Source organism: Cornus florida, unplaced genomic scaffold (genome assembly GCF_030987335.1).
Source record: "Cornus florida cultivar Cherokee Brave unplaced genomic scaffold, ASM3098733v1 CherokeeBrave_3.0.0_Hap2_Chr08, whole genome shotgun sequence".
Lineage (NCBI taxonomy): Eukaryota > Viridiplantae > Streptophyta > Magnoliopsida > Cornales > Cornaceae > Cornus > Cornus florida.
In genome coordinates, this window is record NW_026775578.1 from 40,007,835 (window position 1) to 40,079,923 (window position 72,089).

At 35.1% G+C, this 72,089-nt stretch overlaps 4 protein-coding genes across 4 annotated transcripts; 2 read left to right on the plus strand and 2 right to left on the minus strand.

Moving 5' to 3' along the window:
• The first annotated feature begins 804 nt into the window (after nucleotides 1–804).
• LOC132270097 (chaperone protein ClpB1-like) lies at nucleotides 805–16,506 on the plus strand. The gene is made up of 7 exons (XM_059771302.1): nucleotides 805–1,266; nucleotides 1,488–1,556; nucleotides 1,716–2,044; nucleotides 2,139–2,478; nucleotides 2,662–2,864; nucleotides 15,468–15,884; nucleotides 16,000–16,506. Exons 1-6 carry the CDS (start codon nucleotides 805–807, stop codon nucleotides 15,484–15,486), a joined length of 1,422 nt encoding a protein of 473 aa, XP_059627285.1. The 3' UTR covers nucleotides 15,487–15,884; nucleotides 16,000–16,506.
• A 5,099-nt stretch (nucleotides 16,507–21,605) lies between these two features.
• LOC132270098 (uncharacterized) lies at nucleotides 21,606–22,832 on the plus strand. The gene is made up of 2 exons (XM_059771303.1): nucleotides 21,606–21,678; nucleotides 22,126–22,832. Exons 1-2 carry the CDS (start codon nucleotides 21,606–21,608, stop codon nucleotides 22,830–22,832), a joined length of 780 nt encoding a protein of 259 aa, XP_059627286.1.
• Nucleotides 22,833–38,315: 15,483 nt separating this feature from the next.
• Nucleotides 38,316–44,612, minus strand: LOC132271429 (protochlorophyllide-dependent translocon component 52, chloroplastic-like). Its single transcript, XM_059772801.1, has 7 exons — nucleotides 43,984–44,612; nucleotides 41,706–41,893; nucleotides 40,966–41,056; nucleotides 40,557–40,736; nucleotides 40,222–40,419; nucleotides 39,068–39,255; nucleotides 38,316–38,741 (listed from the first exon to the last, which is right to left on the minus strand). The coding sequence occupies exons 1-7, from the start codon at nucleotides 44,512–44,514 to the stop codon at nucleotides 38,486–38,488; spliced, it is 1,632 nt and encodes a 543-aa protein (XP_059628784.1). The 5' UTR covers nucleotides 44,515–44,612; the 3' UTR covers nucleotides 38,316–38,485.
• Nucleotides 44,613–54,680: 10,068 nt separating this feature from the next.
• On the minus strand, nucleotides 54,681–58,945 carry LOC132271430 (IQ domain-containing protein IQM2). Its single transcript, XM_059772802.1, has 9 exons — nucleotides 58,462–58,945; nucleotides 57,041–57,560; nucleotides 56,824–56,938; nucleotides 56,663–56,728; nucleotides 56,487–56,575; nucleotides 56,302–56,392; nucleotides 55,932–56,168; nucleotides 55,705–55,806; nucleotides 54,681–55,614 (listed from the first exon to the last, which is right to left on the minus strand). The coding sequence occupies exons 2-9, from the start codon at nucleotides 57,514–57,516 to the stop codon at nucleotides 54,817–54,819; spliced, it is 1,974 nt and encodes a 657-aa protein (XP_059628785.1). The 5' UTR covers nucleotides 57,517–57,560; nucleotides 58,462–58,945; the 3' UTR covers nucleotides 54,681–54,816.
• Nucleotides 58,946–72,089: the final 13,144 nt, after the last annotated feature.

The following is a 72,089-nucleotide window of genomic DNA, read 5'->3' on the forward strand; positions in this document are numbered from 1 at the left end:
TGCAATCTGGGCTCTGTTAATATATATATTTTTCTTTGTGTTTGATTATCGTAAATGAGGGGAAAAAAAAAAAAAAAATATAATAAAAATAAATTATTTAATAATTTTTAACAAGTTATTTTATATGCCTGTTAGATGAGATTCGACTTCAATCTCGACCTAAATTTTTGCGAAACATTCATAATATAAAAAAAAAAAAAAAAAAAATTTATCAAAAAAAAAATATATATTTTACTTCCAAAAAAAATTTTAACCCTAATCTCTTCCCAGACTCACAATTATCATCAAATCAGAGGAAACCCTCTCAGAACCCATTATCAAAACCTCCCCCTCTCATTTTGGACTGCCATGGCTGGTTAAATTAATTAGTTTTTTCTTTTTTTCTTCAGTCAAAGATAGAATCTCCTCAGTAACTTCACTGCTGATAAATCTGATTTTGGTTTGTTCTTTACTGAACTTTTGATTCTTTTAAATTTTCATCCATATATGTACGACACAAATACAGTGTCTGATTCATGTTTTCGATTATAATTTAGGCTCGGAAGGGCATATATATATATACACGGTTCTTTCGGTTCTTCTCTCCCGAAAACTTGCATCGTCTTCTCTACTGAACTGTTGATTCTTTTTAATTTTCATCCATATGCGTACGAACACGCACACTACTCGATTCACGTTTCTGGATTATCATATTATACACACACATATATATATTTTAAATACACAAATATATAGGAAAAAAAAGTTGATCCTCTAATGTAAATGCAATTATTGTGTGAATAATTGATCTAGGGTTTTTAAACAATGGATATGGAACAATGGATGATTGAAATTCCGAGGAAGCTTGAGGTGGTATACAAGGAGAAATTGGAGACCACTTATGCTGTTGAAATTCACACCGATGCTATATCACTTAGATACTCTGATGGTTGGTTTGTCTGGCCTCCCTCCACTGATTTCTTATACATTGAAATTAAATATACTATTTGGTTGCCACTGATATATAATGTCTGTCGTTTATGTTTTCCTGGCATTTCTTCGGTTTTGTTGTCTAATGAAGTAGTTGATGACCATCTGGAGGCTGCACTGGAAAAGATGGCGGTGGAGATGGGGGAAAAAGCCTGTGTGAAATTGAGACTTGATCTAGACACGAATGCGGAAGAGAAGGCTTTGGATTTTGACGAATACTCATTGTGTCGTGCACTTGTTGAATGGGAGGAAATCAATAGAGAGAAGGATTCTGCTAAGAAGCTTTGGATTCCTCATGTAAGTGCCGATTTTCTTTTCCTGACCGTGCAAAGCTTTCATAGAACTAATATGAATATATATATATGTGTGTGTGTGTGTGTGTGTATAGTCAATGTGGGTTGGGTTTTTATTATTTTTATGGCTTCAGGTACAAAAGGATTATGAAGATTTGAGGGTTAAGTGGGATAAGTTTGTGAGGAAGTGGAAGCCTACAATGTTATCCATGAAGAGGTCTGAAGACACAGTCATGCTGGAAAAAACGTACCAAATTTTGGTTTCACGATTACAGGAGATGGAAGGTTCGAATGGTATGGACCTGACCCCATTCTCTGAGTTTGTTCAACATCTTCGTACCCTTGTAAACGAGCTCATGCTTACGATTCACGGAAATTTTAAGCAAAACCTGACTGTTACTTCATGTCTAATTGCAGAGGTATTTATCAATTTTTCAATGACGGGCCATGCAGGTAGCGAGTCCTCTGACTGGGATCCCTGTTTCATGGCTTCTTCATTTTCCAGAGCCGCCACTTCAGGGCCTCGAACCAAGACTTGCTGAAGGGATAATTGGACAAGAACATGTTCCATTTGTTATTAGCAACGCATTGTCAAGGCGTAGAGATGGTTCTTGCCCAATTGGATCATTTCTATTTTTAAATGGCCTTGCACCGGGATGGAAAGAGATTGCCCAAGCTCTTGCCAAGCAACTTTTTGATGACAAAGAAAGGTTTATAGAAATCGACTTGTCAAATTACTCAGACTCAGAATCTGTTACACGCCTCTTTGGTTTTCCCTCCAGGTTATAATCTGTGTGGATGGTCTCTTTTGTTTGTTTTTGCTCAGTATCCTATATATAAGGGGCTAATTGTTTTTCTTTGCGTTCGATTCTTCAGTTCCTCTTATCATGAAGGTTGTTCCACAGAAGGTCTGCTCACAAAAATTGTGAGGCCTTATAACGTAGTGTTGTTTGACAATGTTGACAAGGCTCATGCTTCTGTTATTGATGTTCTGATTGAGATCATTAGCCACGGCAGAGTATCAAATGACCAAGGAAGCACCCCTGACTTCACCAAAACACTGATTATTATGACATCGAATGTTATGGATGGTAAAGTCCAATTGTGGCACTGCAAATGCGCAGAGAGGATTCGAGAACACTCGCTGAAAGACTTACCATCTCCTGGTCCGTTTCAAATAGGGCATCGATGCATCTATTTTGATCTTCTGAGGGAGGTAAGTTGTATAAATAAGGAGAGGATATGTAAATCTATTGGTTTCAAGCAGCACATATGGGGATTTTTTTTTGTTTGTGTTATTTAATTATTTTTTTTAATAAATTACTTCAAATTACTTTTTTGTGCATTAGTTTTTAACCAAATTCTTCCAATGCTGAGATGTTTGTTCCCTGTAACTCAGGCTAGAGAACATTTTGGAGAGAAGTTGTTTCAAAAACTGGATGATGTGATTTTCTTTAAGCAACATCGTTTTGAGCAATATATGGCTGCTACCAGGCTCCAGCTCAGGGAAATAGCCATGAGGACCATGACCGAGAAAAGACTGATTTTATACCCATCTGATGCTGCACTCCATCATATTTGTGCACGCCAAATTGGCATCAAGTAAGTTTCTATTCTCTGTCTAATATAATGGCCAGTTTGATAGAAGGGATGGGGATTTGTATGGAAAGGAGCTACTCAGAACAGATATGACACAGGCGACATAGCAAATTGACACAGATACGGCGGTATCGCAACAAATAATAAATATTTTGTGTATGTGATGATATATTGTAAGACTAATATTACATCTCCTCAATTAAGAGCATAAATTTCCCCTTAACAACAACAAATGAATTACAACGATAATTGTCTTATTTAATTAGAGAAAAAAGGGAAAGAGAGAATATGTGTAAGTAAATATTTTAAATTTCCTTTATAATTTTTTTTAGTCTGAATCCAAAGCTAAACAAAATGTTGAAGATTTTTAAAGAATGAAAGAAAATAAAAAAAGAAAAGGAGAGAGAGAGAGATGGCTTAAGTAGGATTTCTAAAACTAGGGCTTTGTTGAAAAAAAGGAAAGATAGTTCTACTAGGAAAGAGAATCATATAGAAAGAAAAAATGAGGCCTCGTCTGGGGATATATATATTTTTTTGTTGGAAAATAATGAAAATGGCAGTGAAATCATGTTTGGGTATACTTTTATGTTTTGTGTTGCTCCAACACAACACAAAACACATAGCATATGTTTGAAAGTAAAATGAGTTGCTTTCATATGTTTTGGCTACTGCACACTTAAATCGGAGGGATATATAAACCCCTTTTTACCTATCGTTTGGCTTTCGCCTCGTTTTCTCTGGCTTCCTCTCTCCCTAGGTTCTCAGTTTCTCTCTATACATCTCTCCCCTAACGACAACAGGGACTGAAAGAGGACCGGCGAGATTATGTTGGCGAGTTTTTGATGAGTTTTTGGAGCCCATTGAATGGTTTTTCCCGATGAAATTCCACCACGAACAATAATGAAGATCCGTGTCTGGTGAGGAAGGTTTGTGGGTGGGTTTAGGGTTACTCAGAAAATTCAGCAAAAGAGTAAGGGATTCAAGCGTGGAAGCAAATGAAGCGAGAAGGGTATTAGGGTTTTGAAGGATTGTAAAGATCCAGAGCATGTTGTGCTGACCACAGAAAAAAATGGTGAAATTTGTAAGGAGATATCGAAACCAAATGAAGTGAAAACTTTAGGGTGAGAGTTTTTAGATGAATGCAATGGAGATGTTCATTTAAGCTTAATTTCAACAAACTCATGCTTAGAGAAGTACTTTTCTATTTCGCATCTAGAGATTCTTGTTGCTCTTCACTGGAGCGTGTTTGGTTCAGCAGATGCTGCATCAGATTCACATGATCCATAGGGAAGAATTGGTTAACCATTTAAAATTGTAGTACTTATACATTTATCGTTTTTGTTTTTTAGGATGAAAAAGAAAAGAGGAGAAGAATCAACTATAATTAATCTGTTTTTGGGATGTACGGTGTTGGGTTGCGTCTTGTAGATTGTTTTTCAGCCTCTAACATCACACAAATTTTGCAATGGTAATCTATGCCTGAAAGTTATACATGCTATTTTTATACAAGTTAAAACATGTGAGGTTTTTGCCCGAATGTGAATGAATTAAATTAGGTGAAGTTTATGGACCATGGACATGGAGGTGCTACTATGTTTGCTCCATAATACTTTTTCCTGATGCTATTTTGAGAATTAGCATACTCTACTAGACTTCTTCTTTTATTTTTTTCTAATTTTTTTCTTTCTTTTCCTCTTACCTCAGTTTACATTACTGCTTCCAATTAGGGGTTGGAAATGGTTTAATAGGATGAGGACACAAATATAGGAATATTATTGTTAGCGTTATATATAATATCTGAGAATTTCTTTTGTGAGGAAGAACAAAACCTTATTTTGATGGCCTATATTAATGCCTTATTGCGAGAAGTATGTGTATTTCAGGGACCATTCAAGTACCTATGGTGTAACATTAGCCAATGTATTTTTAAGCCAGCTGATGTTAAATGTTTTTATACCTACATATCTAGATGCGTAATGTCTTTGTGTCTGATTTTGTCCCAGAATTGATCAAGTGTTGAATAATAATTTGTTTTCTCTAGTGTTGACAAATATTCAAGCAAGCTCCATAAGAAGCTTGCTTTTTTTCTTTCTTTCTTTCTTTTTTTGATAAGTAAGATTGTATTAAAAAGCTATCAAAAGGAGAACGCATCTCTCTAAAGCTACACAAGGCCAAATAGGGCCTCTAAACTCTTAAAAGAGTCCAATAAATCAACTATCTCATCCATGAATGTACAATTTCTTGCTAGAACCCAACAAAATAGAGTGTTAATAATGGAGAACTTCATAACACCAATAGGAGTATCCCTTCCTTCAAAGGATCTCTTATTTCTTTTAAGCCATAAACACCACTAGACACAGAGGCGTGACCCTCTAGAAATCACGAGCTTGGCCCCCACTGTACAGCCTCTCCAAGCCTAAAACAAGTACTCCCTCTATCCAAAAAAAAAAGGTCCTTTTTGGGTAGTAGAAATTTTTTAGGGGATGTGGGCTGTGTATTGTCCCACCGGAAAATTACTAACTTGCCCTTTTAAGTTTTGAATATTCAAGTTTGAAATTTTAAACTTCAAGGACATATATGGAAAGATGTAAAATATATTGTTTGAAAAAGGAAAGTGGACAATTATTTTGGGACAATCCAAAAAGGAAAAATGGACATTCTTTTTGGGATAGAGGGAGTAATTGCCATAAAAAGATCAAAATAGAATTGTTTGATTAATTACATTTAAAAAACATTTTGTGTCAGCATGCTTGTCACATGGTCACGGTGTGTCCGTTGTCACATGTTCAAGGCGTGTTCGTGGAGAGTTCAAAAAGGAAAATATTTTGACTAGTTTTTTTGGCGTGTTTGACATGGGTTCCTGTGTTTGTGCAACACGACCTTTTAGGCATGTTCGTGCCTCTTGGGAAGTGGGGTAGGAGAGATGGATGACTGGATGAGGCATCATAAGAGAAATGAATGATGTCTAGGAAGTATGGAAACTTCCTTTAGAGCTGTTGTCGTCGTGTCGAATACGTGTTTGACAAGGATTCGGGTGGGACATGAGCCAACATGTGTAGAGTACAGTTAGGAGTGTCCTGAAATTTGAATACTTGTTTCTTGGTTGAACGGCAAGAACACGACTAAGACTTGGAAGGAAAACAATTGGAACATGTGTTGATACTTTTTATACGACAGTTTTGCAAATAATTTTTTGAAAAACAAGAATCTAATGCAATTTTGAAGTATATGATGGGTTAATTGCTTTAAATTAGTAATTACATTCATGATAATGCAGATAAAATGAACAAAATTTAATTTTTTGTATATATACTAATGTATGGTATTATTATTATTTTGACTTATCCCTGTTGTTTTCATGTCTTTTATTTTTATTTTTATATTTTTAATAAATTGCTATATCGTTCAATCCAAATCGTGTTATACCCATGTCCCTTATCCGTATTTGTGCTTCATAGGATCATGTTCATCCCTTCTTTTGGTTGATTGGTTGGTTGGTTGGAAGGGAAGGAGAGGGATGATATTGTTATGTTGCCACTATACCCTTAAATATATAAATACATTTATATGAAGTTAAGAATGTCTTTCACTTTTATTAAACAAGAATCATTCTCGCTCTCTACTTCTTCCCATATTTGGATGAGAACATAATGGTTAGCCTGAGTACTGTTTTATCCTCCCTATAGTTGTTAAAGGCTTAAGGCGCACTAAGGTGACAAAGGCCTTTTGGAGCCTAAGCGTTAGGCACGGTATATGGCACGAGCCTGATCGAAGTAAGGTGCGTGTGTATAATAATACATATTTAAACAGATATTATTATATATATTCATAATCAAGCAATAATTGCAGTTAATATTAGTAGTGAATCATAAATTTATGAATTTTGTCAAATATTCATAAGGTTAAACAATATGATATATGATATAGTACCTTTTAATTTAGTAGTCATTAAGTAAAAAAGAAAATGATACGAATAAATGATTAAAAAATACAAGGCACGCCTTTTTTGAGCCTGGAGCCTACTAAAAAGAGTGAGCCTGAGGGCTTTATGTGAGTCTGATTGAAGGGGCCTGGCCTGTAGTAGGTTGAGGCGTTCTACTTGAACCTTGACGAGCCTGGGGCTTTTTTGGAGCCTAGGCGCGCTTTTAACAACTATGATATTTCTCCCTCCTATGCTTTCTCTCTTCACTCCCTTTAACCAAATAATATTAACTTGTTTTATCCATCCTTTCTTCCCTCCATTTCCCTTTCCTTCTGCCAAACACAAGCTAAGAGTAATGTTGGACACACCCATCTTAGATCCTCCATATTTGCACAACTATAAAAATCAAAGAGTAGTCACCTTCTCGGGAGATGGATGCCTCCTATAGGTGTTGAGAGTGCAATGGAATCTGTGAATCTCGAAGTGGAGGAATAGCTAGCACGTACTGGGCAGAACCTGACATTGTTCTGACCCCTCCCTCTTGCTAAACTAGAAAGACGAATAGATGGTTCCGACTCTATCATAAACAGCCCTTTTTCCAGAGGACGATTTCCGAACAGCAATGGCAAGTTGAGAGTAAATGCCTCTAATGGGCTAAACTAAAAATAGGAATGGACCTCGAAGAAGAGGAGTGAGAAGCGAAGAAAAGGACTTTCTTTGTCGGTTGACGCATAGACTCCCAGCTCACCCATTTCATGTTGTTATATTCGAACCCACTACACAAAAATGGAATGAATTTACTACGCCTGGACTGAGATAGTTAAGCAGGAATCTTAAAGCGTTGTCCTCGATCCTATATTGGCTCAACTAATTTGTATGTAGAATGTGGAAATGGGTCTTTCTGAATGAAGAAATGAATATCATACTCTAGGCATATTACAAGCTAGTGGAGATGGCCTTTGTCCAACTAGAATAGACTTGTTAATATTAAAGGAGACTTTTCCATAATTTTTGTCCAAATTTAGCAGGATTGGGCTTTTGTTATAAACTACATAGTTCATGCTAGACACACGCATGTTTCGCTGCCCCGAGTCATAGGAACAATGTAGAATCATAGTGTCTTATTGTTGGCATAACTTGTTCTCTACTTTTGTGATCTGAAGGAGTTTTCTGGTAGCCCTTGGTATATTAGCAGCTACGTTACTACTAGCTCTTTCATCTCTATCACAATTGAACCTCCTCCATTACCCATAGTGGTATAAGTTTTGCTGCGTCATCATTCTACTGCAGGTGAGAGACTAAGGTGCTATTGAAAACTCAATTCAGCGCTTAATACTGAATGGATTAAGCGCTTTTCCAATTAATTGTGTTTGATAATGCAATTTGAATATCACTGAAAACGGTAAGCGCCACTTAAAGTGGGGTAAAATTAAGTGACAGAGACATCATGTTAATCACTGAAAATTCAAAAAGGTTTCAAAAAATAATTATTTTTAATGACCACTTAAAAACTTCAGCTCTTTAATATTTCAGCACTTAATTTTCAGTTTTATCAAACAGCACCCAAGTGACATTGCATACCTTTGTGGTTCTGGTGAAGTCTAATGTTTATACAAGGCATAGATTTTAACATTGGGGAAAATACTTTAAATATACATAAAGGCAAAAAGAGAAATTTATTCCTTTTTTCCTTCCCTCTCTGGGTGTATACGTGTGTGTGTTTTGTGTTGTTATCTAAATTTTTTCGGTTGCCCATTCCCTATAGTAAAATATAAAGGATAGAATTCCTCCATTTCTCGGGAACAAGGATGTCTTCGGGAATTTGGAATGGAGGAAGAATATAGTACTTGCTGAATTTTCAGAGATTGATCGTCTTGAGGAGGCTGGAAGGGATATGGAATCTCTTCGTTCCAGGAGAGTCTCTTGTCAGGCGGTATTTGCTGAGATTGCTAGTATGGAAGAGATCTCGTGGCGACAAAAATCCCGGGCTCTTTGGTTAAAGGAAGGTGATCGGAATACAAAATTCTTCCATCGGTTAGCTAACGCTCATAGGAGGAGTAATCATATTGGAAGAATTCGGGTGGATGGTGAGGAGTTGTGGAGAGAGGAAGAGGTGCGTAACGGTATTGCTTCCTTTTATCAGAAGCTTTACACAGAGCCTTTAGATTGGAGGCCCAAACTTGATGGTCTCCATTTTGAGGCTATTTTTGAGCTTGATAGAGATAGGATTGAGAATCCTTTCACTGAAGAAGAAGTTCTTAAAGCTCTCTCAAGCTGTAATGGGGACAAAGCTCCGGGACCTGATGGCTTCACTATGTGATTTCTGATGGAAAGTTGGGCGGTTGTAAGAAATGAGGTAATGGGTACTTTTCAGGAGTTTCATTCTTTTGGCGTCTTTGAGAAATCGCTTAATCCTTCATTCATTGCCCTTATTCCAAAAAAAGGGAGGTGCTTCAGATATAAAGGATTTTCGTCCTATTAGTTTGGTGGGCTGCATTTACAAACTCATTGCTAAGGTGCTCGCTTTAAGGATGAAGGAAGTTATGGATGGAATTATTTCGGATTCCCAGAACGCTTTCGTTGGCGGACGACAAATTCTTGATTCAGTTCTTATTGCTGGCGAATGTGTGGATTCCAAATTGCGGAGTGGTATTCCTGGAGTTCTATGCAGACTTGACATCGAGAAAGCACATGATCATGTGAATTGGAATTTCCTACTCTATTTGTTACAAAGAATGGGGTTTGGAAGTAAATGGAGGAAATGGATTGAGACCTGTCTTTCGTCTGTCAAGTTTTCAGTTCTTGTGAATGGCTCTCCCGCCGGTTTCTTTGGTTGCTCTAAAGGTATAAGACAAGGTGATCCTTTGTCATCTTTCCTTTTTCTTGTTGTTATGGAGGGGTTAAGTAGACTGATGCATAGGGCAGAGGATCTTGGTTTTGTTAAGGGTTTTAGAGTGGGTAGAGATTTAGACCATCAGATGGAGATTTCCCATTTACTCTTTGCAGATGACACCCTGGTTTTCTGTGATGCTGATGTGTCTCAGCTTCGACACTTGAGGTGTGTTCTGACTTGTTTTCAGGCAGTTTCCGGGCTAAAGGTCAATGTGACAAAGAGTGTGCTTGTCCCAATAGGGAATGTTCCGGATATTTCCTCTTTAGCTGCAGTTCTTGGATGCAGAGTGAGCTCATTCCCTATTCCTTATTTGGGTTTGCCCCTAGGGGTCTCTTCTAGTTTAGTGGGGAGTTGGGATTTTGTGATTGACAGGTACACGAAGAGATTAGCAGGTTGGAAGAAGCAATACTTGTCAAAAGGGGGTAAAGTTACTCTTATAAAGAGCACCTTGTCAAGCATTCCCATTTATTTTCTCTCTATGTTCCAAATCCCTTGTTCCATTGCAGACAGGATTGAAAAAATTCAAAGGGATTTCCTTTGGGGTGGTAAGGGCGATGAGTTCAAGTACCACCTTGTCAAATGGGAGGATGTTTGTAAGCCTGTGAAATTGGGTGGACTTGGTATAAGACGTTTAGTTCCTTTCAATCAAGCTCTCTTGGGTAAGTGGTTATGGAGATTTGGGAGGGAAAGACATCGACCATGGCGCAGGCTAGTCTCTTGTCGGTTTGGCGAAGAGGCTGGAGGTTGGTCTACGCGTCCGGTTACCCTAGCGGGAGGAGTAGGGATGTGGAAGGTTATTCGGAAAGGATGGGATGTTTTTTCGGCTCATATCAAATTCAAACTCCATGACGGACGTTGCATTTGGTTTTGGGAAGATCTCTGGTGTGGGGATCAGTCACTTTCTCGTGCTTTTCCAAGATTATATAGTATTGCCGTTAATAAACACGCCTACATAGTCGACTGCTATCGGCTTGATAGCAGCGGGATTATATGGGATGTGCATTTTCAGCGCCATTTTCAGGATTGGGAGATGGACGAGGTATGTGTTTTTTGGATCTTCTGTATCGACAGGAGGGCGTTGGCAGAGGTAATGATGTTTTAAGTTGGGTTCCCTCTTCTCGTGGTCGTTTCGAAGTTAGATCTTTGTTCTTATGTTTGTCAAATTTTGTTAATCGAAACTTCCTGTGAAAAACTATTTGGCGGTCTATGGCTTCAACTAGGGTGGCTTTCTTTGTTTGGACTACTATGTGGGGAAAGATTCTGACAATTGATAATTTGAGAAAAAGAGGCAATTGTATAGTTAATCGCTGTTGTCTATGCAAGGATGGCGAGGAGTCCGTTAACCACCTCCTTTTGTATTGCCCTGTGGCGATTGACTGTTGGAATCTTATTGTTGGGTTGTTTGGCATGTGTTGGGTTATGCCACGATCTATTAAGGAATTGATTCATATTTGGAGAGGTTGTCGAGTGAGAAGAGATGTTCACGAGTTCTGGAGAATTGTACCACATAGCGTATGGTGGTGCATTTGGAAGGAGAGAAACAACAGAATGTTTGAAGGAAAAGAGTCGCCTACAGAAACGGTCAAACTTTACATTCTTCGTTCTCTCTTCAATTATGTGAAGAGGAGCTTTTGTTCTTCTTCATATGATTTAATTACTTTTTTGGATTCTTTGGGGCCTTAGCTCCGGTTCCACTTTTGTAATTGGGACGCGTTCTCCTTTTGAACGCCTTTTTTAATATTATTTTTACTTATCAAAAAAAAAAAAAAAAAATTTGTTCGTTATTAAATACAACTTCTAAAAAAATTAGTTATAAAATTAGTAAAATTTGTTGCTAAAAAGGTATTAAAAATATTTTTTGGTCAAGGAAAGCAATGACATGGGGCTCAAGTACAATTACTTTGGGCCCAAGTCTAACAAGACATTATCAAACCATTACAATTGAAAACCCAACCCAGTAAGAATTGGAGACATCCCCCACAAAAATCCACCTTGGAGAAAATTCTCCACCTTGACAAAAAATCTCCACCTTGATTTAGGATTACCAACTCTTTTTTTTTTTTTTTTTTTTTTTGAATGGATTATTTTTTTGTTTTATAAATATTCAAAAGAGTACAATTACAATAGGAGACTGATCTCCTAACTTTGAAAACGGAATTGACATTCCAATTCCAGCAAGCATCCTATCTCAAAAGAAGAACATTACAATTCAAATACAATCAAAAGATCAGCTAAACTAATATTTAGAAATGTAATTACATCCCAAATAATAGCCTGCACCACATGTTCTTGTATTCCTGTATGTAGCATAGCATTCCTAATGGACCATATCTTCCGAATGGTAACTAGAAAAATACCATTTAAGATCTTGGATTTGAAAGACTTGGACACAGTATTCTGCAAAAATCAGTCAACAATGTGATTCAGACTTGTAAACCTCTGAACCTGAATGTGCAACATATCAAAAATCCCTCTCCAAATCTCTGAAGCAAATCCACAATGACAAAACAAATGCTCATTGGAATCATCCCCAGCAAAACAGTTGTGACAAATTGATGTAACTTGCAGCCCTCTTTTTTGTAAATTCACAAAAGATAGGTTCTTGTTATGTAGAATGATGACAACACAAATACTAATCCGCTGACTACATTTTTTCCAACACAATCTAGTCCATTTACCAACTCAGTTGTCACCTATTTTTGTTATCGTTTTTTATGGAAATCAACCAATTGTTGAACTCCTTAGGCCGAATCCTTAGCTCTTACAAACTCTCAACGATGAACCTTTGGCTCTAATACCACTTGTTGGGAACAACGGAAGCAAACAAAATAGATAATCACACACAAACACAATATTTTCGTGGTTTACCCAAAACTAGGGCCACGTCCATGGATAGAAGAAAATTTCACTATAATGAATCAAAAAGAGAATATACAACTGTAGGGAATGCCCACCCACTCTTTTGGGGTGTCTCTCTATTTTCACACAATTGTAAAGAATAGCCACCTACTCTTCTAGGGCATCTCTCTACTCCCACCCATTCTCTTATCTTCTCACTCACTCTCACTCTCACTCATTCCATTTTTTTTTTTCTTCTCTACCTTCTCCAAACAACGCCCTCTCTATTTATAGAGGCTTAAACACAATTCCTTAGAGGCCAAGACTTGCCTTACAAGAAATTCTTCAGAGCCCAATACAAGAAATTCCTTAAAGGCCAAGATTTGTCAAACAAGAAATTACCATACAAAATACGATTCAAAAGGAAACCTAAATATTGATAGAATTTGGGACCAAGACTTGCCAAACAAGGATTTGTATTACTTGTTCACCTAACTGAGTTAGGAACTCTCTTCATGGACGTAGGTGAGTTCAGCCGAACCATGTAAACTATTGTGTTTATTTTGTGTGCTTGTTTGTGTCATGCTTCCGTTGGGCCGAATGAAGGGAATTAATTCCCAACAATATGTTTTATCACGTTATGTATCTTTTAACAAATTAATAACAAGTCTTATTTGAATTTGAAAATTTAAATTAGGCAGTTTTTCCTCGAACTTGACCCCAACTAATAGAAAAAAAATAAGTTTTTTAGTAGGCAAAAGTTGGTTTCATAAACTTTTTGATTTATTTTATTACGTGCAAATGAAAATTATAAAATATAGAACGAAGAATGTCACACTTCGCTCCACGGGGAGCGCGAAAAATTCACCAAATGCGTCACTTGGAATTATTGCTAAAAAAAATCTAGCTACTCATACTCTTCAAAAGGAATGAAGTACTCGTGTCAGACACCTATTGCTCGGACATGGGTATGGGATACTTGTCCGATACTTTTGGTTGGACATATACTTAAAAAGCATATCCAGTCATTCAATTATATTATATTATTACTTTAAAATGAGTTAAATGCCTATATTGAACATTTTATTAGATAAAAGCATTACTTTACTCTAAAAGAAAAATATAAAATTAATATTCAGCCATGTCCGTGTGTTCTTCTGTTTGGAGATTTGAGACGTTCGACACATGGCTACATACCCGTGTCCTACACACGTACCAGAGTCCATGTAACATAGCTCATGTTTCATTATCAAAGTACCCTTACTATTAAGCATTTACAAAGTCCTTAGTTTATGCACAATTATACAATACCAAAAATCCAAGTATGTGTCAAAAAGTGGGAGATACACCAGTCTCCAAACTATACTGCCCCAATATTTACATAGCACTATAGCAGTACTCATCTGAATCCCATGTCTCCAAAAGCTACATCCCTAGTGACCACCTCACTCCCGAGCCGTGACCTGCTTATCATTGCTTGGACCTGAAAAGTTTTAGAAAAAGGGGTGAGCTCAAAGAGCCCAGCAGGTTTTCGGGTTTTATTTAAAATGGAGAATTTTTTATTTTTTATTCCTAATAACACTGAAGCAAACTTTCTTTAATAGTTGCAGGAAAAAAGAGATAACTATAGCAATGTTGAAAAAATTATACTGGAATATCATCAATGGAACTCCAAGAAAAAAGATTCATAAACCGATCCATTATAGCCAGACAACAGGGGAAATTTCTGCTATGTAAAAACAATCCAACAACCAGCTTTATACAACTTCAAAAATTCATAAATCATTCCAAATTTAACTAAAGTAAGCCAAACAAAATTACACAATCTCCTCAATTAGTGTATTTCAGTATCTCAAAATTTCAGAGGCAAATAACAATTATAAGTCAGGTAAATATCAGTCCTAAACCATAGTGTTCGGCTCAGGTTTCCATCACAAGGCTATGTTCAAGGCTTAGCAACCTTTTTCAACAATTTTCATATCTTCACAGAGCATCAATCATCTAAAAATTACTACCGCCGTCCCATAAAAAGTGTCCCGTTTTGGGAACTTAACTTTTTATGAGATTAGTATTTAAAATTTTTTATTATAGTGATAGAGAATGAATTTCCTAATATACCCTTCTATGGTGGGACCACATGTTTTTATAACTTCAAGGCAAGAAGGGTATATTAGGAATATTAAAAAAATAGTTTATTGGATTTTGAATTGGGTCTATTATTTTGGGACAGCCAAAAAAGTAAAAGTGGACACTTTTTGTGGGACAGGGAGTACATTTTTTGGCAATTTGGAACAATAATTTTTAAAAGATTAAGACTGGAAACCTATCTTCTGGGATTTCCCTTTTTCTTCTTTCCTTTTCCTTTCCTCCTCTCTTTCTGGCCGAGACTCACATTCTGTGATGTGCTGTGTTGTTGTTTGTGTGCGTGCGTGTGTGTGTGTGTGTTTTCATTCGCTTGGGTCCATTGTTCAAAGCTGCTTTTCTTATAGATGACCCATATTTACCTTAAAGTTTAAAAGCATCAATTTTTTGTGTTCTTTTTATTCTTGTTAGTTATACCACATGAAAATCATGATCTCTGTTCTTTTGATGTGATCTGAACTTTCTCCCATTTGTTAATGACATGATTACAAATGCTGAACTTCTTAGTGATCTCAACTTACCTGTATATTTGTCAATTCTTTTTCCTCAATTCTGAACTTTCTCCATTTAGACAAAGTAGGCTGGAAAAGATTCAACTGTGAATTTGAGTAACATTAGACTTTGGTTTTAAGGAAATTCTTGTATGTGTTACTTCATTTATTTCAGCTGTTCTGATTAACAGCGCTATAAACTGTCAGTACAAGTTAATAATATGAGGGTTGGAGACACGTTAATTGTGCATGACACGCGTTTTGTCTTTTGAGGTGTTCAACTTTATGGACTCGTATTATTGCTTCTCTTATTGTATCAGATGTGTGGATATGCTATGAGGTTTTGGCTAGAGAAGAATTTGGTCCCTTTGTTAGCTGATATGCTTGCAAAAAATGAGATAGATGATATGGCCACGATTTACATTGATGCACTGGTGGGAAAACAGGAGTTGTCTTTAAGATTGGAGAAAGATGGCTATCCAGCGGAAAATCTTTTTATGATGCAGTGCAGAAAATCTTTAAGGGAATTAAGAGCTATGTATCTGAAAGAGAAAGAACGAGTCAACAAGATCTACTTGTTAAGAAGAAATTTGTTTGAACTGATGAATTTACTAGATGCAGAGGCTAGTGCAGATATGGACTGTGTTGCAAAGGTTGCTCAAGCGCTGGTTAAGACATTAGATTATATCAGAAAAAATGCAATTGAAGTCGACATTATGCTCAATGAGTACAAAATGGTACTTATAACCGTTTTAGTTATGACCTGGTCTTCCTTTTGATTAAAATCACATGAATTATTCATTGGATTAATGCATCTGCTTTTCATTCTTCTTTTTCAACGTATTCTTGTAGGTTAATGGGAACTCCTTAAATGAGGAAGTTGAGCTTAAGCAGAGTGAAAGTCTTAGCAAGAGGTCTAAGAGTGAAGTGCAGGGACTTAAGATGAGATTGAGTGGAGTGGTGGGACAACATCAGGCAGTTGATGTTGCATTAGATACTCTACTGAATTCTATTGATGCACAGCATGATCTACCACATCGACCTATTTTTATTCCTGTTCTTGGGTGTCACGGGAGCTGGTGAAGCAGATCTAGTTGACTGTCTTGCTAAGCATCTCATTGCTGATGATGGGATGAACCTGCTTATTCATATTGACTTGTCTGAATACACAGAATCAGATTCAGTTTTCCTGTTCTTAAATGGACCGTTGGATCTTCCGTAGTAACATTACTTGTTATTGTCACTTGGTTGTTTGAAATGTTTAAATTACCCGTGTGTATGTTTCATTCTATTGTTACCACATGACTGATCACTTTTATGGTATATTTGGATAGTGGCCCTGAGCAACATGGTTCGTCACTCTTAGAGTCCGTCAGAATGAGGCCCCACAGCGTCATTTTCTTTTCTAAAGTAGAAAAGGCTCACATGTCTGTTTTCAGTGCTTTACTTTCGATCCTTGATCATGGTATATTTAGTTCCAATGGAGGACATACAGTAGACTTCAGGAACACTATAGTCATTTTTGCCTCGGATCTGGGAAACAAGGCAATTCTTTCACGACTTGTTGCTCGTGAGGAACTGAGGAATGTTTCCAGGTTGTCAATGCGGTCTGGTCCTCATCTGGAACAGAAATGTCCTCTTTCATTTCCTAATGCATTTTGGCATTTGTTCAAAATGGCTAATGATTCAGTAAGTATCCATTTGGACACTCAACTTGCGGATCTATTTTTCCTTTTCAACATAATATAATTGTGCGAGTCTGACGTTAAAAATAATTTCTTCTTGTGTAGTTCTATGAAGATAAGCCATCGTGCATTGATCATCAGGTGTCTTGTTTTTTCGAAGGGGCTTATAAATAAATGCGGAATCAGTGTAATTGTTAGCTTATTAGCAGGAATTTAAATGTATCCAATGAACTTGTGGAAGCTATGCATATGTAGAAACTTCATAGTGTTTTCATAACTCCTAAATTCTCTTATGAATAGTAATCAGCGTGTTTGGATGGTAGAAGCAACGTGCTATGTTATTTGATTGTGTTTCAGAAAATGTGACCCTCCCCTTCCTTCACTGTTTCACTGCTCCTACCGGTTCAGCTTTGTTTGTCTTTACAGTGAGTGGTTTTATTGTTCTGCTGTTTATGAATCATTCACCGTTTCATTGCTCCTACTGGTTAAGCATTGTTTGTCTTTACAGTGAGTGGTTTTATTTTTCTGCTGTTTATTATGAATGATGATTTTAATAAATATAATAGTAAGATATACAGTGCCATGCCAGAGTTTTGGCCTATCTTCTTTTACCAGTGTCTTATTTTGTTTATATATATATATTTATCATTTCTTATATTTATAATGATCGATGTGTAGTTTTCATTTTTTCTCTGGTGGTTCACCTTCCCACTACCTCTATTCGATGAAAATCCCGACCTTAAAAAGTCCATTTTTTCTCTGGTGGTTCACCTTCCAATACCTCCATTTGAAGAAAATCCCGACCTTAAAAAGATGCAGTTACTCGATACAAAGTCACTAGGGTTTTCAAGTTAATTTAGTGAAGGGAAGAAGAAATTACAGATGGTTCTTTATATATAATTTCTGGAGTTGTTGAGTTTACTCGAGGGAAGAAGACACGTCAAATAGTTGGGTTTTTAGTTGGGTTTTGAAGTTGATTTAGGGATCATTTGAAGATCCACAAATAAATACAGATGGAGCAAATAGTGGTGGGTTATGGGTGGCAATTGGGCGGGTTTGGGGCTGGTCATAAATGGGCTGATCATGAGTGGGTTAGTAATCAATAGGGGGTCATAAGTGGGTTGGGTATCAAATGGGCTGATCAACCCTCATACAACCCGTTGACCCGATCACATAATTTATTATTGTTATTATTTTTATTTTTTCCCTTCTCTCTACTCTCAAAATTATGCTTGTATATGACTTTTTTTATATATAAATTTATATTTTAATCTACTCACAAAATTATTCTCGTAGTGACTGTTTTTTTAATATTCACAATAATAATTATTATTGTTGTATTTTTCGGAAATGCTTTCTTGATAGAAATGTATAATTGAAGTTTATATGTTATTTACTATAGAAGAATCCTAACGAAAGCCCCAGATTTCATCTTTGGTAATATAGAAATAATACATAACAATTCAGATTTTAAAAGTTCAATTAGTAAGTAATTTTTTCTCCCTAAAAGTAAACAAATCTGTGCTATATATCTTGTAGTGTATTGAGTCTATTGACTTAATAATTGGCAGGTTATCCAACTCTACTTTGACAAAATTTTATATGGGTCATTTTTTGTTCACTTAATTAATTTTCCAAACCCTATATATATATATATATATTTTAGGGAAAACTACACATAGGTAAAATTAGGAGCCACAAATAACAAATTGATCAGTTTTAAAAGTTAATTTTCTATTTTGATTGGATTAAGCAAAATAATTACAAACACATTAATATTTATTGCTTAGGTCCAAAATATCTTCACAATCTTATTTCAAAATCCCAAAACATCCTCCTCAAAATTATATAATTTCAATATAATAAAATAAATAATTAAAAATTAGTTTTGACTAGCGAATACTAATTCTCTATCACTTACCTTCGTCCTTAGTCAGCCACCAATGTCCAGGGCATTGCCCACTTCGCAGGTCTTCTAGGTCCCCCTCCCTCCCTCTCTTCACACCACATATAAATATAAATATGTTATATTTTTGTTCAGAAGTTTTAGATCTAGGACTCTGTAGGCTTTAGAAGTATGTTATATCTTATGAATTTAGGGTTCTTCCAGATGGTTATCAATTTGGCATCTCAAAATTTATTGTGATTTTTTATAATTGATTGAAGAATGAACAACAACTAAAGACCTCTGGACAAGAAAAAAGAAAAGCAAGTGGATATTTCAATATTTCATTACCCTACTGCTAGAATATGAAATCCTTAATAAATCCCGTTTTGACATCTTCTAATATATTAACAATAATAATAGTTTCTTTTAGGTAACAATTGAAAAATCTTCTATATGATATACCATCACTGCCATAGTAAACTTGTAGAGCTTTCCTTTTCAATTCTTACCTTTCAAATAAGATGATATCAATGGCGATGGACGATGAAGAGAAGAGATGGAGAATTTTTATTTGCTAGTTAAACTAAATTTTAATTATTTATTTTAATATTTGAAATTAGATAATTTAAGAAGGATATTTTTGTATTTTGTAATAAGAGTGTGAGGCCATTTCGGACCTTAGTAATAATTTTTTATGCATTTGTAATTATTTTGTTTAATTCAATCAATGTGAAAAACTAACTTTTAAAATTGATCAATTTGTTATTTAAAGTTCTTAATACTACTTATATGTAGTTTTTCCTTTTTTTAATCCACCAAGCTAGAGAGAGAGACGGGAGAGAGGAGAGAGAAACACGAAAGGAGACCGAAAGAGAAAAGAAAGGAGACAGGAAATGAGAGGAGAGAGACGAGAGATAAATGAGGAGAGGGAAGACTAGAGGGAGAGAGACGAGAGACATAAAAGAGTGGAGAGAGAACTAGAGAGGCTAGAGATAAACTAGGAAAGAGGTAAAATGAAACAAAGTAATTTAATTTTGAAATATATCATGTGTGGTGGGTTAAGTAGGTATCCACTCTTAATCCATTATCAATTCATTAAATATATTATTTATTAATGATTTATTTATTAATAACCCATTCAACTAAACTAGTCACCCGATACCCCCAATCATTGTTGAGCAAATTTGGATGAATTTTTGGATTTGAGTACATTTTTCCACCCCTAGTTATGCATAATCACTTGAGTTGGCTTATGTCGAAGGAAGGAGGACGAACCTGCATAAGGAACTGTTGAAGTTATATTTTTCTGCTATTGTTAGGAAAGGTGAATGACCCCAAATCAGAAATCATGTGTTGGTATTTAAAGCGTTGCAACATAATAGATGCCTTGTTTGTTAATCTGTAAATGCATGAATTAGAGATTTTTTTTTTTATTATTTTTTATTTTTTTATTTTTTATTTGTAAGGGTAAGTTACACTGACCTTTTAAAATCATCCACGTCAACAGATGAGTTTTGTACTATTTCTCTTGCGTTACCCAACTTCAAAGGCCCAACGTGACAAGCCCAAAGGAGTCTTCAATTGTTTCTAAGCTCGGTTATCGGGCAAGTCAGACCTGCACATCCAGCCCAGTCTATGGCCTAGCACAAATAGAGATCGGAGATTTGAGTCCATCAATCACACAATTAAAGGAGCGTCATATATTGAAGGAGTCTTATATAGAGGGAGTCCTATGTAGAAGGAGCCTTGTATGGAAGAATTGCAGAAGGAAATCATTAATTGTGGACGAATCGTGGGGGGCAAGCAATGTGAGTTATACCTCAATTCTACCACTAAAAATTGTATAAATAGAGGCATATACCTCCAATAAAAATATACATTGAAAACTCAATCTCTACTTTGCATTGTTTTCATTGAGTGTGTTGTTACTATTCTTTGACTTTTCAAAGTTAACGAATTTTTACACCTACACTTTGGCGCCGTCTATGGGAAGCGTATATAAATATACCCCAGTGATTTATAATTTTTATGCGACTACATTCCGGGATGTCAACTGGAGGAGCCGCAGTCGATCAACAAGTGGAACTAATGCAGAAGATGCGTGAAGAGTTCCTACAACAATTCGAGACGTTCCGGCAAGCAAATGAGGCCAGCACGACTCGGATCACATTGCTTCAGCAACGGAATGACTCTTTTCAAACAACCATAGAGCAGATGGCAGCGCAACCACTGCCAGCCAATGCCAACTTGCCAAATGGAGCCCAAAGGGTCCCTTCTAACCCCGTTGTAGCTTTAGCGGCTGAAACCTGAGCCAGCGAGGGCCAGAGGGAGCAGAGGACAAGAACTGAAGCCGGAACTTCTGAGAATCACACCCACCAGCGTGCACATGACGAGCAGGCCGAATTTAGCTGCAAACTCATAGTGTGGTAAAATGGCATCCCCGAAGCCTTTGATGAAAGGAGGTTGTTGAGGATCCAAACACTAGCGGAGATGACCAAAAAGCACAAGGCATCTCTGGTAAAGACCTCGTTTATCGATGAGATTTACTATGTCGAAAAACCTAAGAAGTTTACCATGCCAGCCTTCACATAGTTCGATGGTACTGGAGATCCTTCCCGGCACCTCAACCATTACTCCCAGAAGATGGCCATGGATAACCATAATGACTCGTTCATATGCAAAGCTTTGTTACTAGCCTGACAGGAGCAGCACTAGAATGGTTCAAAAACAGACCACACAAGTCGATTCCGAACTATGAAACTCTGTCCACTGTGTTCTTGGCACAGTACTGCGACAATAAGAAATAGAAGAAAACTATCACTATCCTGTTCGCTACCAGGCAAAAAAGGGGAGAACCTCTACAGGATTTGCTATCCAGATATAATATGGAAGCTTCAGAGATACTGGACTGTCATCCTTCAACAATTGTGGAAGCATTCAAGATCGCCATGATTCAAGGTATCAAGTTCCATACCTCTTTGGTTAAATACTTTCCCTCAAACATGTAAACTCTTAATGTTAGGGCGCAAATATACGTCCGACTCGAGGAGAACGTAGCTAACAGGGCTCAACATGCTACTCTCGTCACAGTAGAGAATAAGCCCCAGGAGAAAGCCTTGAGTTCCAAGAACCTGAGGAGTCAGCCTACCCCAACTCTGGCAGACCAACCATTAGAGAAGAGGCAGATGACCGAGGAAAGATTAACCCCTCTTAGAACGACCTTGGCCCGATTGCTTCAAGAAAATAAGGGAAGGTTCACAGTCCCTCAACCAATCCGGTAACCTCTGGAGCAGAGGGATAAGCGTAAGCATTATGCCTACCATAGGGATTATGGGCACACCACTAATGATTGTAGGACCCTCCAAAGATAAGTGGAATCCATAATAGCTAGAGGTGACCTGGCAGATTACATTGGGCCGAAGGAACAGCCAAACCCAAATGAGGCAAATTCTAGGAGGGCAGAAGCAAATCAGGTAAAGGTCATTCACGCAATTCATGGAAAGTCGGGAGAAGATCAAGAGCCAGAAGAGGTGTACCGATCCAGACTTAGAGCAATCCATAAGCTAAAGAAATTATCCTCGGTTAACACAATTACCTCGGGCAGTACCAAGATCGGGTTTGGAGACGAGGATTTATCCAGAGTACAGCTCCCCCGTGAAGACCCTCTTGTCATTAACCTTCTGGTGGCGAATTGCCTAATCAAGAAAGTCCTGGTAGACCTCAGCAGCAATGCCAATATTATAACAAAGGCAGTTTTTGAACAACTGGAGATCACACCTTCATCCGTCAAGCCCACATCCAACACATTATTGGGATTCGATGGGACAAAAGTATATCCTATTAGGGTGATAGATCTATCAGTCACTGTCGCAAAGAAGATATTGAAAAAGAATGCCGTTTTAATAGAAATTCACCCCTCTTATAACTTGATCATGGGAAGAGGGTGGATTTATCGGATGAATAGAGTGTCGTCTACCCTACATCAGATGATGAGATATTTGTCTCCGGATGAAAAAGAAGTCAGCAACCTGTGGGGAGATCAAGCCGAGGCCAAAGAATGCTATATGGTGACACAAAAGGAAGCACAGAAGGGCGATAAACCACACAAATAGAAGGCAACCTCTGAGGACACCACAAAATAGCAATCGCAAAACTCTCTACCTAAATACCAGGCGGCAGAGGCAGAAGAGCATAAGCCTACCGAAGAACTGCTCGAAACCATCAAGATTCATGTGTTTCTTAACATACAAAATGAGATTGCTTTGATTTTATTTTGTGTTAAAAGTGTTTATTATTATTCAAAATGAAAGTTAACATTCAACATTCAACATAAAAGTGATTTTTTTTTTTTTTTTTTTTTTTTTTTTTTTTTTTTTTTTTTAACATTTCAATTATAGAAGGGTAGTGGTTTTATCATGTGATGTTTTAACATTCAACATTTAAATTTTGTTCTTTTCTTTTTCTATTATTTCATTTTGGATATTGTTGGTCTGAACCTTTAAGAGACCTATAATTTACGAATGGAGGAAAAATGATGCCAAGTGCCTCCTAATTTTCTATACTGTTGTTAGAGCCATATGGTATATGTAGCTTTCATTTTTAGTATTGCAATACCATAATGGAATAGTTACAATTTTGAGGATTTGGGAATATTGTCATGCAGCTAGTTAATTAAAAACCTTTCATTCATTTTATTGTTATACCTATTCTAATTATATATCATTCTTTTTATTACTCCATCCGTCCCAAAAAGAGTCATGTTTGGGGAACTGTGACTCATAACTTGTGTGTCACAATTCCCCGAAAATGTCACTCTTTTTTGGACGGAGGGAGTAGTAAGGAATGAAAGAATTTAAAGCAATATTTATGTAATTTGTTGTCAAAATTTCGAATGCAGACAGTATGTGTGGTGACCTTGTGGGCTGGTGTGCCGTGGGGAGGGGGGTGCGAGGCACTGGTAGGCTACCACACTGGGGGAGCTATAGGTGCACAATCCCACATCACTTAGGTAAGGGAAATATGAAGTGTTTATATAGTGGCGTTATCTTTAATTGGTATGGGGCCTTTTGCGGTTAAACCTAATAACAAAATCGTGAGGGCTCGGGCCCAAAATGGCCAATATTATTTCATGTGGTGGTTATTACAAATGATATCAGAGCCTGACCCAACCGGAAGTGTGGCCAACGAAGACGTTAGAGTCCCAAAGTGAATCAACTAATGGGGGAGCAAAATGGCAAGGCAAATCTCAAGTCCAAATGGGCCCGGATTTAATGAATGAATCCGGGGCCCGAATTTGAAGAATGAGACGGCTTTGGATCGTGATTTCTAATAATTGTCTTAGTTGATATTGAGACTATTATCAACAAATGAATGAGGTGAATACGGTTTTGGATTGTGATTTCTAATAGTTGTCAATTTCTTCTTATCAGTGGTGTGATTGTGCTTACATGGGGCCCGGATTTGAAGAATTGGAAGAATGAGGTGAATTCAGGGCCCGAATTTGAATAATTTAAAGAATGAGGTGAATATTCAAAGTTATTTCAATTTATACATATTAAACAGGAATGGTCCTTTGTTTTTTATCCTCAAACCTTAGCCTGCAAGTTGCAGAGAACTCTGTTTATGAGTGAAAAAATATAATATATTGAGAGAAGTATATATAAAAAATAGAAAATCAAATTAAAATCAATTTCATTTTATAGCTATTCAACTGGAAATTAATTCACTTTTGAGAGAAAAATAGTAAGATTGTAGGGTGAGTTATATATAAAAGATGTATAGTAAGGTGAGCTATTTATAAAAGATGTATAGAGAAAAAGCCCGCGCATAACAGAAATGTGATTTTGAGAAATTCCTACTTTGTCCTTACACTTAAAATATTAAGAAAAATCTATATTTCTCTATAATTTTAGATATCCTTCGATATTAAAAAAAAAAAAAAAAACAAAAATTAATTTCCTTTCTCTTTACATGAACGTATATTATACAAAAAGAAACACATGTTTATATATACGTATAGAGGACAATATTCTTTTAACTACTTAAATTACTTCTAACATGAATTCCAATCCAAAAGGAAAAGAGTTTCAACATATACGTACAGAGGACAATATTCCTTTAACTGCAAAATTTATTGCTAACATTAATTACAATCTGAAAGGACAAGAATTCTCACCCAAAGAACTTATAGTGTACCATATATTGATGGAGATTAACAGATTGGAAGATCCAAGGAAGTTTGTTTTTCATTTGTTTAATAGTCTTAATATCAACTAAGACAACTATTAGAAATCACGATCCAAAGCCAGATTCGCCTCATTCATTCGTTGATAAAAGTCCATATATCAACCAACCATTATTAGAAATCATGATCCAAAGCCGAATTCACCTTATTCTTCCAATTCTTCAAATTTAGGCGGAATTCACCTTATTCTTCTAATTCTTTAAATCCGGGCCCCAAGTAAGCACAATCACACCACTGATAAAATGAAATCGACAATTATTAGAAATCATGATCCAAAGCCGTATTCACCTCATTCATTCGTTGATAATAATCTCAATATCAAGCAAGACAACTATTAGAAATTACGATCCAAAGCCGAATTCACCTCATTCTTCCAATTCTTCAAATCCGGGCCCATTTGGACTTGAGATCCATCTGCCTTGCTATTTTGCTCATCTATTCGTTGATTCACCTAGGGCCTAACGTCTTTGTTGACCACACTTCCGGTTGGGTTAGGCTCTGATATCATTTATAACGACTCACTCCACTACATGGTATTATATTATCTGCTTTGGGCCCGAGTCCGCACGATTTTTTTTTTTAAAGTTTAACCTCAGAAGGCCTCATACCAATTGGAGATAACACTACCATATAAGCACTTCATATTTCCCTTACCCAGGCGATGTGGGATTGTGCACCTATAGCTTGCCCAGTGCAGAAGCCTACTAGTGTGTTGTTGAGACAGTGGACTGAACCATTGCCATGCATAATACAAATATGATATTTATAAGTAAACATTCGTTTTTGTATGCGACTTTTAGTTAGTAAGACTTTTTCATTTTTTATACAGAGTAAAAGATATTATTAGTAAAATACTTCCTCTTTCCCAAAAAGAATGTCCTTTTTGAAGAGTATAAATTTTAAAGGGGACATGTGGGCTATGTATTGTCCCCTTGAAAAGTTACTAACTTGTCCTTTTAAGTTTTAAATATTCAGGTTTGAAATTTTAAACTCCAAGGACATATGAAAAAGATGTAAAATATATTGTTTAAAAAAAGAAAGTGGACAATTATTTTGGAACAACCCAAAAAGAAAAAATAGACATTCTTTTTGGGACAGAGGGAGTACCAAATAACGAAAAGTATATACAAATATTTTCAAAAAACTATTTTATGTCCAGGTAAATGAAGGTAGTAAACAAATGCAAAAAAATTTTTATGATCAGATTATTGTTCTTGGTAATACTCTATTAAGGATCTCTCACCGGGTCAACCCAAACTTAGACTTCCTGACCCTAACCCATATCCATTTGGACTAATTCTCACAATCATTGGCCCAAAATAGAAACAGGTCCATGCCACACAAATCCGACTGTTTTTCCTTCCTGATCCTAGCCCATAATTTTTAGATTTTCCTACAAAATTCATTGGAGCGACATAGAAATAGCTTCTATGTTATTTACCCTTTTTTAAGTGTATTAAAAACATCCTAAGATAATGTAATAGAGTGCCAGAACTTAAGTTGATTACAAACTTTAATGTTAAAAAAAAAAAGTTCAATTGAACCTAAATAAATATAGATAGTAATAATCCCAATATCAACCAATGCGACTACTAGAAATTACGATTCAAAGCCGGATTCACCTCATTCTTCTAATTATTCAAATCCGGGCCCATTTGAACTTTACATCCATCTGCCTTGCACGTTTGCTCCTTAACCGCTTCGTTGATACAGTTCTTACGATAAACATGGTTGCATGGTTGGACAACAATTGCAAATAAATGAGCTACATGAAGATGGCAAGTTGGGCAGATTGAGGCATCTTCTAGTGTTTGTACTAATAGGATTTGAAGTTGCCTTACCTCTAAGACGTTTTGTCTGTAGCAAGGACATTTCCAATCGAAGGTGCCACTCTGCAAATACTCATCATAGTAGCCAGCGTGTATAAAATGGTTCCAGGGGTGAAACTTAGTCATAAACTGTCCACCTTTGAACTTTTCACAACAGATTGCACAAGTTGTATCTTCATCTATAACTAGTTCCAGCATTATTTGCAATTATTCCATTCCTTACTAATAAAAAGAATGATATAGCAATAAAATGAATAAAATATTTTTAATTAGCTATCTAGTTGCATGAAATTATTCTCAAATCCTAAAAAATATAACTATTCCATGATGGTACTGCAATAATAAAAATGAAAGCCACATACAACATAAGACTCGAGTAACAGCATATAAAATCAGGAGGCATTTGGCATCATTTTGCCTCCACTCCTAATTTATAGGTCTTTTCAAGGTTCAAACCAACAATTTCCAAAATGAAACAATAGAAAATAAAAGAACAAAAAATTAAATGTTGAATATTAAAACATCCCGTGATAAAACCACCACCCTTCTACAATTGAAATGCAGAAAAAAAAAAAAAAATCAGACACCAGATCGTGCAACTTTCATTTTGAATAATAATACACTTTTAACACACAAGAAAATCAGATTGAGCAATATCGTTTTGTATGTTAAGAAACTATTGGCACCAAAACTTGGCAGCCACCTCAGCAGTGACATGGACCAGTGAGAAGCCGACAAGTGTTTAGTATATTTTAAGGGAAGTCGGCCAATAGAGAAACATTATGAGGAAATCTAGGAAAATATATTCAGCCACCTTATCAATAAGGTTGTTGCTGAAATATAGCAACAAAGATTTGAATTAATTCAAACATGGTCATTAACTGAAAAGGAAAAACTTAGAGGTTTAGCTAAAATAAACAACTAAATCCCAACGAAGTAGGAATTTAGTTAGAGAAAGAAAAGGAAGGTCGTAGAAGATGGCAGCTGTGATGTGGGCAAATCTAAATAAGGCAAGTGGCATTTACGAATATTCAACAATGGGCCTTAAAGGAAATACCACGGCTGCCAGAATTATGGAAAGAAGTTGCTAAAAATTAGCAAACTTTCTAAGCAACGAAAGCTGACCAAGTCGAAGGAATTAGCTGATAACAAAGAAGATATTCGGCTAAGGAAACTGAAAACAGAGAAATTGAAGGCAAAGTACACTGGTTTGACTCAGTTTGAATTACGAAGAGAAAGAATCAAGGCAGACAGATATTGTAGCAAGAAATAAAGATAGATTAGTTAGATAAGATTTCTATAAATAGAAGCATTGTAATTCTATTTCAATTTGTTCAGTACCAACCACAAAATAGCATGAATCCAAAATTTATCAAATGACTCAACGTCATCTTATCTTCAAATCTTTTGTTCAAATGACAAATTTCATTCAAAGAAATTAAGTTCCAGTAACTTATTATTCTTTTGCAATGCTTAATTATACTATTTACAAATTTAATCATTATTTTATACAAACAGATTCAATGACAAATCTTTAATCAAATTTTAGTCATTTCAATTTGGCCAGTTCATTCCATTGCAAACATTACTTTTCACTCTATTTCAATTCGGCCAATGTCATTTGTTGTCTATTTCAATTCAGCCTGTTCATTTATTTTATACTGTATTTTTATTCTTTTAACACTTTTATAATAAGTCCTTGCAAATAAGGCAGAAGAAGAACCTCGTTGGCAGTTTTTACTATTCTCTTTCCCACACAATCGCCTGAAGTCAGCCACCAACGGAAAAAGGGATAGGTTGGTGTTCAATCATATTTTGAGTGTTTTTTACAAATACTCTGGCACGCCCGCAAAAGTTCATCAACCGGTGTGAACAAAAACTGCGCAAACAGAAATACATGGATTTTATTTCCAATTGAAATCAAGCATTAAAACTAAATTTCAGGGTATTAAGTTGCAAACTCATTTTGTATGTTAAGAAAAGTGAATATTATTTCTTAAAGCTCAATTAAATTAAAATCACTAGTACGCAATGATAACTCTAAAAAAAACACAAATATTAAAAAACAGAGAAAATCAAATTCAAAGCCATTTTAATTTATACATATTAAACTGGAATGGTCCTTTGGTTTATATCCTTAAACCTTAGCCTGCAAGTTGCAGAGAACTCTGTTTATGTGTGAAAAATATAATATATTGATATAAAATCAAATTAAAAGCAATTTCATTTTATACCTATTCAACTGAAAATTAATTCACATTTGAGAGAGAAAAAGAAAGATTGTAGGGTGAGCTATATATAAAAGATGTATAGTAGGGTGATTTATTTATAAAAGATGTATAGAGAGAGAGCCCACGCATAACAGAAACGTGACTTTGAGAAATTTTTAGTTTGTCCTTACACTTAAATATTAAGAAAAATCTATATTTTTCTATAATTTCATAATTTTAGATATGCTTCGATATTAAAAAAAACAAAAACTAATTTCCTTATTTATTACTTTACATTTGTCAAATGAGTAAGTAAGTATTCTCTATGTTTTGAGTTATTTCTCTTTATTTTGAGTTGTTTCTTCTCTTTACATGAACGTATATTATACAAAATAAAACAATTTTACAGAGGACAATATTCTTTTAACTGCATAAATTATTGCAAACATCAATTCCAATCCGAAAGAACAAGAATTCTAACACATACGTACGGACAATATTTCTTTAACTGTATAAATTATTGCAAACATTAATTCCAATCCGAAAGGACAAGAATTCTAAACCAAAGAACTTGTGGTGTACCATATATTAATGGAGATTAACAGATTGGAAGATCCAGGGAAGTTTGTTTTTCATTTGTTTAATAGTCTTAATATCAACCAAGACATCTATTAGAAATCACAATCCAAAACTGGATCCACCTCATTTATTCGTTGATAAAAGTTCAAATATCAACCAAAAAAACCTATTAGAAATCACGATCCAAAGCCGAATTCACTTAATTCTTCCAATCTTTAAATTCGGGTCCCAAATTCACCTCATTCTTCCAATTCTTCAAATCTGGGCCTAGGTAAGCACAATCACAACACTGATAAGAAAAAAATTGACAACTATTAGAAATCACGATCCAAAGCTGTATTCACCTCATTCATTCGTTGATAATAATCTCAATATCAAGCAAGACAAGTATTAGAAATCACGATCCAAAGCCGAATTCACTTCATTCTTTTAATTCTTCAAATCTGGGCCCATTTAGACTTGAGATCCATCTACCTTCCTATTTTGCTCCTTTATTCGTTGATTCACCTGGGGGCTCTAACATCTTCGTTGGCCACACTTCCGGTTAGGTCATGCTCAATACCATTTGTAACGACCAACTTCACCACATGGTATAATATTATCTGTTTTGGGCCCGAGCCCGCACAGTTTTTTTCTTGAGTTTAACCTCAGAAGGTCTCATATTAATTGGAGATAACACCACCATATAAGCACTTCATATTTCTCTTACCCAGGCGATGTAGGATTGTGCACCTATAGCTCACCCAGTGTGGTAGCCTACCATTATGTTGTTGAGATAGTGGACTAGACCATTGTCATGCATAATACAAATATGATATTTATAAGCTAACATTCGTCTTTGTATGCGACTTTTATTTAGTAAGTCTTTTTTATTTTTATTTATTTATATACGTAGTAAAAGATATTATTAATAAAATAGTCTCTCTTTCCCAAAAAAAGAATGTCATTTTTAGGGAGTAGAAAATTTTAAGGGGACATGTGGGCCATGTATTGTACCATTGGAAAGTTACTAACTTGGCATTTTAAGTTTTGAATATTCAAGTTTGAAATTTTAAACTCCAATTGCAATGACATATATGAAAAGATGTAAAAAAATATTGTTTGAAAAAAGAAAGTGGATAATTATTTTTGGACAACCCAAAAAGGAAAAATGGACATTCTTTTCGGGACAGAGGGAGTACCAAACAACAAAAAGTAAATAAAAATATTTTCAGAAAAACAAAATTAGCTCTACGCTATTGACCTTTTTGTTAATGTATTACAATCTAAATCCGGATTCACCTCATTCTTTTAATTATTCCAATCTAGACCCATTTGAACTTCACATCCATCTACCATATACGTTTGCTCCTCAAATGCTTCATTGATGCAGTTGTCATGCTAAATACGGTTGCATGGTTGGACAACAATTGTAAACAAATGAGCTACGGGAAGATGGTAAGTCGGGTAGATTGAGGCATCTTCTAGTGATTGTACTAATGGGATTTGAAGTTGCTTTACCTCTAAGACATTTTTATGTAACAAGGACATTTCCAATAGAAGGCGCCACTTTGCAAATACTCATCATACCAGCCAGCGTGTATAAAATGGTTCCAAGGGTGAAACTTAGTCACAAACTGTCTGCGTTCAAACTTTTCGCAACAGATTGCACAAGCTGTATCTTCATTTGTAACTAGTTCCAGCATTGCTTGCAATTATTCCATTCCTTACTAATAAAAAGAATGATATAGCAATAAAATGAATAAAATATTTTTAATTAACTGGAGCCCCACTCAACAACTTGAATTTGGTCATGCACGTTTTCAACGGGCTTGGATAAGATTTCAAGAAAATAGCCGCTGTTATTCGCGCCAGGGACACCATCATCTCATTTAAAGAATTGTATAATAAACTCGTTGAATACGAGTCATGCATCAAACGACAAGAAATCAACTATTCCTCTATTACTGCGAATGCCACTTGCTTTAACAACAAAGGTGAGAATTCAGACAATCGCAAAGGAAACAATCAGAACCAATACCCTCAAGGGAACAACAATAACTCTCAGAGAAACAATGGGCAAAGTTTAAATAACAGGTCCAGAAACTCTAATGGTAATGGTGGTGGCAAAAACCCTGATGTTTTTTGCTAGTTCTGTGAAAAGAGAGGGCATACCTCTCGTCGATGCTACCATGCAAAGAAAATCATGCTAAGAGATAGTGCAAATAATTCAACAGCCAACCACACGGCGATTGGTGTCGGGACCTCCTTAAATTGGCTTATGGACTCTGCTGTTTCTCATCACATTATAATTGATTTGAGCAACCTTTCTTTGCACCAGCATTATGAAGGACTCGATGACATAGTCATTAGTGACGGTACAAGAATCTCTATCACACATACTAGCTCCTATACTCTCACATCTCCTTCCACTTCATTTACTTTATCCAATGTTATTTGTGTGCCCTCTATGCAACAAAACTTAGTTTATATTTCACAATTTTGTAACTCTAATAAGACCTCTATTGAATTTTTCCCATATTATTTTATCGTTATGGATATCATAACGGGGGCAACACTCACGCGAGGCCGGAGTAGTAATAATGTGTATGAGTGCTTGACACATAGGAGGCAGTTAAACAAACATATGTTGGTATCAAGGCCTCCCTTGAAAACTGGCATAATAGACTTGGTCATCCGTCAGCGAAAATTCTTCAGTTTTCCCAGTGTCATCAAGTTATTCTAAGTCCAATATCATTTGTAATTCCTATTTGTGTAACAAGAGTCATAGACTACCTTTAGGTGTCTCTACTCTTAAGAGTCGCAGTCCATTAGATCTCATTTATACTGATGTACGGGGACTTTTCCTGTTAAATCAATTGATGGATTTTTATTTTTATTTTTTATCTATTGACCATTTTTCAAATTATTCGTGGCTTTTTTCTATGGCAAAAAAATTCGATGTTTTCTCATTGTTTTCAAAATTTAAACTTATGGTGGATATATATATATTTTTTCCAAAACCCTTATTATCACGATTTATTCTGATGGAGGGGATGAGTATCAAAGGTTGAAAAGTCTTATTGAATCACATAGCATTCAACATCTTGTATCGCCACCATACACACCACAACATATTGCTTCTGTGGAACGCCGACATTGGCACATTGTTGAGAGTGGCTTGTCTCTGCTTCACAAAGCATCACTTCCTCTTTCTTTTCGGACGTACGCTTATCAAGCTGTACTTTATTTAATTAACTGTTTACCAACACCAATTTTGAAGTTTAAATACCTTTTTGAAAGCTTTTTTCAGAGCGTTCCCAATTATTAAAAATTATGGGTATTTGGATGCCTTTGTTACTCTTGATTATGTCCTTATACTGGTTACAAATTAGAACTAAGGTCAAAGCCATGCATTTTTTTTGGTTACTCAAATATTCATAATGCGTACAAATGTTTTGATCACAATGGCAACAATATTTTTATTTCCTGTCATGTTGAATTTAAAAAAGATCATTTCCTTTTTTCCTCTTCTTCCCAAAACAAAGTAAATCCTTCCTTAAATGAGTTTTCTAACATGACAAATGCCTCCCCCTGTCTATCCCATTTTGCCTATATTATCCACATACACAATTCTGAGTCAACTTCCTTACCTTCACATTCAAATCATGCATCAAATCCATCTAATATGCGTAAAATCTCAGGCTTTACCTCGACCCGAAAATCCTACCAATTATATCAATAAAACCATTAGTTTGAATCCCGTCCATAGTCACTCCCTAAATCGTGGCGATTTACTCTCTACTAATTTGGCGTCCAACTTATCCTCTCAAGAACAAGATACAGCTCTTCACCACTTCCCACATTAGTTGAGTCAACGTCTTCACGTGATCCTCATATCAGAGCCTCCCCATACCCTCAATCTTTTCCTTCCAATTCTAGTCCGTCCATAACCAAGTCTAATGCTTTCACGGTGACGTTAATAGTGGATCTTGATATGGTCATCTCAAACACGTCTATTCCTACTCCTATGCAAAAGAATTTTACGCACCCAAAGTCTGATTACCTAACCTCCCTTTCGCAGATTCATAAGCCACCATCTGACCTCAATCAACATACAATGACCACACGATCCAAGAATCAAATCTTCCAACCCAAAACCATCAATATCACCCCAAAGCATCCCTACCTGACTCCCTTGAACTCACTTGTGTCTCCAAAGCCCTTAAAGATTCAAGGTGGAAATATGCTATGTATGATGAACTCAACGCTCTTCTTTAGAATGGCAGTTGGAGTCTTGTTCCGTCTTAATCGGGTCAGAATATAGTTGGTTGCAAGTGAGTATTCAGAATCAAGCGAAATCCTAATGATAGCATCGCTCAATACAATGCCCGCCTTGTTGCCAAGGGCTTTCATCAGCGTCCAAGAGTCGATTATCATGACACATTCAGTTCAGTCGTTAAGTCGACTACAATTCAACTTGTTTTATCTCTTGCTCTTAACAATGGGTGGCGCGTCCATCAGCTAGACATCAATGATGCTTTTTTGCATAGTTGCTTGTCAGAAGAGGTGCACATGTCTCAACCTCCTGGATTTGTTGACAAATCTCATCCCTCTTATGTCTGTAGGCTTCACAAGGCTCTTAAAGAAATTAAACAGGCACCAAGAGCTTGGTATCAAGAGTTAAAATCATTTGTTATCTCATATAGTTTCACAAACTCGGTTATCTATCTATTTATCTATCGTTCCAACTCGGTTACTGTTTATTTTTTAGTCCATATTGACAATCTTCTTGTCACAGGGAATTCTAATAAATTCATTTCAGATTTCGTCAAGGCTCTTTCTAAAAAATTCTCCATTAAGGACCTTGGTGATCTTCATTTTTTCCTTGGTGTTGAAGTCATCCTAACCAAAACAAGGCTCTTCCTATCCCAACACAAGTACATCCGCGACTTACTTGAGTGAGTCAAGCCGGCAGGGTTTAAAGAAGCTACCGCACCAATGTCTATGTCCGCCAAACTAGTCTTGCGGGATGACAGTCCCTCTACCGACATCACTCAATATCGGAGCGTTATTGGCGCTCTTCAATATCTCTCCTAAACACGCCTGAATATTGTTTACTCGGTGAACAAGTTAGCGCAGTACATGCATGCTCCGATATCTAAAGAACTCGCTCCACCATGGTCTCCATCTTCAACGTCATGCCGGCTTCGATCTTGTTTCCTATTCCGACGCTGATTCGGCAAGTATCGTGACGATTATACATCGATCTCTGCCTTTATCATTTATTTCGGTGGTAACCCAATCTCTTGGTGCTCCAAGAAGTCACAAACGGTTGCTCGCTCCTCCTCCAAGAAGTAATAAACGGTTGCTCGCTCCTCTACCGAGGTCAAGTACCTAGCCGTTGCATTTACTGCTGCCGAAATTTCATGTTTACAAAATTTACTGCTTGAACATGGAGTCTCTCTTCTACCAAGCCTCAGCTCCTCTGTGACAACCTCGGTGCGACATACTTATGTGTTAATCATGTTTTCCATTCACGTATGAAGCATATCGCGATCGATTACCATTTTATTCGTGACAAAGTCGCCAATGATACTCTTCAAGTTGCTCATGTATTCACCCACGACCAACTTGCTAATGTTCTCACCAAACCATTCTCCAAGCAACGGTTCGTTGATCTCCGATCCAATATTGGTATTTTTGACGGAACGCCATCTTGCGGGGGCATATTAGGCAACATAATCATTCCTCTAATAATATCTCCCACAATCGCTCTTGACCGACTGCTCCTCCATGATTATAACAACTCTTTATTAATTTGACTCATTATTAATTCTTTCTGTGTATTGCTTATTATTTTCTTGTATAATCTATAATCCTTTGTATAAATATTGTAAACTTATATCAATGAAAATGACATTTTCGTAAACTTCTTCAAGACTCTTTACTAAAGTTCAGTTTTCTGAGAATTGAAACTCAACAAACCGTTTTATGTTTTCCGAGCTTTTAAGAATTATTTTCAGAAAACTAATCCAAACATGCATTTCATTTTCTTTTTTCTTTTTTCTTTTTTCAAGATTTAATACCAGTGTATCGTCTAGGGGGATAAAAATCCTCTCCAGCACCACAGAGAATATGTCCCAGCCGGTGACTGATCTATGGTTCTAGTAACGCCACGTCGCATAAGTGGGGATGGGTTAAAATTTGTTACTGCATACTACAAGTATAATACTTTATACAAAATACCAAATTTCAGTAGACGACGCTTTTTCTTTCTTTCTTCCCAAAACCCTAAATTCTTAGCATTATCTTATCAAAATCTCTAGTTTGGTGTCGATTGATTGATTCGGGGTATATGTGTTTGAATCATTTTTGTTAGTGTTATATCTCTGGTTTTGCTATTGATTGGTGCGAAGAAGATCTCCATGGTTCTCAAATTGGATAGCTAAATAACTATGGTTTTGCAATTGATTAGTGGGAAGACGATCTCCACGGTTCTGAAATTGGATAACTTCATTCGAGTATGACAAAACCTTTTATACATATATATATACACACATAAACACATATTGATGTATATATATCAGTTTGCACCAATATCCCAACCATATCTTTCTTTTGTTTGTGATACATGTTAGGAAAATTTTGAAACATTGGTCTTGCATCACAACATTTTCTTAATGTGTATCACAACTTTCTCCTTACTAGCATCCCAACATTTTTCTAACATATATCCCAAACAAGATAAAAAGGTGAATAGTGTGACGTACGTTGGTAAGGAGAAAGTTGGGATGTAGGTTAAGAAAATGTTGTGATATAAAATTTGTACCAAGATATGTTTATTTTGGTTTTGCATCACAATATTTTTTTAATGTACATCCAACTTTATCCTTACTAGCATCTCAATATTTCGTACGTCCCAAACAAGATAAAGAGATGAATAGTGTGATGTTGGTAAAGAGAAAGTTGGGATGTTGATAAGGGAAAAGTTGTGATATAGGGTAAGAAAATGTTGTGATATATAATTTGTATCAAGATATGTTTATTTATGTATTTGTACAATAAGTAAGATGTTGGTAAGGTGAAAATTGGGATGTAAGTTAAGATATACAACAAGTTGTAGGTTAGGGAAATGTTTGTATACAAAGAAATTATAGAGAGAAAAAAAAGGAGAACAAGAAGTTGATCTGGTTTTGATTGATCTCGTATATATGTGGGCATGTATATACAAAGTTTTCCTTTTTAATTTTTTACCTTATGTATTTTTACTTTTTTAATTTACTCACCCGCTGGACATATGTCCTGTAGCGCCGGATTTCGGTCCCGTCTAGGGTGCCTAAGGAATGAATTTGCAGTCATCAGAGCCACCAAAACACCAACCATGGTACACACACTGCAATCTGCCCCACTGATCAATCCTCCCTTAAGAGAGTGGAGCCAACCTGTGAGGACACGCATCATCAAACACCTTCCATGCATTCTCATTCCTGTCCCACCACACCACGACATCAAGACCCGTCACTTTTTTCACATGTGGTGCCCTCTTGTCCAGATCACAAACCGGCATTACCGGATACCACCGCGAAAACCAATTGAATTTCTCATCCTGGTTGCTGATCCTGATTTCTTCTTCGGGTGGGTCTGCAAATTCAGTTGAAACTGTAGGAGAAATGGAAGTGAAAAGCTTGAATTTTGATTCCTCTTTGGGATTTGATGAGAGAAACGAATTGGGTTTTTTTACTGAGGGGAAGATTCAAAATGGGTCTTCTCCCAGTTTGGGTTTTGGGAAGTCTTGGTGAGAATATTGTGATCCGAAATGAAGAAAAAGGTGAAGCACTAGGAGATTCCATGGTAGCTTGGTTTTTACAATAGTTTCTCAAAGCAAACTTGAGTTTAACAACTTTCAAAGCTCAAACTGGAGAGAGAAAGAGATGGTATGCTATGCTAAATATGTAAATTAAATGAATAAAATGGGTGTTCGAAAGTTTGTGGTTTGAATTTAACCAACAACTATGGATTAAAAAAGAATTTAACCAACTCCTCTTCTTGAAGATGTGTGTTAGTATGTTTATTGTACTATATTGAATGGTAACCAGTAATAACTGCAAGTTTAATTTAAAAATTCATTGGTTATTTAGATATAGTGAGCAAATACAACGGAAAACCTTTTAACAAAGTTATTCAACTAAAAAATATACTTTATGGGTAGCTTTCGAACACCATATGAGCCGTTGGAAGTGACGTCAGAGAAAAAGACAAAAAAAATAAAGTATAAATATAAGTAATCAGTTCCTCTACATGCATCTCTGATGTATTTTATGTCTCCTCGAGGCCATGGATCTTGAGGTCAATGACATCTTGTTTTGGAGGAGGTGAGCTTTCTTCGACGACAAGTGCTTTACCAAGTGGAATTGATGGGAGTTCGTTCTTCAACAACCATAGGGGAATGGATTTGTGGGGTGTAGATTCTGAATCACTAATCATGTATGCAATTTTTTGCAGTGTTTCAGAAGAACAGAAAGCTTAGTGATGAAGATATACTTGCACCTTGGTTCGAAAGCTAAAATTGATGTAGTTTTAGTAGGTGTAGTGGTTCTGCAGTTGAGTGATCGGAGTTAAGTTTTAGAAGATGGTTTCTGTACACCCAAACGTAAGGAGAGTCCAACTACTATAATATATTTATCGAAAGGTTCCCATACCATTGTTCTTCTTCGGAAAAATTGTGCCAAAACAATACCACCAACTGACAAATTAACTTAAAAACCAGAACTTATAGATTGTTCTTTTATTTCCTCAGGATGTTTTTTATACAAATATTCAATTATGTATTGACCTCAACTTATTACATACATATACAGAGACAATGTTGTAATATTTACAGTAGATAAGGTGATTCCATTAAAAAATGTAGAAAATGAGTTTCAGCGAAAGGCATGGTTGTAGTCGTGGAAATGGAAATTCTTGTAGATGAAACGCGACAACCACTTAGAAGCAACAAAGCATAACACTGCCATGGAGACCAGAGTGTTCCTTGCAGCAGCTGACAGCATGCCCTGCTTGGCTGCAGCCACAATCCCGATTGAAGCAATAGAGATTACCTGCAGTACGACCTCCAGCACATTGAGGCCTTTCATTGCTGCATTGCAACTGCGGCAATTCACCACATGGGACCAGTACCTGAACAAACCATGAATTTAAAGAAAATGAAAATGCGAGATCTTGCATCAAGTTTGGATTGGAGTTGCCATCATATTTCTCTTCTTTTCCTACTTTTTAGAACATTGTAGGCCATGATTCAAATGGTTTTTCCATTGCTATGATTTACAATATGCCGTGGAAATTTCTCAATTTTATAAAAAATCTTTTTTTTTTTTTTTTTTTTTTTTTTTACAAAAAGCTCCCCGTCTTCAATAGAATTTAAGAACTAAATCAAACAAAAACTTGAAACCTTGTTTGAAATCCACACATTTTACCTGTCCATGAGTGAAATCCACACATTTTACCTGTCCATGAGCTGTTCTCTAGGAGGAGATGGAGGAAGGGCTCCAGTGAACTTGGATCGCCAATCAACTTGACCGCCAGCATATTTGTTTAACCACTTTCTGAAACCAACCACAAGGGCATCTGACTTTGTTGGCAAGAAACAAGTTTTCTGCCAATTGGAGGGGCCAATGTTCATAATCTTATGTTCCTACAAGGAAAATTTGGGTCAGGATAAGACACTTGGCTTGATGGATCGATAGTTCAAATTCTTAATTTCCTTTCTAAATTGTAACACTCTAAAACCTTACTTTTCTCTGAATCTATTCTCTATTATTCAGAAAAATAAAAAGGTTAGCTAGCACAAGTTCTAGGACATACTTTTGCATTTAAGCTTTTCATTCATATTGCTTGTGTTCTCTAGCATCCTTTGGGTACTAGGGTATGTGTTTTTGTACCCATCATATATCTAGCATGGTGAATGGATCAGTGAGTTGTTGAAGCATCAATTGCAGCTCTAAAGGATCTCAACAACAAAGTCTGCGCACACACAGTTGGACATTACTCACAAGGAGATAGAAGATCCATAGAGAAAGAGAGATTATGAAGAACGGAGTCTGTCAATGGATCAACAGCTGAAGGATCTGGGATTGTTCTAGCGTACGACTTTTGGTATTAAAGTTTGGTAACTTAGTCTGTAACCATTTTCTACTTGGTGGTTTTTTATCTGCCTGGCTGGGTCCTGTGGTTTTTTCCGTTTGGACTTTTTTTATGTAAAAACTGGTGTTTAGTGTGTGATTGATTTACTTTATTGCATTAATCTTATGCATGACTATCAATATGATTGATTTAATCTTCTTCTTTTTCAGTCAAATAGACTTTTAATTTTTTTTTATCTAGTTATATTTCGAAATTCAGATAAATGTAGTTAAGAGTATAATTTGACAAAAGGTAAACACCCACTTTTATTTAGCCTTGAACAATTTCTGTATTAGAAATCAACAATTAGTACCCCTCAGTTCTAATTATCTTGATGAACCCGAATCCCAAATATGTTAGTAGGTTGATTTGTTAAGCTTTAGTTGGTTGTATAACAATATACCTTAGAAAAAATGATACAAAAAGTTAGCAAATAGCTTGCATATTTATAAAAAAAAAATAAAGAGATAGGAATTACCTCAACATGAAGAAGATATAAATCCGAATCTAGAATCAAATTTTGTCCCACATGGAACATCCAACGTGGAACAACTTGATCAATCCAAACCCCAACGTTTCTTGGAAAACACCATATCAATCTGCTGTTACCCGGACTAACCGGTATACAGATAAAAATTAGAAGAAATTTCTGCAGCTTCCCATGTGATGATGGTTCCTGAACCAACCAAGTATAATACATCAAATGAAGTACAAAAAACAAAACAAAATAAAATGGATCATTTATGAAAAAAAATTAAAAAATTTTGAACTCCCATTGATCAACTTGATGTAATGAAATATGCAACTGATTACCTCTTTGGTTCCAGATGATGAACTAGATCTGTTTCCTTGATCCTTCACAAGAGTGGCAGAAACTTCAAAAATACAAGGTGCAATAAATATGTTATCGCCTATCTCCTGCTTCCCAATAAAGCCATTTTTGTCCAGTTTCTGTACACTCATTTCAAGTGGTCTGCCCCCTTCTCTATCGGCCTTAACAGTGAAGGGAAGTCAGTCTTGGCCATATGAACCTCAAAAAATTAAGAGAAAATAATAACTAAAAAAGATGTCCATATACCACCAATGGCTTAGCCTAAGTGGTAACTCCTCCTCCTTCCAAATAGTAGATTGAGGGATAGAGTCCCCACTGGGACAAACAGGTGCATGTGTAACTTACTTGCCCAAAAAAACAGAGAAAAAGGGATTGTATAAAAGTTCTTACTTTGTTTTTGGGTTGTCGAACTTGCATTATTCCATAATGTGCATATGGAACATGAGCAGGGTCCATAAGATTTTCAATGAGAACCTCGTACCTGTAAATTTAACTTTAGCTAACTTAGAAGAACTCGAGCACAAATTGATCGTTGAAATTGTCCAAAGGCTTGACAAATTCTTTTTGGCACTCATCCATTGTTTCAATGAAACTTCAGACTTTGTATGAAGAAAGACAAAATTCATCACGATGATTCAAGGATCACAATTCTTTCAGTATCTTTTTCCATTATCTTCCTTTTTTTTGTTTAAATTCTCTCCTTACCTTTGTTCTGGCATTAACCAGCAAACAAGTAACTTTTTTATTTTTTTTGGTAAATAAGAGTTCATTAAACTAGAAAGAACAAACAAGAAGTCTAAAAAGACAACAAGCAAGCCTACCAAGGGCAGCAACCAAGCCAAACAAAATTCAACAGAATACAATCAAAACAACTCTCAAAGCATCTGGATTGGAAACAAACAGAAAAAGAAACCTCAACATCAAACAGAACAAAAAAAAAAAAAAAAAACAAACAAACAAACAAACAAACAAACAAACCATTCAGAGAAAATCCAAACATCAAAAAGAAAAGTTTTTTTTTTTTACTTACTTATTTTTTATTCTCTCAGGCAGAAAAAAGATAGTATTTACTCTTCTCTTTGAAACAAAAAAATGTAAGAAAAATGCTGTTAGCAATATGTTTTCCGTACCCGTATGGTATGTCTCTGTTTCCCATTGTATTGGTAAATGATGGATCATCCAATTCTGGGAAGTAGGGGGGTTTTTTCTTCATAAGGATATCTTTATATTGAGGATCAGTGTTTGGCCAAAACCAAACAATGTTATTTTGCACAGTACTAGGATATACAGCTGCACATGCTTTCTTGAACGTGTGAACCTACAAGTTTTGTTGGAAAAGCTGATCTGAATTAGATTTATAAGGAACTATCAAAATATTCTGAAAGTAAGCTAGATACAGAATTATGAGAGAATAAACATTTTGAGATCGATTTATCCTCAACTTCTTTAGAAAGATCCAGGATTTATATACTGTTCAATGAACCAGAAAACAATAGTATCAAAACTATCGGCAAGTTCATCGCGCAAATCAAAACATCATATCTTTCATTGTGATATGCTAAATTCAAAAACCCATAAACTTCTTTCATTATCTTAATTCAAGTAATCATAAATGTTAGAGATACTTAATTTAAACTTAAGGACTTCTAAACTATTAAAGGAAAAATGAAAAGAAAAAGACTATAGCACATCAAGTGCAAACATAGTTAATTCTTGTAACTCAGTTTTTAAAATTGTGGAAGTGCTGCATTTACAAACAATTATTTTTTAATCTTTTCATGATATAGTAAGAGAAGATATCTTGTATTCGGAACAAGCCCATCATGGTCAATTACTCTTTACCTTTTATAGCACATTCCAAACTCAAACATAACTGGTATAACCATTCTTGTTCTATCATTATGGTAATTGAAGTTGTAAGTAGCATTTATTTTAGGCATGTGATCGTCAAAATCTCACAATAGTCACACCAATCAACAGTTACTTTGAACAATTAATGAAGCACGAACCTAAGTGGAAGTCTCTATAGACTTAACTGATGGGAAACCAGCTACAACCCACAATCAAATTCTTTCCGTTCTTTGGATGTTATGCAAATATATAATGTTTTCATATCCTTAATCCTAAACAACAAAACCTCTAGATCAAGAGAAATCATTTAACATTCGTAGAGGTTAAAATTTGATATACACTATTGCAACTCATTGATCTTATAAGGTTTTCAGTTGCATTGTGTTTATTTTTTTTATTTATTTATTTTTAATTTAATGACTATAGCATCATCGCCCATACACTGCAAACTTCAATGGCAAGACATAAATTCTTACAGCCTTTCTAATGTTCATTAAGCTCAAAGCAAATTCAACTTCCAAGGACCTTATTTTACAAGAATAGTCATAATTTATTAAAATAGTGAAATTATTAAGTTTTCTACAGATTAATCTCCTTCATGGTTTTGCACTAACCAGTTTATGAAATACTCTTCCACCTTTTCTTTCATTTCAATTCCATCACAGAAACTTTGGCACTAATCTTATGATGCAGTTAATGTGTTTTCAGTCCTCACTTGTCCTGTCCTTATCCTAGTCAAATTGTACACGGCCTTTTCGCCATTCTTTGCATCTAACTTGTGTAAAAATACCTACCAACAGAACTAGTATATTAGTAAGCAGAATCTTTAATTCAGATTCCCTTATTAGCTTGTTCATTTGGCCTTCATAACTTTTATAATTTTCATCATTACTATATACATTAAAGCTATAAAACCCTGCTCTTGTTCAATTAATTGCTATTTGAATCACCTCATTTATCTGCCAAGTTTCTTTTGGATCACAACCCATTCCCATCAACTTCTCCAAGGATCTCTTTTACTAAATTCTAACATATCTATTCATCTCATTCTAACATATATATTTTAAAACTTAACTCAAGAATTTGTCGGATTCATGTCCATAGGGTGCAGGTGCATATTAGATGTCTAACAATCACTGTCCCCTCGTTCTTTTGGCTTAAGACTGACAAAGATACAACATTAAACACAAGACAATCAGAGTTCAATAACCAAAAAAAAAAAAAAAAAACGCAACAAAAAATATTTGAGAAATTTGCTTATGTGACAAAATTCACTGAAAATATAATCTAAAACCATACTAACTGACATTGAACTCATGCAACAATTTGGTTATACTATAAGAAAAAGGGAAGTCTTAAAGAGTCTGCTTGGTTCAGTTTTCTGTTTTTAGATAACTGAAATTCGAAAACCGCACAAAAACTTGTTTGGTTATAGTTTAAGGATTGCATGTTTTTATGGTTCTCTGCGAACAGTATTATGTTTTCCTAGTTCTTAAGATCTATTTTCATAAAACTAAATCGAGCAGGCCTTTCTTTCTTTTTTTCAAGAATTAATACCGGTGGACCGTCTGGGGGTGCCTGAGGAATGAATTTGCAGTCACCAGAGCCACCAAAACACCAACCATGGTACACACACTGCAATCTGCCCCACTGATCAATCCTCCCTTCAGAGAGTGGAGCCAACCTGTGAGGACACGCATCATCAAACACCTTCCATGCATTCTCGTTCCTGTCCCACCACACCACAACATCAAGACCCATCACTTTTTTCCCATGCGGTACCCTCTTGTCCAGATCACAAACCGGCATTACCGGATACCACTGCGAAAACCAATCGAATTTCTCATCCTGGTTGCTGATCCTGATTTCTTCTTCAGGTGGGTCTGCAAATTCAGTTGAAACTGTAGGAGAAATGATGGTGAAAAGCTTGAATTTCGATTCCACTTTGGGATTTGATGAGAGAAACGAATTGGGTTTTTTACTGAGGGGAAGATTCAAAATGGGTCTCTCAATTTGGGGTTTGGGAAGGCTTGGTGAGAATATTGTGAACTGAGATGGAGAAAAAGGTGAAGCTCTGAGAGCTTCCATGGTAGCTTGGTAAGTAGATTAGAGTTTAAGGATTTTCAAAGCTCAAACTGAAGAATGAGAAAGTGAGAGACGGGTATGTATTATTATTATTTTTCTAAGCTAGAAGTGTGAATCAAATGGATAATGTGTTCGACGGTTTGTGGTTTAAACTTGACCAATAATATGTAGTCTTGTTGCGGAGGTTAGTTAATTCGTATATTCTACTTTAGTGTATTTATTATGATGCCAACTGTATTTGCTTGATGCGGAGTGAAAGGATTAAAGGATATTTTGATGCAGTGTTCACATGCTGGGTGCAAATCCTCTGTTGTGTGATTTTGATACAGTCTCCTGCAGTAAGTGTTAATTGACTTATATTTGACCAAGTTTTACTTTAATTAACAACATTAAGACTGACAATTACACTACTATTTATAAGTAACATTTTATCGCCATTTATAAATAAGGAGTTTAAAAAGTAATATCACCATTAATATTACATTTCACCACTATTTTGAATGATTTAAATTGTTTTATTAAATTTACTTAATTAAATAAGTATTTAATCCGTTCAAAATTAAGCGTCTAATTGCTTAATCCGTTATGGATTTGGATTTTGATCTTAAATCATAACTCAAATGTGAATTAAATATCGGATTTGGATTTTGATCTTAAATCATAACTCAAATGTGAATTAAATATTTAATTCAATAATTTATTAACAATTCAAATATGATAATATGTTTAATTAATAAATTGGATATGGATTCTAATCTATTCGACCTGACCAAATATAATGCATAATTAAATATATACGCATACAATTGATAACAGCCTTGATTAGCTCAATACTACCTGCGGTAGATAAAGTATTTTCTTTGTATTCCAAGCAGAAAATTTAGAAGTACACCGATGTGAAGAGATGTGCTAGGTTTAGGTATGGAAAACCTAAAAGCTAAGAGTGGCGAACCTATGAAAACTAAGGGCCAGTTTGGGAAGTGTTTCCATGTGTATTGTAATGCTCCACGCCCGTTACAGTAGCTCATTTTGAGAACAAAACATGTTTGGACTGTCTTGTTTTGTTTTCAACAGTACCATAACACTCCATCATTTTGGGCCTAAAGTTGGAACACCATTTTGGTGTTCTAGTTTGTTCCAAGTTTTTTTAGGCTACAAAAATCACTGTAGCAGAAAGAACAAAATGGTCCAACCCAGAATGGGTATAAAGTAAAGTTGTAACACAAAAGTAGGGTTTGTTCTACCCTCTGGTGGGCGATTCGGTAGGCCATTCCAGTGGTGATCTTGTGCTTCAAATCGACGACGCTTTCGTGCACACCGTCAGACTTCAAATCGATGTTTTGGAAAGTCCAGCGAGCTCTCTCTTCATCGTCTCTCTCTCCACTCTCGTATTTTGTTCTCTCTGTCCAGATTCTCCCCAAGCTCTGTTCAAATTTTTTATGGTCGTTTTGCAAAAGGCTATGATGAAAAATATCTGAGCAAATCAGTGATCGAGAAGATGACTCGTTTCATGGCAGGGTGACTCGGATGGTCTGTGAGATGCTTTTTGTATTCTCAAGGGCAACTGTTGTTGTAGCCATGGTTGTGTCACATTCTCGTCTGATCTGATCTAAAGCAGATCTGAGCCTCGTTTTATTCCTCTTGCATATATTATATATAATTATATATGTCTGCGTTTCATGTTTCTCTAAGGATGTGATCTAAAATTTTCAGATTTGAAGATAGAAGAGAAGGATTCATTTTTAGGGACTATTGTTTGCTGGAAATTATTCAGATTTTGTTTGTGTTGATAGTTGAATATATATAAACTGATTCTCGTGTGACAAGGCAGTGCCCTACAAAATACAGAATTACTCTTTCTTCAATTGAATCAAAATATGAATTTTTAAGAATGTAAGTTCAAAATAAAAATTCAGCATAAAAAATTAAAAAAAAAAATGCATATACTGTATATATTTTTTTTTATGATACATTATCTTTCAAATTTTATAAATATAGTAGTAATTTTAAATTTGTTTGGTAACAATTAATCTGTTTAAAGCATTACACAATTGTATAGTAAAAGTATACAATAATTATTTTTTACTTTATATTTAATAAAGTTAAAAATAAAACACTACAAAACACAAATACCTTGCCAAACATGTTTTGTCCTCATATTTCTTGAGACGAAATACCTCGCCAAACATGTTTCGCAAATTTTTGTCGTCAAATATGTTTCGTTCTTATTTCACAACACCACATTACAAAACACTGATCATGTTTTAGGCTAAAATAAAACACTACAAAACACAACACCTTCCAGACGGGTCCTAAGAAAGGAAATGCAATGTAGGGTGAAAAAAAAAAAATTTTTGCTAAGTATAAATAGTTGGAAGGAAAACAAAGGGAATGGATGGTTTTGAAAAAACAAAGTAGGCTTAAATAGCAACTTTTGACATCTTCCGGAAAATGGGAGGAAAGAGAAGGATAGGCTAATGCCATCTTTCTAATACTAAATTTACCCTTTAGATAAGAACAAAATTATAAGATCTTGAAAGCAAAAACAATTATAAAATGAAATTAACTATTATAAAAAAAAAAAGGGTACGATAATAAATTTATTAAAATAATTTTCTTTTATTTTATTTTTTCAAACATGATTTTTATACTGTCATTTTTTTTTTTCCTTCTTTTCCTCGTAAGTCGTAATTAATATTATTGTTTCTTTTCCTTTCAACCGTACCAAACACAGCCTAAGGGTCCGTTTGGCAACCACAATTATTTTATATTTTTGCTTTGCCCTGAAGTAGAAGCAATGTTTCCGTTTTAGAGTGTGTTCAATACTATTTCAAAACTTATTTGGTAATGTAAATTTGTTATAAGATTTTTGGAAGCAAAAACGTGAAAACATGTTTGAAAATTTGAATGGCTAGCTAATAAAAAAAAAAAAAAAGTGAATAGTGGTTTGCTATTGTGCGGAAGCAAACAAAAACATCATTTTGATGCTTCCGATTTTTTTATTTTGGCCTCAATTTTGGAAGCGTTTTGATATTATTTCATTGACAGCAAACGTTACTATACATGCTTCGTGATTTTGTTTTGTTACAATACACTAGTAACAAAAAAAAAACACTAAGCAAAAATATTATTAAGGTGTGTAACGTTTTCATTTTTTGCTTTTGCAGTCTTAAGAAAGCAGAAACATGATTTTGCTTTCTTGAGTGAAAATTGAAAATAGAAATGATGTTTATTAACACTTATTGTTGTCACAAATTTGAAAATATAAAATAATAACTGTGTTTAGTAATACAACATATTTTTTACAAAATGTACATAATATTCTTTAATTTTTTAATTTTTAATTTTTTTTTTCATGGCAAGAATTTTAGGAGTTATTGATTAGAGGGTGAGGAGGAGAGTAAATGACTTGAACACGAACTTTCGGACATAGAGAGCAACCCAACCACTCATGCACGACACTTGCTTCCATTAATATCAAATAGTCATAAATCTAAAAAATCTAATTTAAAATTATAAATCTTAAAAATACCCAATACATCATAAGTACAAAATTAGATATATCAAGACAAAAACATTCCCACCAATTATGTATATAAATATATGTATATGCATGATGTATACATTTATTATGTGATATATAATATATTTAGATAATTTATTATGAATAAAAAATATTAAATAATATATCTTATATGTAATAAAATATATATTGTGTTATAATATTGTAAATTAATTATAATTTAATATTTACATATATTATAATATATATATGATATATAATAAATTAAATATTATATATTTTTATCAAATAGAAAATAATATATAATATTTAATTTATTCTATATTAAAAATATATATTTTTATTAACATTTAATATGTAACTTAATATATAACACAAATAATATGAATTTTATTTGTAATGAATAGTGTCTGTACAGTAATATTAGTTTTCTGCGCTACAATGCCGAAAACATAAGAAATATATGTTTTCTCTTTTCTTTACAAAAATTAAAAACCTTTTCTATTATAGAAAAATAAAAATATTTTATTGAACGTAATTTTTGTTTTCGTTTTACCTTTTTAAAAGTTAATAACAAAAAATAAGAAACATTTCTTATTACTAAACTCAACGAGTCAAACATGCCCTAAAGAAATCATGGAACATGCCCTAAAGAAATCATGCTCTAGGATTTGGATCTTAGGCGGGGGAAGAAAGTCCTCTATTGCTTAACATTGGATCTGGCGCCTACAGAAGCGCCTCTTGAGTCGCCCTAAAAAATGGTACGACAGCTTAACCCTTTATTAGCTTCGTGACTTTACACAGATCTCGACAGCTTAATTTGGACTGCCGACGAAGCCCAGCTCATTGTCGAAAGTTCAGATCCAACAATAAAGACCGAAAAATCTACCATTTTAGGAATTATCTCTTAAATCAAGTGGGTCCCCTCTTCATCCGAGGACTTAGTTTTCATGAAATATTTAATAAAAGATAATAGTTTATCATGCATTGAATTGAAAATTTAAGTTATTTTAGTTTTAAATAATTTTTAATATTTAATAAAAGATAATAGTTTATCATGCATTGAATTGAAAATTTAAGTTATTTTAGTTTTAAATAATTTGTAAAAATTATTTTCTTGATTTTTCTCTCTCTCTATTATTTTTTCCTTTATGTTAGAATCAGATGGTTTTTATTCTTTTTTTCGTATATTTCAAACCATGAAATGGTAATTTTTTTTTAACTTTCATAAAAAAAATCTCATGCTAATCAAATGGATATTAAAATTTTCATTTACTTCATTTTCTTTTGTTATTAAATTTCATCCATCCAAAGAAACTTTGACGGAATGGCTACAAGATGTCATATGAAAGCCTGCTTTGTTTGGAATCAATTATTTTAGGATTTGGAAAAGGAAAACATGAAATTTATTAAATAAAAAAAAAACAATTATTTATTATTTTTATAAATAAAAGAAACAAAAATACAAGAATACAAAAATGTAAATTCTACTCCATTCATGTAAAAATGTAAATTCTGCTCTCTTCGTTTAAATTTTTAAGTACACAAAATACAAAGTGGTGGTCGATACTAAAGTATTGGATTCCATAATTTTTTGTTATAAAATTCTACTCAATTCATGTAAAATTTTGAAGTACAAATATACAAATGCAAATTTTTTGAAGTATAAAAATACAAAAGTGGTGGTGGATCATCTATTAAATGCAGTTTAAGATATTGGAGTATACCGAACAAAATGGTGTGAATTATGAATTTTGTCCAAACAAAATGATATTGGAGTATACCAAACAAAATGGTGTGAATTATGGAGGATTGGAGCATGATTTTGGTTATACAATTCTTATTATAGATTTTTCAAATACAAGAATACAAAAGCGGTGTTGGATCAATAGGTTAAACACAAACTTTTGGTAATTTTGATAAATCAATATCTTACTATATAAGTTTGAGATTTGAGGATAAATTTTTAAGTACACAAAATACAAAAGGGTGGATACTAAAGAATTGGATCCCATGACTTGAATATGCAGTTTATTAATATGCTCAACACTCAAAGAAAAAAAATATAAGTAGGTTAAATTCAGTTAAATAAGAGAATAGGAAGGATTTAGTTAAATAAGAGAATAAGAAATCGTTAGGGATTGAGATATGATAATAGATATTTAGGATAGGGTTTAATAAGAAGAAGAGTTTTATAACGAGAAGAAGTTGGAAGGTTAATTAAGGAAATGTTTAATTGAAGAATATATAACCTGTCAAATCCTGACTTTTTAGACTGGATTTGAAACGCAATTAAAACGGTATTTGAAATCTTATAATTATCAAATCCCTTTTGTAATTCCGTGGTTCCAAACAAGGCAATTCTGTTTTCAAATCTAAATCCCATCAAATCCAGCATTCCAAACTAAGTGGGCATCCCTTCCATTCTTAATTTTATTTTTATTTTTAGTACGTAGGATTTGTTTTTCATGACATTGTCTCTTCCTTTTGTGTCGAAGGACCAAAATTTGTAATTTGCCAAATATCTTTTTTCTTTTCTTGTTATTGCAAGTGTGGAAGCTCTTTTCTCGTATTCATTTGCATGTTATATAAAATAGAGAATCAATGGAAAAAAAGATACAGTATGAAAAAGGACGGCGTATAATACTTTTTTTTTTTTCCTACAAATATAATTTTTAAATTTTAGATAAAAATATATATATGTGAATGGCAGTAACACACTATAACACATATATGGATGTGATTATGTGAATGGGTATAAAATAAAATTTTGCAAAAAAATAAATAAATAGGAAGGATGAAATGTAATATAGTGATTAACTTTTGTTAATCTAAAAATATAATTAGATTAGACAACATGGTCAACCCCCATCTAATATTTATGTTGGAATTTATATATTTTTTTTAAAAAAATCATATTTATATAAATTAAATTGTCATTTTTAATTATATCTCAATAATCAACAAAAACTTATATATTGATTAAACACATTCATGATTTGAGTAAAAGGTTATGAAAACTTGAAACCAACTCAATCTTGCTGAATTTGATTCTTATATTTTTTGTCCCCTCAACTTCAATTCCAATTCTAAAGCTCCAATTACATGCAGTCAAACACAATGAAGTGTTATTAATTTCAACATTTTTATTAGTTGATCTATTAGATCAACTAATAATATGTATTTTTTCACTACATTCTTCTTGATTTATGCAATTTATTTTGTGAAAAAAAAGATATTGAATAAAATATACATAATATGTAAGATTGTTCTATTGTGATCGAAAGGTCATGACAGGGTCAGTCCTAGGCCTAGGTGACCCAGGCAATCACCTAGGGTCTCCAATTTGGGCCCAAAATTTGTATTACTAGGCCTCTCAAGATTTTGGACCTCACATTTGCCTAGGGCCTTAGAAAAATTGGGCCTCTTAGGGCCAGCCATGGATCACGGGTTCGAAATAAGGTAAAATCTCTCCATTGTGACTTGAAGTTCAACCTCCCTAGATGTGAAGGTAAGATTTCGTACATTTGACTCTTTCCAAATCTCAACGAGGGTTCAAGTTTCTGCAGCTACATGTTACCTTAAATATTGAGGAAATGTTGCGAAGAGGGTTTACAATTATTTAAGACTAGATTTTTTATTTATTTATTGATAAGTTAAGACTTGAAATATTTCTCATTGAAATTTCAGTTTTTATTATTTTATTATTATTATTATTATTATTATTATTTTTTGAGAAACATCAATAACATCATAAAGTATACTTTGATAACCATGATAAGGCAAACATTAGTTACACCCACAAGACGCTGTGGACATACTTGTGGGGCTTAAAACTTAAAAGAGTCCACCATCTAAAATACTGTGGACATAGATGTGTTACTCTGCAATTGGATCAATACAGACTGGCCTTCCTCCAAGGTGCAGTGGATCTAGCAATGCCAGCTCTTCTTAGGCAGGAGGCTCAGCAATTTTCTACAACAAATCCAATCATATTCATATCATTGAAGCATTCCATTATGCAAATGATTGTAATAAATATATGCCCCTTAAATCATAACCAACAACAACTTCAATGGCATGATATGTGTTTCTTAAAGACCTTGCTTCACTATATCATACACGGGTACTTCATTGCTTTTAAAGAGTGCATGTAACATAGATTTGGACAAATATCAAGTTATTTGTCTGGCAGCAATGCTACTGCTTATTGAAGATGGCCACTAATAAGTTGAACCTTGAATATTAAAATCATAACTATTGCGCCTGCAAATTAAAGAGAGGAGGGATTTGAATATGGGCACATCCGCTCGGAGAACTGGACACTCTACTAACTAGGCCACTGAGTAATGAAGTATTGCTTTATTTAAAGCATCAAATAAGTAGGAAAATAAATGATAAGAAATATAAAGTTTAGTGCTCTTGTAATGTGTTGTCTACTGTCACATTAGATTGCTTGACAGTGATTATAAAACTTTTGCCAAGACTCTTTCATAAACTCTATAATTGTTGATGCATGAATTTACACAACAATCTATAAAATTAAATTTGCAGAATCTTGTACATCACAATTTGTTGTCTGTACTTTTAGCAATCCTATGTTCTGGATCTCCACGACAATACAACAACATAGATTCGTAGTAACAAGCCATGCACAATCTGAGAACTCTGAATAAAACATTAGCCATTTTCTTGCACCTAGATCTGTAACAAAGTAGGTTTAACTTTGTAGATTGGATTCTGATTTCTTTATCTGTACTTAACAACCTTGTGTTCGTAGATTTGATTCTGATTTCTTCTAGTCATTTTACCAAGGAAGACTCGGTCATACATATTCTTAATTGAACTTTAATCATCCATGAAATAAGAAAATTTATTAAACATGAAATGGTTTCTTATTAATATGTGGAACTCATCCAACCTTCTTCACGTAAAACCTCGATTGCATCACGTGTAATGCTTCATTTCATATTCGTCAGTAAGAATTTACAGTTATCCAGCCTAAAACATTGATCCATTAGAGTAGAGTAAAAAAATCACTTAATTAGAGAAAAGTTAGTGAATAATTAAGATAATATTATAAGCTGCAGTCCTTTGGGAATTACAGTTCACTATTCTCTCTATAATTGTTGATGCATGAACTTACACAACAATCTGTAAGATTATCATTACAGATTCTTGTAGATTATATTCTGATTTCTATGTTTTCTTTACTTTTAACATTGTTATGTTTTGGATCATCGTGACAATACATAGATTCGGACTAACAAAGCATTCACAGTATGAAGAACTCTGAACTAGCATTATCCCACTATTGTTCTTACGTCTAGATTTGTTACGATAATTCTCAACATTGTAGATTAGATTCAGATTTACACCTAGAATTGTTGCAAACAATTCACAACATTATAAATTAGATTCGGATTTACACCTAGATTTAGTAATCTTAAGTTTTGGAGCTCCATATTCATAGATCAATATTCAATGCTGAATAAAGTATTCTCAACAAATATCTGTCTGACACTAGGTTTTGCTAGGCTACAATTTTCTTTTGCATGTTCGTTACTCGATGAAACAATGTACCAATGACAACTAATTGTGTTTGATTGTTTAGACATTTATTTCTGCCTTAAAGTTGCAGTGTGGTGAATTGTCTAGAGCAATTTCAGTATATTCCTTAGATCTGATTTATGTCACAGGCCTTGTTCATGTTCCAGCTGTTAACTTCTTCAAAGTTTCATTGCAAAAGTAGCAGAAAAGAGAGATGCAAATTTTATGATGCCTCTGTCTCTAAGACTTAGGGGAAAAGGACTTAACTGAAAAAATAAAAATTAAAACAAATATATATATGTATATATATATATATTCAAGAATCATCACCTTCATCTAGTCACCATCAAGGTAGACTTGGTCATTCTTATGTTTAATCAAAATTTAATCCACCATAAAATCATAAAATATACTTGACACATAAAACTTGAAGTGATCTTTTATTCGACATATCAAACACAGAAAGAAGAGAGCACATCGGAGAAACTTATTCGACATCTAGATCACCAAGCTACAGGACTGTTTCTTCACTCGGTTTCCTAAACTTGCCTCACACATAAACTCTATCCATAAGAAATAAAGCATTTGACAGAGTCAAAGGAACCCAAGGATAATAGACATGTAGAAATAAAAATCTGGATGTCCCGTTTCCATGAAGGTAGGGTAGCTGGCTGACCGGACCAAGGATACCAGACAGCTTCTAAATCTTGATGAGCTAATCCCAAGCTCAGGAAACAAGTTCACCATCAAATTGATCGAGTCATACTCGATGTTTTCAGTCAGAGTCCATCCTGATAACGCGTTAAAAACATCAGAAGCAGTTCAGGAAAACACTAAATGGACAGAGCAGTGACAATTATCCAACCATACCATACAGACCTTGAGGATTTAAATACCTCTAAACCACCATAGCAAGTTAAGGAAAGAGTTTTAAGTATGAAACACCCATTAATGTAATGCTTATATTAATAAACACCATAGCAAGTTCACCAGTTTAGTACCAAACAACTGTTGAGTAAAAATGGAATTTCTCTCTATTAAATTTAAGGGTATAGAAACCTGAAAAGTTTTACAAATTTTGACCTGTATTCTACCGAATATAAATTAAAAAAAAAAAAAAAAAAAAAAAAAAAAAAAAAAAAAAAAAAAAAATTAATACAAAGAATTCCTATACAATCTCTTCTATGCATACAAAAGAATGAATTAATCAAAGAATTCATGCGCGCACATGACTACAAGGTGGTTGCAGTAACTAAGGTTCCTTTACACAATGGAGAGGACTGTAAACCATGATGCCTAATGTTTCTTTGAGGCAAATTTGCTTTATCTGGAGTAGGTGAGCCGGTGGCTGACAGCATTTCTCCACCATAACTGGTTAGTGTGTGTACACGAGGAGAGAGGTTCGATCTAAGGCAGCTAGCACTTCTTGGAGACAAGTTTGCTTGTTCCAGAGCACGGAACTGGAGCTCCGAGGGGTAGTAACTCAAACAGCCAATTCTGGGCCCAGCACCTGTTGTCCATTTGGAAGACAGTTGCTTCCCCAATTGATATGACTTCATTCCTTTATGAGAATTAATCCTTTGAAGAATAGATTCTTCTGGGATAGTCTCTTCTTTAGTTTCTTCATCTTCTTCATCAGACAAGTTCTGCTTTTGAAGAACTTGTTTGGGAGAATACGACTCTTCCTCTATTACATAACCATCCAATGATGATTCCACTGTGAATCCGTTAATGCTTGATTCAACAGCTTGGTTCTCACTCTCTAATTTCTCAAACAAATCACCCTTGTTTGGTATTTTAAGATCAGTCAATTTTCTACTAAGGCAGCTAGACAGCCTTGACATTGGTGGTTCTAACACAGCAGCAGTCTCTTCTTCAGTTGAAATGGTTTTCTCTGAAGTCAAGTCCTTGACATCTATCTCTTCGGTCTCCATTCCATCCCTTTCGGTCAAGTCTTCTTCAGATGTGCTGCTTCTCAGGAAAACAATGCTATGCTTGCCAATGGATTCTTCTTCATCCACTGGATCCATCTGAGAATTACAGTGAAATGGATACAATCAATATTGATCTTTTTCTCTCTCTTTAGAAAGAAAGAAAAATTACATAAACCTCATTTTTACCTTAACATTGGTGAGATCCACATTGTTCCCTTTGAGGAATGAAATAAAGTCCTCAAAATTTTCTGGTGTTGGCATATAATGGCCACTGTGAGGCCAAACTGCCTGTTAATAGTTGACCAAAAAGCCTTGTTAATCAACTGCGTAAATGTCGAACAACCATATACAAATCCAATATGAACTGTGAAACAAGAAACGAATTTCCATCTGTTTTCACGTTTTAACTATACCTTAATGATGCCGTTTTCAACAACTAATCTCCCAGCTGCGGATGTTGCTCCTCCGGCCAAGAAGCTAGAATGCTGAAATGTGCCTTTCTTTTTCTTGCCAACATATAAGGTCATAGATGTGCTGAGGACAAAAATCCACTTAACATCCCTTGGGCCAGTGGTGTCAAGGAGCTCTCCTGTTTGCTTGTACAAGAGCTTTCCATCCTCCACTACAACTTCATAAGTCTTCCTTTCCATCTGTGAAGATAATAAATATATATATCAGTAAGAAGTTTTTGCATCCTTGAGAACCAAATTGCTTATTAAGAGAAGAAAAAGAAGAAAACAAATTTTTTTATTAAAGTACGATTAAGAGATTAAAGGGGCTCACCGGACCAAGATACTTGATGCACTGCTGCTGAAGTTTTAACCGAGGACATTTATCAAGAAGATTCACCTCCTTTCCTTCGCCTATGTCTAGCCTGCATTTGCAAATGAGCATCTTTGGTCATTATCATAATATGAAAAAATGAGAATGAAAATTTTTTACATTCAAGAAAACCGTCAAAAATTTACCAGTAGAAGAAGGGTTCTTTGCTTTGACAGTGCAGCCAATTAACATAATAGAATTGGAGATTGTGTCCATAACGATGTCGTGGATCAATCTGTTCAACCCAAAGAATTGAGAATCAAGATCAATAACCACCAATAATGGAGTAGAAGAATACAGACTTTTAGAGAAATACGCTTACAGCCTCGAGCCAATGTTGTAAAGCAAGTTTCTGGGCTTTACCATTCTTCGATAAGCCTTTTCCAACCTGCAAATTTAGAGAGAGAGAAGAAAGAAACTCAATTAACATAAATTTTGAAAATAAAATATGCAGAAGCTAATATAAATCTAAATCAAATTTACCTTGGCAGCACGGGTTCTTGCTCTCGACCATCGTGAAATGGCTGTCTCATGTTTCTCAATTTCAAAAAATGATATAGAACTTCGCTTTAGTTCTGCAAAATCTAAGAGCTTCCACCTGTAATTGTTTTAAAACTTCGCATTAGAAGGGTAGAAAAGCCAATAAAGCTTTCAAATAAAAGGAGGAAAAAAAGATCTGCTAGTGGTAATAACAACATACCAGCTTTGCTCTATGAGAACTGCACAGTCTGCTAGCTTTCGCCTTGTTCGAAAGCTTTTGTATACTTTCTGCAATTTTATCGCAGCCTCATGTTTGGGGTTGCTTGCATCCAATACGGGCAATTTCGTGTTTTTCTCCGGCACCCAATTTGAGCTTGGTGATTGATTATCTAAATATATGCAATCATCACCACTAGATGTGATGCACACATCCTTTTCTTTTGATGAAGGAGCTTTAAATGAGATCTTTGCTTTGAGTTCACTTGCTTTAAAGCTAACAGATCCTTCAATCATCATCTTTCCAGAACCTATTGATTGCAATATGGTGGGTTCTGAGTCCCGGCCATTGAAGCTGACGGATCGAGCTGGAGTTTTCACTCCATCATCTCCAAAACTGATGGATTTAACAGTGACAGATTCAAAACCATTCTCTAAATCAATATCATCCGCAAATGGGCACGAAAAAGAAATCCCCATATGACTTTAAAGGGGATTCTGAGCAGCCTATGAGATCTTGATTCCTGTTTAGACAAACCGTTACTTAAAAGGTGAATCTAACATATTTTAAGATGGAACTAAATGTAAACGTATCAATGAAAAAAAAAACCTATTGTGTGTACAAACTGCAAAATATTCCGAATCATGGAGGGTTTTATATCAAATGTAGCAACTAAACCAATCAAGATGATGAATTCACAATACCCATTTGCATAAACAATTTCTTACCAAAAGAAAATAAATAAAATTGACTGAATAAAGATAAATCCATTTAATATGCCCCATATACAGAAATCCTAGAAAACCCATTTCATCAGTATAGCATTTTCTATAAATGGTAGATGTATGAAATAAACAAGACAACGCAATCAGCTGTAGAATAATTCAAACTTTGAAAAAACAAATGATACAAACAAATCCATAGAAAGAAACCAAAGATCTATCATATACCCATTTTGTCTTGTTTGAAAATAAACAAGACAAATCAATCAGCTGTAGAATAATTCAAACTTTGAAAAATCAAGAAATGCAAACAAACCCATATAAAGAAACCAAAGATCTACAATACCCATTTTGCCAATAATAATAATAATTTTTAATCAAAAATTAAAAAGAAAATGGATTTCAATGTCATTAAAATCCATTACAAATGGCATATTCCATAAGAAAAATCAGATGAACACGTGAAGCATTCTGTTGAACATGTTTAGGGCTAAATCTTTACAAACACAAGATGTTCGATCAAATGTTGCAGAGACATACCCATCAAGCAAACAGCACAGATTTACAAAACCAACTTTAAAATGTTAATAAAAATATCCAAAAACAAGATCAAATAACATTCAAGAATTAATATCATGTGCAGAAATCAGACAATATAAATAGAAGAAACCCAACAGAAAATTGGAAGAGAAGAGACTTTACCTCAATGTAAGAAGTCTTTGTGGGCCAAAAAATGAGGAATACAGAGAGAAACTGGTGGGTGTTAATGGGGTGAATGAATGAACGAATTTGGATGGGGAAGAGAAATTTCAATTTGATAAACCTCTGCTTTGCTCTGCTCAGCTTAAGTTCAAGCTTACAAAAATAAAAGTTGCTGTCTTCGTCTACTCATTGCTTTGGTGTTTATATAGTAAAAACTGGGAGGGGCAGACAGACTCAGTTTAGAGAGAGAGAGTCTCCACACACACACAGACTTAACGCATACACACGCAGAGACTCCAAGCACGTGGAATGGACTTTGGGGATGCGGTATTGTTTTTCCATTATCCTTTTTTTATAAACCCTTTCCTCACCTTTTCTTTTCTTTTCCAATTTTATTTTCATTTTTAGTAATTATAAAAAAACCAATTAAATACAGTTGACTTGATTTTTTTTTTTCAAGAGTCGACTTGATGATAAACCACTAAATCACAATTATGAGATTCATTTATATAAATCCTAATGCCTCACTTTCTAAAGAAAAAGGTTGAGTTGGAAGTACTTTTTCACTTTTCAACGTACAATATTAAGAATTTATGTTCTTATTAGAGCAACTGGGTGTGTGAGTACAATTTAATCATAACAAAATGTTATTTGGACCTCAAAAGTCATTCCGGAACTGAAGTTAAAATCAAATTTTGGCTATTGGCAAAAATGCTATTTGAATTGGTTCAATCATACTTAATCGGGTTTTATTGGGGCTAAATTTTCTTTTATGTATTATGCTCCATGCAAATGAATAATTTTGAAATTTTTTTTACAAATATAATAAAATTGCTAGAGTAGATTTTTAGATTGCTTATTTCTTTTTGGTTATGATGATTTGTTGCACAAATCTTATATTTATAGAATCCTAGTTTCATAAGGTTTCTGCACATATATTATATGCAATTTGATGTATGATTTGTAAGATATGAATTTTTGAAGTTCGAGTAAATTAGAATTTAAATAAACATCAATAAGTGCATTTTGATTCAAATATCTACTATTTTACCCTCTTTAGATAGTTGAGGGGGGGTTTTTTAGAAAAAAATTAGTCGGGTTTACTCAAAAATGTCCATATGGTTTATTATTATTATTATTTTAGTTAGTACTCACACACACATGTCTTCACGAGGTTTAAACTCTTTACCTCTTTTTAAAAAGTAGGAGCCTAGTACCGTTAGGCCACTGACCCGTTACCCTATTATAAAAGTAGGGTGTGAATATCGCCTCCCTTAATTTTTCTCAATTCGGTATTTACCAATTCTCAACTCCAACTTAACAATTGACTACATAAGCCAATTCTTAAGCTAAAGAATCAAGGCTCAAGAATAGGTATTCAGTACATCCCGTGTAGCGGGTTAATAAGAGTTGTGCATACACATCAAGTATGACTCTCATTAATTTGATACAGATGCATTAAACACACTTAATATCTATCCCTAATCGTGGAGAGGACCAATGCTGACTATTACCAATAACAACTAATCACGTAACATAATAAATGCAAACTAGTATAATAATGGTCAAAAAAAAAAAAAAAAGGCAGTATAATGAGACATAAATATATATATATATATATATATATATATATACATATAATTAATAAACATTTGTTATTAACAGGGCCCTAATAGGTTTTAGTTGGTTTGGTGTCGTATATGCTTACGTGGAGTTGGTAGACATTACAATTGATTCAATATGTAATGGTCAAGGTCACTGAAACTTCCATGCTATCTTCATATGAATGACCCACTAGTTGACTGGGAAAAATCTTTTTCGTAACTCCACTTTTACTTCGCAAAGAAGCTTATAATGAGTCAAAGTGAAACTTATGTAACGGGACATAATATTGAATTGGAAATTTGTTTCTTCAAAAACGAATACTAAACATAAAATATTGATTTAATGTGGACTAGATCACTTGATACAATATAAGGTTTTAGAAGTTCGTTTAATTCAAGAAATAAAAATTATATTTTTTTTGAAAGAAAAATTTAATTATTAAGAAATTGCTATAGTTAATTTTTTTTTTTTTAATCTTATTTGATGCACGTTGTTGAATTGAATTATTAAACAATACTCAAGAAGTTTTTATGTTTTTTAAAGAAGTTAGTTTTGAATATATTTTGACATTTTCTAGATTCATTAGAAAAGAAAATGCTTGCTAATAATAAGTCAAAATGAAACTCGTGCAAAGGGGAATAATATTAAATTGGAAGTTTGTTTCTTCAAAAACGAAAATTAAAAATCTATATAGTCATAAAATATTGATTTAATATGGACTAGGTCACTTGATACAAGGTTTTAGAAATACGTGTATTTCAACATTATATATAATTTTTTTGTAAGAATTTTCTTTTTATATAATTGTTTGAATTTTAATTATTCAGAAATTGTCATAATTTAACTTTTTATTATTATTTGATACACAATATTGAATTGAATTATTAAACAAAACCCAATAACTTTTCTTTACTTTTTTTTATTTTATATTTTTTATTACAAAGTTGGTTTTGAATATATTTTGACATTTTCTAGTTCATTAGAAAAGAAAATGGGTTGGTGTGCGACCACTAGAGAGGTAAAATAAGAGAACGAAAAGTATGATTGAGACTTAGAATTTGAATCATTCTCCTCTGTAGGGGACAATATTTTTTTTTATTTTCCATGCACGCACTGCATTGCTCTGAAAAAATTAAATAAGATGAAAGATTATATATGGAGTCCATATATTTATTTCAAATACCAAAAAAAATGTGAATCTTAACGCCTACGGCGAGCAAAGTCAGATCCTCCTTCAATGCCTTGGTCATGTGTTACATCGCTAGTAGGGGAGGGTAAATATAATACGAGAATTCGATCAGTAAGAATCGAATTGGATTACTTCACCTTTATATTGACGGCAGATTTAAAAAAATTGAATCTATAACTCATGAATTGATCTGTCAAAATTTGATCTGATTCGTCAGTCCAATTCGATCGGATCCTCGATATATATATATATATATATATATATATATATATATAATAAATTTATTAGTAAATTTAATTAGTTAATGATCATTTAATGGACTTTAATAATGCATTAATTAATAGTTATTTAAATATATGAATTAATTATGATAGATTAAAATTTTATCCATGGTTAAAAAATAAACAATATTGGATAATTTATGAAAAACTCATATATGTGGATCTGATCCGTCATTTTATGGATTTGATTCGTTATCTAACGGATCGGTGTCGGATTAAAATTTTACAATCAGTTGAGAACGGATCGGATTTTGATTGATGCTTAATTTGATCCGATACGATCCGTGACCACCCCTAACGGCTAGTGTAATACATTACATTACATTGCAACATATTCATGAAAAAATTATTATTGAGTATTATAAAATGGGAGGCGATATCATACTCCACTTTTCAATGTTTAATCTTAAATGAAAGGGCAATTCTAACTTTATAAGTAAATAATTATTACCTTTTAAGTGACACAATTTCTGTTTTAGATTAAAAAAATTGAATAATTGTTTTTACGAGACCAAAAGAATATATATTATGTTGAATAAATTGCCTCTTTTAACTGGACCATTAAAAAATTTATCTCCCTTGACATGAAAAAAAAAAACCTAACAAAAATATATTTATTGAAGAAATTATCTCTTTTGTTAAGATCCAAAAAAAAAAAAAAAATGTAAGTAAAGAAGAGGATTAAAATTTTTTTATCTGTATTGAATAAATTATTTCTTTTGAAAAGACAAAAAAAAAAAAAAAATTGTTATTTTAATCAATAAAGTATTTCTTTTGATAGGACCCATCAAAAATAAAGTTACCTCTTTTAACCGGACTAAAAAATAGTTAACTTTATAGAATAAATATCTCTTTCCAAAAGAGAACCTTTGAAAAAAACCAAAAAAAAAAGAAAAAAAAAAAATTAGTAAAGAAAGTAAAGAAGGTTAAAAAAAGTAAAAGTTATATAAATGGTAAATTTGACATTATAAATTAAAAACTGGTGCATTAATAAATTCAATAACTTTTTTGTCATCTTTTTTAAAAGAAAAAGGTAAATTGAGTGTAATCAAGTGTAATTGAATAAAAGTGGAGTATGAATATTTTTTATAAAATTATTGTATTAGTCAGCTGTCAGAACTCACAAGAAATGTTATTACATAGTTTGAGATCGCGCAGTCCCAAATTGTAATTGGCTAAGATTTTTCAAAATGTAATAAATTTTAGTGAATGTTTTGATATATATATATATATATGTCGGTATAATTATTAAATTAATGGAGCTATATATATATATATTATATATATATAGCTCCATTAATTTAATAATTATACCGACAAATTTAAGATTTATTAAGCAACTGTACAAAAAGTGTATACTTGTGAGAAAACACACATTGAATGTATTAAACGGAAAGCAGGGTTTAGTCTGTTACTGGTTTCACATTGCTTTACGCAGTTAGTACCTCACAGAGATGTAAATGTGTGTGAACAATGCGTCATGTAGCCTTTACACTACTGTCGCTATACATATATATATACATACACAAAATAAGCTTGCACAGTTGTATATTAAGTCCAATATTAGAATATAAATGTATACTTTGATCTGTATCGGAAAGTAGTATACTAGTATCAGTAATATATAAAAGTATTTATACATCTTTTTAGTTTTTAGTAGCAGCAAGGAAACATCGGATTTACTGGTAAGGTGACAAATGAATTCATAGACTTTTCATGCAATTAATTAGATATATATATATATATATATATATATAGATATAGGAGATTTATGGATTTGAATATGCAATGAATGATGATGCAAATCATCTTTTGCGCATGGATAGGGCCTAGTAAAGGGTCTGATTCGGTCCTTATCTGTCATGAATTGAAATCTCAACACCGCTATGTATTTATATAATTATAATTTATTAGATTGCATTACATCAATTATATGTTTGATATATCAAACTATGAATGAAATTTGAAAAAAAAAAAGCATTGGATTTTTTTTTTAAAAATAATGATTTGGTTCATCATCGTTGCACTTGGGCGAGCTCCCTTTCTTGGAGCAGTCTCCCCCACCTTTGTCGAGTCTGAAGATTAGACACATGATGTCATTAATATCCACAATATTATGATGACATCAATGACTACACAAATAAATTTAGTTCTTTTTTTTAATTGCTTAGTACAATGCTCAAGGAATGCAACATATAAACTCCTCTAATTTATAAGATACCCCGCTTTGGAGAACTCATATATGATTGACCTTTTGTGTTTTTATTTCTCAAAATTTAGCCAAAATAAATTTTTAATTTTTTTTAAATGTAAATATTTGAATTTTACATTTTCGTAATTCTAGCCAAATTTCACAAAAATAAAATAAAATTCTAAAATTTTGACCATTAATTAATTGAAAATGATCAAAACAAAGTAATGTTGCTAACATTCATAATTATGCAACCCTACAATTTCCTCAATTTAACGAAATTCAATATTTCACATAATTTATTATGAAACTCGTCTGCATCTACTTCAACAATTGAAATCAAACAGCTACGTCAGTCGTCATTAAAAATTCATAGTAGCTTATTTCTACTTCTACTTCTACTTCCATTCTATTAACAAATTAAAAGAGATTGCACCACATAATTATACCATCAAGATGGATTTAAAAATTTATATAAATTTATATGGGGAGGGGGGACAAATTTAAATAGAGGAATTTTTTTATTATAATTTTAATGGGGTCAAATTTAAAATTTTATAAAGTATAATAAATATAAAAAAGTACAAATTTTAAAATATTAAAACAATAACAAAAAATTTAGTGGAGGCGGTTGCCCCCGCAAAGCCACATAGTAGTTCCGTCCCTGTATACCACTATACAATCTCATCAATAGAATAAAATTCAATATTTCACATAATTTATTTTAAAAATCGTCCACATCTACTTTAACAATTAAAATAAGATAATCACATCAGTTCGTGATTAAAAATAACAATAGAATATTTTTAACTTTACTTCGATTTTATTAGCAAAAAATAATAATAACGCAACTTATAATTATGCGACTATACAATTTCATCAATTGAAGGTTAAAAAAAGAAAAAAGAAAATCTCATCAATATAATGAAATTTAATATTTAACATAATTTATTATAAAATTATTTTGCTTCCGAGCCTGTCTTAAAAAATTGAAACCAGACAACTACGTCAGTGGTGACTAAAAATAACAGTAAAATATTTTAATACTTTTACTTCTATTTTATTAACAAATTAAAAGAGAATGCAGCACATGACAGCACATAACTGGTGACAAATCTTACTCAGTAAGCCTAGAAATTTCAAACTTTAGGACCCAATGCCCAACTCATCCGTTTGGCATTTATTTAAAAGAAAAAAAAAAAATTGTAACAAAACAAGGGTCAAACCCCAAAAGGCATGCCTTTTTGAGCTCTGCTTTGTCTGTTTGTACTTTTAAAAAATGAAGAAAATCCAAAACAAATCAGACATAACCTCGTCACCTCCAACTGTCATTTCAGATCTCCCATGCAACCAACGAAGAATTGGTACTTTGCACCGTACGTACAATTAAGTCAACTACATCTCCAACGTGTCATCACTACATTCAACCACATGCTTGTGTCTTGTATGGCTACTATATCTCTTTGTATAATTATTAATTATATATATATATATATATTTTTTTCTTTTAAAAAATTTATTTATTAAATTAAAAAATTAAAGTTGATAAGAACATTAATGAAATATTTGTAATACATACACTTTTATTAACTAGATATGTATAGTACAATTGATTATTGAATTATTTTTTAAGTAAACTGTTATTAAATCACATCTCGACAAGGTTTATTTAGTTTCATTTTTATCTGTCTTATTCTATTACTATTCTAAATAGCCTTATAAGATTCCATCACATTCTATGCACTATTATTAATTATAATTTTAAAAACCTTATAACAGAGGAGGTTGCCAAAGCAAAATGACACTCCATTATTTATATAGCCATGGAACATTCTTGATTGAAAGTTCTAAATCTCTACATATTTATACAAATTACAAATCTCCACTTTTATCTAGAATATCCTACTGCTACACTATTATAAAATTCTCTAGAAATTAGAAAGTCGTGCCAATATTCACATACGTACTATGCTAGGTATGCTTTGTGTAAAATAATTTGAAAACATAATTGATTAAAAAGTATAAATAGAACATATTAGACCATTGATCAATAATGATATAAATTAATTAGGATATGCATAAATTAGTTTTCCAAGTAAAATAGAAATGTGAAGGATGTCAGTACAGTGAAATGTCTATCATAAATTAGTTTTTTTTTTTTTTTTTTTAATTGGATCATAAATTAGATTAAAATTGTCTTGGAACTTTGGTTAGTGATGAGTAATTTATGAAAAATGCAAATAAATAAATAATAGACCAATAGATATTGAAAAAAAAAAATTAGAATAATTATTCTTTGAAAAATGTATATAAAAAGCAAAAATTCAATTGACACTTCTACAATATAGTGTAGATTTGATTGATTATAAAATATTTTTTACAAATTTTTAGATAGTTATTTTTTATCATATATATTTTTTTGTTGATAAAGATGGTGTCGTCCTTTTAGATTAGTTCATAATCCACTTAACATATATACACTCTTATGTCCTACATGCACCTGGTTAATTACAAAAACAATAAAATAACATACTTTGAAGATGCAAGAAACTCCTTCTATTCTTTCTCTCTCTAGAATTCTTACACCTCAACCCGAAAAGATCCCTCTCCTCTTCATTCCAACTCCTATTTATAGATACTTACAAGATATTTACAAGATATTTACAAGATATTTACTAATCGCTGGACCTGGGCCTATTCCTCTGTAAGCCCTGGTCACCCTTGATGGGCTTACTCCCGCTCGGCCCATATGGCAGTGTCTTTCTATGGGCTGACCCAGCTGTTCGGACTGAAGGTTGTGTTTTGCGAGTCGGACCTGGCCCATGTCATCCGGGGCCTCCTCAACTGCCCCCATAATTGCCCTTTATTTAATAAGGGGTAATTATTGATGGCGTCTCATCATGACGCTGACGGCTCGAGATAACCACGTGGGGGAGCGAACGGTCAGATCCAGAATCAATGTTCCGGGGCTCGAGGGATTTCTTGCCTTCCCGACGCTTCGGCCCTCGGGCCCCCTTGCCTTTATAATGCTCTAGAATTCCACTTCACTTCCCTTTACCGTCTCCATCATCAGCCAAATCTCCCTCTTTCTAGAACTGTGCTAAGCCTTTTCCGGTGAAATCCTTCGAGAGTCATTCTCCCAGCGATCTTGCAGTCCTCCGAGGTTAGTTTCGTTCTTTTTACTTTCGGCAGGCTTCCATTTTCCCTCTTTTAGATTCTTCTAGCACTTCCACCATGGTTGTAGATCTGGGTGTTCTTCGTATGAGACTTAGACTTCCTGACAACATCGAAGTTAGGGTTTGCCCCCAAGACGTTAATATTACGACCGGCGCCGGCCTCCTGCCCGGCGAAGTCTTATTCACGAACCTTCAACTGAATGTTGTTAGGTTCCCTCTGCACCCTTTCTTTAGTTATGTCTTCAATAGATTGGGGATATCCCCTCTGCAGGTCAACCCCAACTTCTTTAGGATCATATCTGTTATGCTCTTATTGATGCGTGACAGAAATCTGGACCTTGACCTCATAGACCTCCTTCTGTGCTATAAGGTCAGTAAGATCCGTACTAACGAGCCCTTCTACCACCTCTACCCGTTCGAGAAGATGTCCATATGCACTGACACAATAAAATCTGAAAAGGGTTGGAGGGATAGCATAGTGGGCATTAGTGGGGCTTGGTCTTCGCCGGCTGCAGAGGATTACCCAATCCCGAGCGCCTTTGGTGTCTGCTCTGTCTCCTCCTATAAAAAATTCAAATCCCATAAACATGACTGCCCCTGTGAAACATGCGTTCCTCGTTTTTGCACTTACTTATGCCGCTCCTTGGGAATACCTTGTGATGACTTGAGCTATAGTGTTTGCAGGGATAGGAGTAACTACTTGAAGAGATACGTTCTGAACGATATTCCTTCCTGCTCAGATCTCCTCACTTCAGACAACCTCTTTGCGCTCTCATCACTCGGCTACAATATGAGCAGACTGCAGATTCCCTCTTTTGGCAGGAGGAAAAATACTCCCCCAGCCACTCCTGCTGCTGGGGCGACCTCCTCTCCAGCGTCGGCTTCTTCTTCAGCCACCATATCTGACACTGTCCCGAGCGCAGTGGCTACTAACCCTGTTGCCAGCGCCCCTGCTGCCAACCAGAACGCGCCCTCCCCAGCTACCATAGCTCCTGCTGCTGCGGGGGGCGGTCGGGACAAAGAGCGAGGCAAAAGGCCTCATCCTGACAGTGAAATCGATCCTGAGGAGGAGCCTCTCATTAGAAGGACCCGAGTCTCTGGGCCGGGTACTCTCTTGCACCGAGCGATCAGAGCTCCTTCTCCCTCTGGGCCTCCTGCAGCTGGTGGCTCTGCTTCTGCTTCAGGCCCCCCTTCTATCCCCAGCTTACCGCCATGGGCCCCTCGGTACACCCGAACGGATGGGACGTTCGTGAAACCGAACGAGACCATGCTGAAGGATGGCCAGACCGCTATGGCCTACTACAGGAGCATGTGGACTCCGAAGGACATTGAGGCGGCAAAGGGCCTTTCCCAGAAGGACGTGTTCAGTCGCTTTCCCCAATCTGCTATGGAGGTGACTTTTATTTTCTAACTCATGAATTCTCTTATATTACTTGGTCTTGCCTTCGCCCGTTCTGACTATTGGTTTAACCGTTCTTATTGTGCACCTATGCAGACATTGTTCGGGATGATGGCCATGCAGAAGCAGGTGGAGATGGGGAACGCCAGGGCCCGAAAGTATTCTGACAGCCTGGAGGTGGCTAATAAAGAAAACGACCTCCTTGCCATGAAGAATACCGAGGTGCTGGTTCGGCTTGACAAAGCCGAGCAAGAGAGAGATGTCCTGAAAAAGGAGAATGATTCCCTTCAAGATGAGAAGGACGCCCTCCAGCTTGAGAAGAGCGTCTGGCAGACTGAGCAGGAATCACTCAGAGAAGAGAAGGCAGAACTCCAACGCCTTCTAGCTGATGAATAGTCTGCTCGGATGGCTTTTGAAAAAAGAGCTCTGGACGAGCGTACCGCTCTGATCGACGCTATCAGCAGAGTGGGTGGTGGGATGCTGGCCCTTCACGCTCGGTTCTCCAGGGTCGGTGCTCTTCGGTATGCTCAAGGATTCCGGGAAGGTTTCGCCGACCGGGTTCCGGATGAGGGACAGACCAGCTCCACTCCGGATGAGGTAGACAAGGATCTGGGGATCGAACCTCTGGGGGTCTATGTCGACCCAGAACCCACCGAAGCGGAACGTATATTTGATGAGTGCCAGGACATCGCATCCTCAAGGATCATCACAGCTCCTCCTACCGCTCTGCCACTGACCGCTCCACAATCGTCAACCGTGGCTCCCTCTGTAGCCACTGCTGACGCTGAACCCCAGCCGAACGACTCAGTTATTCACCTGGATTCCCCACCTCATGAAGGTGAGGCGGCTGATGGGGCCGAGGAGGCGAGTCGGCAAGACCAGGATGCTGTTGGTACTGAGGCGTCTAGCTAGGGCTCCTTCGAATTCTTCATATCTTCTTGTAATGATGGACATCTCTCTTTTGTAAACTAAATGTTCAATATTAATGAAATGGCCGAACTCTTTTTCTCTATGTGTTGTGCTCTGTTCAACTTATCTTCAGTACATACATATCTTTTCTCTCTTTTTCTTTTTATATTAGCTTCGCTGTGTGTTTGTACGGCAAGTGCCTGGCGCTCGGCTAGAATGCCACTTGCCACTTGGCTTTAAATTTTTAGCAAGTGTCTGGCGTTCGGCTTATAGTGCCAGCTGCCACTTATCTTGCTTAAGTGCCTGGCGCTCGGCTAGAATGCCACTTGCCACTTGGCTTTAAATTTTTAGCAAGTGTCTGGCGTTCGGCTTATAGTGCCAGCTGCCACTTATCTTGCTTAAGTGCCTGGCGCTCGGCTAGAATGCCACTTGCCACTTGGCTTTAAATTTTTAGCAAGTGTCTGGCGTTCGGCTTATAGTGCCAGCTGCCACTTATCTTGCTTAAGTGCCTGGCGCTCGGCTAGAATGCCACTTGCCACTTGGCTTTAAATTTTTAGCAAGTGTCTGGCGTTCGGCTTATAGTGCCAGTTGCCACTTATCTTGCTTAAGTGCCTGGCGCTCGGCTAGAATGCCACTTGCCACTTGGCTTTAAATTTTTAGCAAGTGTCTGGCGTTCGGCTTATAGTGCCAGCTGCCACTTATCTTGCTTAAGTGCCTGGCGCTCGGCTAGAATGCCACTTGCCACTTGGCTTTAAATTTTTAGCAAGTGTCTGGCGTTCGGCTTATAGTGCCAGCTGCCACTTATCTTGCTTAAGTGCCTGGCGCTCGGCTAGAATGCCACTTGCCACTTGTCTTTAAATTTTTATAATAGACCATTGGAAAAGAAAATTCTTTTTTTGTAAATTCCAGTAACTTGCTCATTCATACGTATTTGATTGACAACAAATAACATCCAATTAAAGCCAGAACTTAGCTTTTATTGGTAGTACCTCTTCAGAGACGTGGCGTTCCAGGGCTTGCTGATCAACTTTCCCGCCATGGTTTCCAACGTATATGCCCCTTTGCCAATGACTTCTGCAATTCTGTATGGGCCTTCCCAGGGTGGCATCATTTTTTTGACCATCCCCACCTTTCTTTTCAGAACCAGATCGCCCGGGACAAAATCCCTGTGTTTTACTCTCTTATTGTGACTATTCGCCAGCACTTGCTGATACGATGCTAGCCTTATAGCCGCTGCGTCCCTCCTTTCGTCTATCATGTCGAGGTTCAATCTTAACATCTTGTCGTTCTGATCTCGACTCCATGCTAAGCTTCTGATAGTGGGGACTAAATGCTCAACCGGTATAACTGCTTCGGTACCATACGCCATTGCGAACGGGCTCTCCCCAGTCGGCCGCCTTGGGTTAGTTCTGTAAGCCCATAGAACGTTCGGGAGTTCATCCAACCACTTCCCCTTATGATCTTCCAGCTTCTTCTTAATGCAGGCGAAAATGGTTCTGTTTGTGATTTCTGCTTGTCCGTTAGCCTGAGGATGACTTACTGCAGCCAACTTCTGGTTGATTCCATACTCCTCCAGCAGCTTTCTTACTTGCCTGCTGTCGAGGTTTGTGCCATTGTCCATGACTATTGTTCTGGGAACACCGAAGCGGCAGATAATGTTGTTCCAGATAAATCGTCTCACCTGAGTCTGAGTCACGCTAGGATACGGTTCTGCCTCCACCCATTTAGTGAAATAATCCGTGGCCAGTAACACATACTTGTTCTGAGCTCTTGCAGTTGGCAGAGGACCGACCACATCCATCCCCCATTGCGCGAAAGGCCACGGCGAGGCCATTACGTGCAATTCCTCAGGTGGTTGGTGGATCATTGGTCCATATCGTTGGCACTTATCGCACCTTCGAGAGAACTCCTCCGCATCTCTTGACATGTTTGGCCAGAAATACCCTTGTGTCATTGCTTTATGCGCTAACGATCTTCCCCCAGAATGATTGCCACACACACCCTCATGAATAGCTCGCAATACCTGCTGTGACTCCGCGGGGGTGACACATTTCAAGTAGGGGCCAGAATAGGACCTTCTGTACAGCTGGTTCCGCACGATGGCGTACTTGGCAGCATTCTTTTTGAGTTTCCTAGCTTCATCCCTTTGCATAGGCAAAACGCCATCTCGAATATAGGTAATGATTGGGTCAATCCAACTCGGTTCATACGGTATGACGTTGACTTGCCAAGGGTCCGAGTCCATCGGTTCTTCGAAAATGGACGGCTGGGTCACTATTCCCACTGGAATCACCCTCGCCAATGTTTTACCGCAACTCGAAGCACTGCATGCTAAACGGTCTGCATCTGCATTCTGTGCCCTCGGCAACTGTATGAATTCAATCTTTGCAAAGTCCTTGGCTCTACGCAGAACTGCAGAACGATATGCCCCCATCATGTCATCCTTGGTTGCGTACTCACCATTTACCTGCCGAACAATCAGCTGCGAGTCACTATACACTGTCAAACTTTTGATCTGTAGCTCTCTGGCCAACTTTAATCCATTTAGCAACGCCTCGTATTCCGCTTCATTATTGGTGGCTCGGAACTCAAGTCTGAGTGCTTGACTCAAGGAAGTACCCTCTGGGGTTTACAGTTTGATCCCAATCCCAGCCCCCATCTGGTTAGAGGAGCCATCCACAAAAAGTTTCCAAGAGCCGCTTCTAAGGTCCTCTTCCGTATCTTCGGCATCACATTCTAGTAGGAAATCGGCCACCGCTTGCCCTTTAATAGCTGTTCTCGGCTCGTACGTTATGTCAAATGAACTCAACTCTATGGCCCACTTTGTCATTCTGCCCGAGAGCTTTGGCTTGTGCATGAGCGTTCTGATTGGGAAAGT

What these genes read in the sequence shown, in the direction of transcription:
- LOC132270097 (XM_059771302.1), top strand. Translation starts at nt 805, where the DNA reads ATGGATATGGAACAATGGATGATTGAAATTCCGAGGAAGCTTGAGGTG. An exon ending in AGAAGCTTTGGATTCCTCAT is followed by an intron (nt 1,267 to 1,487) that starts GTAAGTGCCGAT and finishes AGAGGTCTGAAG; the next exon opens with ACACAGTCATGCTGGAAAAA. An exon ending in ATTTTGATCTTCTGAGGGAG is followed by an intron (nt 2,479 to 2,661) that starts GTAAGTTGTATA and finishes CCTGTAACTCAG; the next exon opens with GCTAGAGAACATTTTGGAGA.
- LOC132270098 (XM_059771303.1), top strand. Translation starts at nt 21,606, where the DNA reads ATGGAAGCTTCAGAGATACTGGACTGTCATCCTTCAACAATTGTGGAA. An exon ending in CAAGATCGCCATGATTCAAG is followed by an intron (nt 21,679 to 22,125) that starts GTATCAAGTTCC and finishes GTGACCTGGCAG; the next exon opens with ATTACATTGGGCCGAAGGAA.
- LOC132271429 (XM_059772801.1), bottom strand. Translation starts at nt 44,514, where the DNA reads ATGGAAGCTCTCAGAGCTTCACCTTTTTCTCCATCTCAGTTCACAATA. An exon ending in CACCCCCAGACGGTCCACCG is followed by an intron (nt 41,894 to 43,983) that starts GTATTAATTCTT and finishes CAAAACTTGTAG; the next exon opens with GTTCACACGTTCAAGAAAGC. An exon ending in CATCATCTGGAACCAAAGAG is followed by an intron (nt 40,420 to 40,556) that starts GTAATCAGTTGC and finishes TGGTTGGTTCAG; the next exon opens with GAACCATCATCACATGGGAA.
- LOC132271430 (XM_059772802.1), bottom strand. Translation starts at nt 57,516, where the DNA reads ATGGGGATTTCTTTTTCGTGCCCATTTGCGGATGATATTGATTTAGAG. An exon ending in GTTCTCATAGAGCAAAGCTG is followed by an intron (nt 56,939 to 57,040) that starts GTATGTTGTTAT and finishes AAACAATTACAG; the next exon opens with GTGGAAGCTCTTAGATTTTG. An exon ending in TGGATCTCACCAATGTTAAG is followed by an intron (nt 55,615 to 55,704) that starts GTAAAAATGAGG and finishes TGTAATTCTCAG; the next exon opens with ATGGATCCAGTGGATGAAGA.